The 67896-nt window shown below is 39.1% G+C and overlaps 2 protein-coding genes across 4 annotated transcripts; both read right to left on the reverse strand.

Annotated features, from left to right (window-relative positions):
• Positions 1-26395: 26395 nt before the first annotated feature.
• On the reverse strand, positions 26396-34785 carry fam3c (FAM3 metabolism regulating signaling molecule C). 2 transcript variants are annotated; one of them, XM_026147159.2, is made up of 11 exons: positions 34615-34785; positions 34157-34212; positions 33931-34035; positions 32519-32545; positions 32038-32161; positions 31779-31837; positions 31634-31684; positions 31449-31533; positions 31230-31356; positions 27136-27233; positions 26396-26979 (listed from the first exon to the last, which is right to left on the reverse strand). In XM_026147159.2, exons 2-10 carry the CDS (start codon positions 34170-34172, stop codon positions 27144-27146), a joined length of 684 nt encoding a protein of 227 aa, XP_026002944.1. In that variant the 5' UTR covers positions 34173-34212; positions 34615-34785; the 3' UTR covers positions 26396-26979; positions 27136-27143. The 2 variants fall into 2 exon arrangements, with proteins under 2 accessions (XP_026002944.1, XP_026002943.1); XM_026147158.2 differs by having other exon boundaries at positions 26396-27233.
• A 1088-nt stretch (positions 34786-35873) lies between these two features.
• On the reverse strand, positions 35874-58996 carry LOC113009079 (sortilin). 2 transcript variants are annotated; one of them, XM_080292186.1, is made up of 23 exons: positions 58714-58996; positions 54719-57803; positions 53812-54088; positions 53452-53514; positions 52829-52905; positions 52659-52755; positions 52076-52243; positions 51847-51920; positions 51555-51601; positions 50626-50762; positions 50454-50537; positions 48192-48252; positions 44364-44516; positions 43561-43658; positions 43380-43479; positions 43108-43282; positions 42820-43013; positions 42075-42267; positions 38726-38842; positions 38502-38643; positions 38302-38408; positions 36420-36500; positions 35874-36198 (listed from the first exon to the last, which is right to left on the reverse strand). In XM_080292186.1, the coding sequence occupies exons 2-23, from the start codon at positions 54742-54744 to the stop codon at positions 36129-36131; spliced, it is 2541 nt and encodes an 846-aa protein (XP_080148312.1). In that variant the 5' UTR covers positions 54745-57803; positions 58714-58996; the 3' UTR covers positions 35874-36128. The 2 variants fall into 2 exon arrangements, with proteins under 2 accessions (XP_080148312.1, XP_026002942.1); XM_026147157.2 differs by having other exon boundaries at positions 36420-36537.
• Positions 58997-67896: the final 8900 nt, after the last annotated feature.

Genomic DNA, 67896 nt, shown 5'->3' on the forward strand with positions numbered 1-67896 from the left:
AATACTCATTTGCCTAATAATTCTGCACTCCCTGTATTTGATATGAAACATACGTCAGAGACATTATCCTAAACTGGACTAACAAAGGACAATGAGTACAACATGAAACGTACATTACATAGCGTAATGCTAAAGTTCATTGATCATTTTAATCATAAACTTGTTGAAATATTGTTACTGAACATGCAAACATCTGCTGATGAAAATGTGTTGATTTATTGGTCTGTTATGAAGCTATTGCTATTTCTAATGTGTTTTATCACTTTCTGATGTTTTATTAATTAAACAATACATGTATTGTTGTGTTATCTGTAGCTATAGTATTTATATATATTTATTTATAGTATAGCAAATATATTTAATTATTACTGTTTAAAACACTAATATGTGACATGTATTAGTAGTGATGTTGTGCTGAGGGTTAAAATGCCTTTTTGTCTTTTGGTATACTACAAAATGACAAACCATTAATATATGTCTATGCTGTGCTCGTATTTATTTTACCCTACTCAAATTCAATTTATGATGCATTTTATTTTGAAAGATTTAAAATGGTTCTTTAAAGAACCACTCAAAAAAGGTTCTTTAAAATGGTTCTTTTAAAGAACCATTTGAAGGACCTTTTTAAAAATGGTTTTTCAAAGAACCTTTTTAAAAAAAGGTTCTTTGAAAAACCATTAAAGGTGCCCCAAAGAACCATTTCTTGATGGTTCTGTGGGGCACCTTTAAAGGTTCTTCAATGAACCACTGAAAGAAATGGTTCTTCAAAGAACCATTGTTTGAAAGGTTCTTTGTGGCACCAAAAAAGGTTCTTCTATGGCATCAGTCTAAAGAACCACTTTTGGTTCCAGTTGGCACCTTTATTTTTCTGAGTGCAGGTGACTGGAACACCAGGACTGTAAGCAAATCTACAGAGCCAAACTAATGAAAGCTGATGATGTTTGGATTTCACAGCATAGCTTTCTGTTTCTTATCTGTTAGATTGCACTTTGCGTACCATATCAAGTTCCTCTGATAATCCTTGCCGTCCTCAAGACCGAGTGTGCGATTATGCGTGTATGCTAAGGGTTTCTTCATGGGTGTATTCAAAATGAATTTTATATTTGTGTGTGTGTGGCTGATAAGCGTAAACACGCCTCTCAGCCTGTAGCATTTGCCTACCTTGATTACATCTCTGCCTTCTCAAACCCAATCAGTCTTCATTCTGCCTAGCTGCAGCACACACACACAAACACTCTATGCACACAGAAAAACACAGATTAAACACTCAAATTGCCCCTGCACAGGCATGTGATGTATAAACGCTTCAAACACAGCAGATCTGAAGCACTCCAAACTTCCCCTTGCACTTGCACTGTCAACAAACAGGCTATTTTGCCCATGTAAATTCAAAACCCTAGAGGAAACTAGATGGATATCTTGGACAATGATGAGTTCATACTTTCCTAATGAAAGGCTTTATGCGGATGGGTTGTTAGGGGATTTATAATTACAGGACTGTGGAGGAGGGCTCAGGAGCTGTAATGAGCCATGCAGCCTGGTAGGTCCTCTGAGTCAAGAGCGACAATCTTTATGCCTCCTGTGGAGTCTTATTCAGTTATATGTGCTTGTGTGAGAGAGGGTGTATAATGTCTGTCGCTGGGTAAAATATGTAGGGCTTGTGAGACTATTCATTTGAATGTTATCAAGTCTGTTTATACTCTCAAACTGCTATTTTGTCTCATTAAAATATAGGCTTTGTTAGTTATTGTTAGAGTTGACGGACTGAATGCGATTTTGACTAAAGATGGGGCCTCAGCTCCAAAAAAGTCCAGATTTGGTAGTGACGGGCTTCTGCCTTCTGTGGAATAATTTCAGATGTCGGATGCTATTTAAGAACATATAAAGGTCACAAAGACTGGCAAATGTTTCTGTAGAACCTGACATGTTGTCATACCTCTGATAGATTTCGTTCACACCATACCAAACATAGCTGCTTATGTTTTTTCCCCCATGTGATAACTTCATTGTTGCCACACAACTGTGACTAAGTTTTTTGTTGCGGCCAAGCATCAGGTGATGAGCTCCAAGTAGCCTGAATGCCACATTGTTAATGCTGCCAAAGAGCTCAGTCGCCTTTGTGGTGGTTCCTGCTAAACTAGGTGTCTCCAGAAACACATTTTGACAGTGATGAATAGAATAGACTAGAATAGCCTTTATTGTCATTGTACAAGGTACAACGAAATTGGAGTGCCACTCCCTTGGTGCAAAATGCAATAATAATAAATATAAATATAAAATATAAAAAGTACAATAAAACAACCGAAGTACCCAAACAATAATAAGTACGATATATACAGAATAGCAGCATTCATATAATGATAGTATGAATAGCAGCATTATATAGTGACAGTGGCAAGTATGGTATAGTTAAGCAGGTTCAATTGTTTTGTGCTTATTTACTACGGTGATAGCTCTGGGAAAGAAGCTATCCCTGAATCTGTTTGTCCTGATTTTATGTGACCTGTACCGTCGGCCTGACGGTAATAGTTCAAACAGTTGGTTGCTGGGGTGATAGTGGTCCTTAATGATATTGCCAGCTCTGCTGAGGTACCGAGAGTTTGCAATGGCCTCCAGGCTGGGCAGAGAACAGCCAGTGATCTTCTGGGCTGTGTTGATGACCCTCTGCAGTACTTTCCTGTCTGCAACTGAGCACCCTGCATACCATGTTGTTATGCTGTACGTTAGGATGCTCTCTATGATGGCTCTATAGAATGTCACCAGCAGCCTCTCCTCCAGGTTGTTCCTCCTGAGCACTCTCAAAAAATGGAGACGCTGCTGGGCCTTTTTTACCACCGCCGTGGTATTTGCAGTCCAGGAGAGATGACACACACACACACAAGGTAAAAATAATGTCAGATATGCTATCCTGGCTCATAATAACATTAAGTATGCTGTTTTAAGCAGGCCACTGGTTCATCTGTTTATTCTGCCAGTCCAGGACCGTAGCTGATCACAACAGATGTGGACGAACACAGGAGCTAATTCACCAGTGGCAAGCTTACAGCAGCTTGTGATTTGGCCTTTTAGCATCTGTTGCAGACTGAATGACCTTTGTGCTGCCACGAGAAATCTGCAGAATGTTATTTGCTACTGTTCGAGTGCCAGAGAAGAAAGTCCATAGCATGAGTTTACAGTATGCAAGGAGGCAGACTTTTGGGGCTTTTTCAACAATAAAAATAAAGGTTAACTTTGTTTTTGTTTGGACAAAATGACACAGTCACTGCCTCTAAAATTCCCTGTTTTGCTTTGACCATTTCCCTTTTTCTTTTTCCCTTTTAGTCTCTCAAACTCCCCTCTTCTTACAGTAAATGTTTGCACACCACAAACAAAATCCCCGCACTTCCCTAAAAGAGGAAACTATAGCAGCTTTCATGCCACAAGACAGAAAAAGCAACCTTTGTTCTTGGAAAAAATAGCCAAAATGTCATTTAAGGAGAAAAATGCTTAAAATTACATTTTTTTAAAATGAGAAACGTAAAGAAGTGCATACATTGATAAGTATGCAGCCATACTCCCAGATTTTAGATAGTGGCACTTCAAAAGCCTTTTACAGTGAAAGGACACAAGGGTTCGTGGTCACATGCACAGGGGCAGTCGTTTCGTAAATAGGTCCCTTAGATGGGACTATCCTACATCCCTCTATTATTAAAATCTGACCACTAATTAGACAATGCCTGGGAGAGGTGGGGTTAATATTCAGGCAGTGGCACAAAAGAGAGGAGGATTATAAGGGCAAAGTGACAAAGAGCTTTAAAGAATATGAAAAAGTTTGTGTCTTCAGGGAATCTTAAAAAAAGTTCAAAGTTATTCCTATCCTTTTTGTCTCATGACCTTTAGAAAGAAGAAACATCTACTCACAGCCGATCCTTACAGAGATGGTAAATGGTCTCCACTGTACAACACCTTTTAACCTTAGCAGTGGATGGATGAAGAACACCCAGATATGCACCACTGTGTAGTGAACGGTTATTACTGATGACCAGTGTTGGGAAGGTTACTTTTAAAATGTATTCCATTACAGATTACAGAATACATGCCCCAAAATGTATTCTGTAATGTATTCCGTTACATTACTTGATGAGAGTAACGTATTCTGAATACTTTGGATTACTTAATATATGCTGTTTACAACTACATGAATGTACTATTGCTGGGACTTATTACTGTTACTGACGGTCCGCGGCTCTGAACCGTAGTTAAGGGACCTCTGGCTAATACGGTGGGTTATTATTATATTTACATGCTTCCAGCTCCCGTTTTTGCTCGATGACAACTCGTACTTTTCCTTTTTCTCCCTCCCTCGCTCACAGACACATAACGGGTATGGCAGTCCATTCTCCCTGCAGCACGGACTACACTGCCTATGATGCTACATTCTTTAGAGCTATACCTGTAGCATTCTTTCTATTAGCTTAGCACATCAACAACAACAAAAAGGCGCTCTCTCACCCAGGAAACACGCAGAGAGAGAGAGAGCGTCACCCTGTAACCATGGCAACCGTAACGCTGCCGCCTGAAACAACAGAACACAGCTGTCAAACAAAACCCAAACAGTCCTGACCTGTGACAATACGAAACAGGAAAGTACCACCGTGTAATCCATTTATTTCAACAAAGTAACTGTATTCTAAATACCACCTTTTTAAACGGTAACTGTAACAGAATACAGTTACTCATATTTTGTATTTTAAATACGTAACGGCGGTACATGTATTCCGTTACTCCCCAACACTGCTGATGACAGACATGCTTCTTTGAATTTCTCCGAATGCGAAGGCTACTAATTATACAGCACATACATATTATGTAATAGTAAATGAATAGCCTTCTACCTTAATCCTGACTTCGTGTCCTGTTTGTTATGTAGCTACAGTGTGAGTTTTAGACAGTTTTCTTTTGTTTGGTTGAAGGAGTGTTTACACTAATGTTTTACGTTCATGGTTCCTCGGTACAAGGTGTGGCTTCTAAAGAATGGCTTAGATAAGCCCAGTCTTGTTATTGATAGCCACTCCTGTATTTCCAAATTAGTCCTGCAGGTCTGTGTATGGTCCACAAGCAAATGCAGTTTTAGGTCACTGAAGACAGATGCCCTTTCAGGATGAAGCCATTCAAAAGCTCAGTCGGATTGAGAAAGTAGGTGGCTGGGAAAGGTGCCAGTGATTCTGATTTGCCTACATGGTTTAGGCTTAAAGTTATAATGCTGCCCGTTGGCTTGGCATGCTCTTGACTGCATGTTCCTGAGTTGTGATTTTGAGTTTTAATATGTGACTGAGAAATTGTCTAAGAGGAAAAATACTTGTGCACCGTGGACTAGCTGAGACTCATATAGAAAGGTAGACCATGTACTGTTCTTATTTGTTAGTACTGCTTTCTTGACAAATGTATCTCCAATTCATCCCTTCTCTGTCAGATGTTTTCTTCATCCCCGTGTCTAACGTGCTCAGTTATATTGAAGCTTGTTTTTGCCATGGAAAAATGCCATTTGTTCAGCTGTCATTTCGAAATTTTGACAAAATAACTTAAAATTGTCAGTTTTTCAGTTATTTTCTCACATGTTGGAGAAAATAAGGTGAATTTTTGAGAAAATAAACCCCAAATGTTGACTTCTCACTTTCCACACCCTTATTTCTCTGTAAACAACCCCCCCAGATTGATGATCATTTACTCATCACTGCAGCAGTATTTCAGCTCAGCTCTTCACGCACTCTTTCACCCTGTCTTCTTTGTTTTACTCAGCCGTTTTGCTCCCTTGTGTGTCTCACTTAGTTCATAAGGTACAGCTATGTATTGGATTAGTGCAGCACAGATACAGAATACCTGCAAATTAGTGATAATTAGCAGGTATAGAATTAAATACACCAAAAACTGGAGCACAGCCAGTCAGCCGCGTGGGTCGGATTAGCAGTGACCTGATCCGTACCCATTTGCCAAAGCAGCCATTTGGATTCAGCTTTGGAGGTGGTCACTTGCATTAATCCACTACAACTTTGCCCGCTTACCTACCTGCAAACCTCTCCCCCTGCTTTCAGTCCACTCACCAACTCGTCAGCTTGCCTGAAGCTCATCATGCAAGCTTCCTTCCTGGCGCTCCAGCGATAAACTCTTTTATTACCCCTCAATCAATTGTCTCTGTTTTGCATTTTGGTTCATCTTGTCGATTACATCATGCGTAACTACTTCTTCAACCTGTATGCCATGAAGTGGTTTGGAAAAGGAAACAGAACACTTACGATGCCCCTTTTCCATGCCATAATCGTAATAATAATGCCATTATTTCTCATTTGAACCAGAAAATCCTTTTCCACAAAGCTAAAATCTCACATGCAAATGTGGAAATGGAAGCCAGCAGGGCACCATAACCTGATCTGAGACATTAAGATCACCGCTTACGCCACACGTGTCGAAAATGACATTTGAATCAATCTGTCGCCCAGATTAGCAATCAGCTCCGTGACCGAACCTCCTTCCGAGCTCAATAATAATCTGATTTCATATATTTCCTCACCTTGCTGCAAGGGCAGTCTCTGTAAGAACCAGAGAGGTTTTTACATACATTAGAATACAGAACGCCTCATGGCTTAACGTCTTTGGTTATGAGAGCAGTGGAAATGTGATCCCAGCAAAACAGCATGTCAGTCAAATGCATTGTCTGCAATCGGGTGTGCTGTCTTTCTTTGCCACATAATACAGTATGGATTATATTTGCATTTGTCCCCTAGAGATACAATTCCATGCCAGAGAAAAAGGAACAATCCAGTAGGCTTTTTCAGGGGATGGCAGGTATTATATAGAAAATGCATCACGTTTCTTTTAAATGAATAGACAGCTGATCTGAAAAAAGACTATGTATAGGTATTAACTGTGTACATATGTCTGTATACTCATATGCAAACACTTGCTGCCATTTAGTCAGATCAGGTTCAACAAAGATAAAAGTGAAAAAATTCCTTTAAAAAACAAGTTTCTTTTTTTCTGGTTTCATTGGGATTCAGTATTCCGAGCAACATTGACTGATCATTTATAGAAACAATTTTTTTGAATAACTTTTTTTCCAGACAAAGCAGTGGCTGTGTTTTACTGTATGTGCTGTAAGCACATTGGTCTCCATGTATTGTTTGGAGCTACCGCTTGCTGCAAAAAGAAGTTCATGAATAGTCTGCTTTCTCATCCGTGCCAAGGAAAACATCCAGGCCGCATTTACTATTGCTTCATAAAACCCAGTGCCACACTCGCATTTAAAATTTACAGCCATTAACTAGATGCAGAAAGCCTAACAATGCCTTCTTTCTTTGTTACAATGGAAAACAAGAAAATAAACTGCAAAAGCGAATGAAACCATGGAAAATACCATGCTGAACTTATAGCTGTGATATTTAAGCAAAGGTCTTGGCATTTTGAGTCATTGCACGGCTATGATAAATATTATATTCAGTACTATATGGCGTTTCTTTATATGTTGCTGGCAAAAATAGAAAATAGATGCAATAATTTATTAAAACATGGGCAAACATACATGGAAATCAAGTACATAACACCAAAGCAATTAGTCTTCAGGAATTATTCTCCAGGATTCTTAAAGGAGAATGACTTCTCGGCAGCCACCCTTCTACTGCAACCATTTTTAATGAGGCTTCAGCGAACAGTAGATGGATCGACTGAATGGCTCAGGCTCTGTGCCAGATGTGGATTGTGTTTTTTAAGATCATAACTTTCAGATACTATTATCTGCTGTAGAATGTGTTTTAAGCCTCCCACTTCATCTTTTGTGTTCAACGTGTCCAGTTTCCTCATTTTTTAAAAACACACTGCGCAGCATCCTGACATATGCCAGGCTTTTTAGCTAATAGCTCTTTGGGATCACCTTGGTGGTGCAAAACTCTTTATGCCTTTAAGATGGCATTATCTTTGGCATTTTTCATCTATTAAACTAAAGAAATGGGAACAAATGAGGGACTGCTACCAACAAAGTGCCTAAAAATCTGATTTAAAAGGGCTTTTCTGTTACGTGTAGGCACAACAGTGGTTCATCCTTGAGTTTAGTGTCTTTTTTATGCTTGAATGATTTACAGGTTACTGTTAAGTGGCTTCATAAATAAACAAAAGAGTGAAAAAGCAGCCAATGTCCAAAGAAAAAACTTTTGAAGACCTCGAGAAAGCCAGAAGAGCTCACGAACACTTAAAAAAATATAAGAAACTCTGTCACCTTAGAAGCAAAATATAAAGATATGAGGGATGGCTCAAGAACTTTGCACAGTACTAAGACCCCTTTAGCAGCAAATATGAAACAGTAGAACATCAACTGGAACAACTGAACAGCTGGAACAACTGGGGGAAAAAAGGACCGTGGCTCAGTGAATGGTAAGCTATTGATCTCCTGTTTATTGATCAGGCCTTTTCAGCCTGAGCCTTCTGAGATTCTTCAGTTTCTCATAGCACATTGAAGCATGGTATATTATTTCCAGTGAGTTTAAAGGACATTAATAAAAATTAAGTTTTACTAAACTTTAATAAAAAGTTTTGTACTTTTTAGGATTCTTTTATAATTAAATTAAAGGTTTCAAATCTGAGTTTTGCACCTTTCCTCTGCTGTGAACATCTGACAGCACAGAGAGCTGCGGGGGAGGGGGTTTGGGTGAGGTTGTAATTAACAACGCTGAGATTCACTCCATTGAAGACTGAGAATTAAGAAAAATGGATGATAGGGAAAAGGGAAGAAGAAGCAGATGTCACCCATACCTTATTAGCATTGCTTTCAATGAGTCCCAGAGTGATGTTAACAGAACTGACTTAGAAGTTTTAAAAATTAAAAAAAAGAATCAACAAAAAACAAACACTGCAATTATTATTTCAAGCTGAACACAGACTGGCTTTATGCAATTATTCTTCCTTTACTGATTCACTTGGTTCTTGGTATGGCTTAAACTTTATGTAATAAAGTTCACATAAAGCGTGACATTAATATGTTGAAAACATTGCAGTTTTTGTATTCTCTCTTGTGAGTGAGTATGTGCACTTACATTTACCTGCCTGTGTCTTCCAGGCTCAAATGAATGAATGAGAATTGGGCACCTGGAGTTTTTGAGGGTTTGTTTTTTTACCCAACATTTCACACTAGACAAACATCCACTTTCCACTAGGTCAGACAATTTCCCTAAGTAAATTAGAGACACTGTTTGTTCTACCAGCATAATCACTGGGAAACAGCCACACCTGTTATACAATATACGAAATGGAAGGGGCATGTGGGGGGGTAAATGTAATTTGCAGAGCCTGACGCTCGACAAAAATACCAAGCAACATGGAAGAAGTGGGATGATAAGTAATCAGTAGCAGGATTAGAAAGAAGCATTACAAGAAGTAATTGAGTCACACATTTCTCACAGTTGTGATAGCAGTGGGGGTTTCAAATAATGCAAGCACTGACTGAGAGAGGCTGCCTCTCAGTTCCCGATGATCCTAAAGATGCTGATAGTACAAACGTATCTCTTTGAAGATGCACCGGGCCTTTTGTGGTCATCCACAGTGCAGACCACGAGGTGGACAAAATTAGAAAGCACACTTAGCGAGGGCAAAGGTAGCGGTCACTGAAGTGAGTGCTACAGCTGTCCAACTAGTAGAAATTTTCCATGCATGGATCACCTGTTTAAAGTAGCTTTGCTCTTTGCATGGTGATCAGAAGTACAGCCATCCTTTACTTAAATAGAAGTAAAGATACTTGAGTTAAAAAGTATTCTGTTAAAAGCTGACTTACTTTACTCTTCTTTAATCAGGTAAAAATGAAAAAGTACAGGCTCTAAAATCTAAGAATACCTACAAAATGTAACCCAATATTTCTCAAGTTATTGTGGCTGATTTCCATCCCCTACACCAATAGCATACTCTTGATACTACCTTTAGTATTAGCATAAAGGTGGAATTCATTGACTAAATATAAGCACCATCAGCTGAAATTCAAATTCATAACTTGAAAAAAGTAACTTGTTATCATATACGGAGCCAATATCTGATTCAAAATAATGACATTACATGCAAGCTTTAAATATTCAGTTTATCAAATGTCACTGAGCAGTTCTTACCTTTAAATCTTTACTGAACACATCACACATACAGGTGCTGACTTTTACAAAAGTAAGGGCAAAGAAGGTGATATTAGTTTATAGGTAGAAAGAGTCTTAAGTGTAAAAAAATCAAGTGTTCATCCTAGTCTGTTTGCACAATGCTAATTTGCAAAAGCAAAGTCATTTTGCAGAAAACGTAATGCCCATTAAATCATGATGTCTATCAACATAATGAGGAATTTTTTTTAATTACCATCTTCGACTTTGCAGTGTTGTAAAAAGCTGATATTTCAAGTATCTGCAAATTGATCACTGAGCTACAGTACTGATTTACCCTTGCAGTCAGTGTTTTCTTTGTCGCTGCTTTTGAAGTATTTGTTATTTTTCTAATTAAAAAATTCTTTCAGTTTTATGCAATTTTCCGATGCTTCATTTTAGTCGCACTCCTGAAGGTTCAGGAGTGTTATGCAAGTAGCAGCTGTGATCAACTAGAGGAAATGAGGAATGAGCTAAAGAGAGGTTTTCTCCCTTGGGGTCTACATCAGTAAGCGACCCGGATAAAAGTGACATCACTTGCGACAGTCTATCACATTTTATGCGGGCCCCTCTGGATCCACAGAGCGCAGTACACCACTTCACATATTTAGCTGTGCAGTACTGCAATAATATGTAAATCTGGATGAAACTTTAAAATGACTGAAGTGATCAGGGTCCAAAGTCCTAATTGCTCTACAAGCCTTCCTCTGTGAACTTTTATGTAATAAAAATGTCCTGACAATAATTTTTTTTTTGTTTCATTATCGTTATTTATTGTTGTTGTTGTTCTGTTGGGTGCTGTGAATACTGCTGCTGGGCTCAGCCTCCTGCTGTGGAGGGTGAGCTTGGGCTCTTTATTTGGCCTGTAGCGATGCAGTTCTGGCTTGCTGACACCTGATAAACTTGAATCCCAAAGAGCTGAAGGTGTGGACATGATACAGAGCTACTCCCATGGAAATGCAAAACTGTGCACTACTTTTCCATGTGTGGTCCCACACCACTTGTACAGCTTGTAAAGGAAAGAAAAGACCTATGCGGGCAGACACCTGACATTGGAACCTATGCAAAACCGTAACCAAATTCCCAAATTTATTAGACCAAGAGCTGGTAAGTTTCCCTTCAGTTTCAACTATTTTTAAGACAGTGGAGCTTTCCCCTCTGTCTAGGGCCTGTTTTTAAAAAAGCACAGGTCAATTTTCCATATGAAAAAAGGACATAATTATATCTCCAGAGTTTTTAATTCTGAACACTAAAAAAACACAATATACAAATGTTAAACATCAGGATTAAATGTGTAGTTCAAAACTATCCTAAAATTATTTACTAAAGGAAAGAAGAGTGGAACACTATGTGCTTCTACATCTTCCCAGCCCATCCCGGGATACCAGCCAACTATACTCCCCTTTTTTAAACCTGTAGGCAACTTTCATTCCAGTATGCAGCAGAATGCTCTACGGATTGTGCAAATAAACAACAAAGATGTGCTTTGCTTTCCTTACAGGAAGGAAGCTACAAAGCTGAATATAGAACGAAAGGGGAAGTATTCCTATAGTAAATGAAAGAAGCAAAAACACTTACTGAGCTTTTATATTTGTGCACTTTTTACATGATCTACTTTTATTCTTGATAATAATTAGAGATCGTAATGTCTGAACAGTTTTGAGATGCTCTACCAGGATCTCTCACTGTCAACAAAGAATGCACTTTCTTTACTCTCTGCAGCCTGATTTTAGTTAAATTTTACAGTCTCTCATCTATTTAAAAAAAATGTGGATGTATTTTGAGAGGAAAAAGATTAGCAAGATTGCATGTGTTGTACATTAGCAAGATCTGCCATATGTGGAAACCCACATAGTGATTGCCTTAATTTATAAAGTAGCCTCAAAGAGGAGGGGCTGAAAGATATGAGGAAGAAAAAGGAGCTGCATGGCAGACCTTGTTAAATGAAAGACAAGTGATTTAAAGGCCTTCATTGTAACAGTCCATTGATGCTTTATGCAACATATGTGTATATGCCCTGTGTGTAACCATGTGACATTCTTGAATGCGTGAGTGTGTGTGTGTTTCATTCTTCCCTGTGTCATCCAGCTGTCCCCGGTGAACTATGCATGCCATTAAAGGGTAGCAAGCCCTCGACCATTAGTGTAACAGGATCAGGCCAGTGAAAGCCTTCTGCACACATGCATATACTGTATGTGCTGCAGACGCTCACTCAGTATCAAGAGGGTAGACGCACACTCTAAGACTTACTAGAAACCATAACCATTAATACAGCTCCCATTCAAAGCACTTCACCAGTTAGTTATTGAGAGTATGTGAATTCCTGACTGTTTGTGTGAGGAAGAAGAGGATCAAAGTGATGAAAGCAGCAGTCATGCACCCCTGCGGCCCCATTTTCTTGGCTGGAAGTGAAACAGAGACAAGGAGAGCAGAGCAGCAGCAATCCTGTTTACCCCTGAATGTCACCCACACGGCTCTGCATTTTGTTTCCCAGAGGAAAAGGGAAAATGGAAGTCTCCTTGTTTTGTTTTGCTTTTTTTTCCAGCCGTTTTCTTACCCAAGAGGCAGTGCTCACAGCCAGCCACATCTCTTCCAGTAAGCTATAATTATCACTAAACTGACGCAGATTACTGGAGGAGGGAGCGTGTGGGAGAAACAGCGGTGAAGGTTTCGAACAATGCCAGAGAAAATGATAGCTTTGATACGGAGGTCACATAGTAATGGCAAATAGAGCCTAAATGAGTTGATTCTATGGCTCACAAAACATTCCCTGTATTAAGCCAATAGAGACAGAGGGGGTTTTGTCCTTGGCCGCTATTAGCATTTTACACTAGATGTGCAGCAAGTAATTACATTTGCCATTGAAAAAACACTTCAATACTTTGAAGAGACAGAGCAGGGAAAATGAGAACCACCGTTATCTGTCTCTGTTGTGCTCAAGTAATGAAACTGCTGTTGATTGAATTAAGATGATGAATGATTTCTTGTGCTAGGCTTTAAGGCACGAGCTGGCGTGAGCAAATGGGCTGTGGGCCATATTTGGACAACTTCGGGCCAAATGGTGTTGTATTTCCACATGGCTCGTGTAACATGGGAGGCTATTTGCTGTTAGGGCCAGAGATCAGCTCTGTTGTGAAAAAAGATCTGAGCTGGGCTGTTTTGGATCTGACACGAAGCACATGTGGTTCTGCGGTGGTGGATTACATGCAAACAATGGAACCTAAACACAGACTTATAGATAAGCGTGAACAAAAACATCTCTGGCTAAAGAAAAACCTCAAAACATGTGGAACCAGACTTTACAACGCCCCCCTCGTGTTTTTCTAAATTACCTAATCAGTCCTGTTAAACATTCTTCTTCTTCTTCCACACCCTCTGCTACACAGATGTATATCAGAACAACAAGAAGTTGTCTTGCCAAAGCAAGCACTGGGGCCACTCCCCTGCTCTCCTATCGCCAGGTATCTCTGGATTTTCATTGGCCTGCTTGGCAGAGAGATTGCAACACCTCCTGAAGGTTCAGTGACCTCCACTCCTTGTGTCACTATGAAAAGCAAACAAATGACTCAGAGGACAGTCAACTACAGTGACTAACATTGCAGGTTTTCTAAAAGATCTTTCTTAATGAAACTTCTGCTGCAACAAATGTACATAAACATCCTTTTATCGTGCTCTATATTCGGCACTCGTTGCTTAACTTGCTGCAAGTGCAGTGCGTGTGAGTCCAGTTTGCATACAAGGAGACTCTAGCATCAACCTATTTAATGAAAACAACTTGAAAATAGTTGGGCCTTGGGGCTGAAAACAGCCTGTGGTTATTTTTAACAAGCCTCACCTGGGAAATGTAAAGTGACACAACCCTAACAGGATCTACATTATGTGTGTACATTTGCATACCATGAGGTGAAAGTGGAGGTTAAGCCTACACACCTGCATCCTTTTTATGGAGGCAAAAACACACAGCAGACAGTCCTGCATTTGTACAGCGCTGTAAACTGTGACAAGCTGTCACCTACAGCGTATACAGTTGGCTCGGCAGGACCTTGGCAGCACAAATGGTATAGCAACATAGCAGCCAATAGTGGACTCTGGCTCTGTTTGAGTTGAGGCCTTTCCATTCAAAACAGTTGTTGTATGGAACCGATTTGGCTTTCATGTTAAAAGATTGTTTCTCACCGCATAAAACCATCATGGAAGTAACAGCACACTGAATATATACTGTACACAGGAGATGCAACACACTTTTGTAAAGGATATCTTTGAACATTTGAGAATATTTAGAGAGCAAAAAGATTGTAAATGTTTCCCTCATGGTGTTGTATTGAATTCTGGGTATTGTCATTTGATCTCATGCCTTGTATTTGATCTTCTACCTCAGCCCAGAGGAGACAGCAATACAACTTCTGTCAATTCAAGAAAGACAGACAGTGATACAATAAGTGGAACTCTTGCTAAAGAATTCATATAAGCCAGACTCTGGCTTCTTTGATACAACATTTCTATTGGTGCTTATGCTTTGTGAATTATGCATTGTTTAAAAAGTCAAACTGACATCATTTTTGTGGTTATTAATCCTTCCATGAGCTACACTACAAAAGAGCTCCATCTCAACAGCACTGCAGTATAGCAGCATAGTGAGATCTCACAATTTTGCATGACCTTGTCTTACTGCGGCCAGAGGAATTTTCAACACATATGATAGAAAACCACTTTACTGTTCAGTAGAAAATGGGTTCAGATTCACTATAAAACTATTATTATTCATGTTTGAAAGACTACATTGTAAATATGATGACTTTTTCTGTGATAATTCCAGCTTGCCAATGTGAGCTGGTACATGATCCTAAACAACACCAAATAACTTACACCAAAAGATTTAATATTTAATCTGGAGAAAAGTACCAGTCTCCACACACAGACTACACTATATTGTTTTTCTGATAAGATGGCAGATAGGATGATTGCAGAGTCGTAAATTCTTGCCATGCTGGACCCGCAACTGATTCCACAGTAATCAAACATTGTTCGTGGCAGGTTCAATGTGGTGCTGGTACACACTGCCCACTAAAAGAATGTAAACAAGTTGTCTATAGGATTGTTTAAGAACTCTGTGGACCTGTGTGGTTGCTGATATAATCAACTGAATGCATTTTCTTCTTTTGCTTACATAGCCAAAAATAGAATCTACATTTAATTGCGAGGAGCATTACAATTAAATATAGCTTACATTTCTCTCCCTCCCTCCTTCCACCTTCCCTTTCATCCTTGGACTCTCCAGTTGGATTAGTAAAGCCCCCTTCCTTCCAAACTAAACATTGTGATGAAAAAAATCAAAATCAAAGAGTGGGTGTGCAGTCTGTATCCACCATGACACATGACTTACACTGAAACCACAAGGCTGTGCCCACCCCCGCCATAGCGACTCGCCCTTGTCTGGGGCCTCCCTTGCACAAATTTTTTTCATAGCTACCATGGTTTTGTTTCTGAATCAGCGAGCATGCCTGCTGATGCAGAAACAGTTCATAAGTTGAATAATTTCTAGCTCTGCGTGCTTGTAGGCTTTAGACTTTATGAGCTGGGGGCTCGATCGCTTCATGGCTTGTACCTATAGTTGTGCTGTAAACACAGTAGAAATTTTCTAAGACTGAGGAATCTGGACAATTTACACAAACATAATTTTTGTTCACTTCAGACAGTTGGGAGTACTCACGATGATATTCTACCCTCGTTATTTTATTGACAAGTTTTATTAATATCATTGTATTTTAATCTAGCAAACTAGGTTAAGCTATAAATATATATGTGCTTCTGGTTCATGCTATTTACCTGTCTGCATGAAACTATACCCCGTTCTTATTCCCTGGTTGTTAAACAATGCAGTTGTGTCAAAGCCTCTGAGAACAAGTATGCAGAAATTTGGCATCTGTTCAATAACACATTGAATCATGGCAAAAGTAGCAACAGATTTCCCCCCAGCTCATATGTTAGTTTGTTCAAGGCATTTAAGTGCACTGGATAGCCTAATGTGGTATTTTTCAATAACAGGTTGAACATTTTAATGCAAAACACATACAAGCCCTGTACCAAAAATGGGTTCACACACAACATTTCAATTCAAACTGTTGTGATGTGTGCCAAAACATAAAGGGAAGATGTACCAGGCTACAAATGGTATCTAGCCCAACTGAAGTGCATTACAGAGAAATGCATTGCTTGGCTCCATACACATAAGGGATATAGCAGAATGATACTAACTCATTTGAATAGCATTCATTCAATTGTTTTATAGTATTCTGTGCTTAAGCGTATGTTGCGCAGTGAAGGACATGCAAGATTTGAAGTGATACAAAGTGCAGTGTAATTTATGAGGCAGCAGTGTTTATGGGAAAAGGCAGCACTAGCTTGCTATAAAACTACAGCCTGATAGCTGGCAGAGCAGTCACTCTGTAACTGTAATCATTCTAATACATATTATGTTAGACATTAGAGTATAAACTGTTGCCAAAGTCAATGATTGTGGTAGCTGGAAGACAAAAAGAACATCCAGCCCTTCCAAGTAGTTTTCAGAAAAAAAAATGAATCCCATCTTTAAACTTTTAGGATAAACTATCCAAATTAAAATGCATATGATGAATTCGGCCCGTTATTTTGAGTGGTGCAAACATGATACTAAACTGAAAGTCAAACATGTTAAATCCCTTAAGCACTGCACATTAGTTTGGAAAGGAGTGATGGCTTTAGAAGTGATAGTGCTCAGTGAAGCAAAGTAGTGAGGAGTGTCGTCTAGACTGTTGCAAAATGAATGAGGCAGACTTTGTGGTTAAAGCCATATATTTCCCGACAGCTTGCGCAAAATCACTTAAAACTGATGGAGATGAAAACAACAAGGCAGAAATGGCCATTTTGAAATTTTAATCAAACTACATGAGGCTCAAAGGCACAACCTGCAAACCATAAGTGCAACCACTCAATATTGAAAGCACATAAGTGAAACTTTTCATTACTGGCAAATTTAGTCAAATGCTCTAGTGTTTATAAAAGGTTTGTTTGTGTGTGTTATGACTTTATTTTTTCTTCCGCAGTACCCCCTAATGAAATTGTCAAATTGAAAATTATAGAGAGAGCTATGATTCATACATTTATGTGACGATGTCTGTAGGCAGTGGCTCTCTGAAATCTTTTTTCGAGGAAAAACATTTTTGCTGACACAGTTTGGGGGTTTTTAGGTAAAGCACGATCATGCCAAGAGTGCCTTGGAATTTTTTAAAGTATATATATATGTATATAGGTACCCTTTCCAAAGAGCACCGCAAACAATAACAATACAATTCCAGGAAGGGTTCCTACAAAAATATTTTTCATGTCATGGTAAAAAGAAAGTCTAAGGTTTTACATGTTAGGACAAATCATGAGATATTAAACCACGCCATTATTTATTTCATGAAAAATTAAATAAAGTAAATAAATACTGACATATAGAAACAGTGTGTGAAAAACTATATACGCCCTTACTACTTTCATAGGAATTAAGAGGGTAAGTAGCAGCAGTAGTCAAATGCACCGAGATTAACTAATTATTAGCAAGTGTGACCACCTCTCATTCAAGACAGCTGCCAGTCTTCCCAGGAGTGGACGTCCCAGCTATTTCATCCCAAGGACAGATTATGCAATGCTCAGAGAAACTACAAAAAAAAAAATCAAGTGCTACATGACAAACTCTACAAGCCTCTGTTAGCATGTTCAATGCTATGTTCATGACAGTACAACTGAAAAAAGCTTGAGCAAGTATAGATTGTTTAGTAGAGTTGCCAAGACAAAGCATCTTCTTTCTAAAGAAAAAACAGCAGCATAACTTCGGTTTGCAAAGTTGCATCAGAACAAACCACAAGACTTCTGGAACAATGTCCCTTGGACAGATAAGATGTGTGGAGATGTTTCACAATAATCTACAGTGTCACATCTGGTGAAACACAAGCTTATCAGCACAAATACCTCATACCAGCGGTCAAGTATGGTGGTGGAGGGGTTTGTTTTGCAGATACAGGACGTGGGCGTTTTGCAGTCACTGGGTTGACTATGAACTCTCCTGATAAAGTCACACAATGAAAACAATGCACAAAGTTATCGTTGCTACAACCTACTGAGTCACGGGGTGTACTTTTTTCCAAATAAATAATGAAACAGTGGAATATGTCCTTCATTACTGTTTATCTCAAATTGCATTTACCTAATTTACCAAACCAGATTAGACATCAGCAGGTATGAAATTACTGCCTACTGACCTGTCAGTTCTCCAGAAAATAGCATCGCTATTCCTGGAAGATCCCACAGACCTCTACGCAGAGAGTAGGAGGGTGTGAAGTTTGTCAGTAGCATCTAATGACTTAATGTTTCCCTGATGAGTATCAGTAAGAAATATGGATTCTTAGACCCCGCTTTATTCCTTGATGTTTTTCCTGTTGGCTCAACACATTTTTACAACAATTTCGTTGTTCATTAACCATGAATATCTGATCCTAAAACGCTATCTCAACATTGTACATGTAAACCTTGTATCAATTTTGTACACAAACTAAGCCTGTGTTTGATTTCTTTGTTTATATTTAATCTTTACTCTCAAACCCTTGCACACACCGAGTCTGCAGCTGAGAGGATAAAAACCAGAACTATCAGGAGCAGGTTATATTGCAGAGTTTTGGTTAAACATCAGCTCTAAGCATTACATTTTTAGTTATTCTTATATGCACAGCATGTTTTACGTGAAATACACTTTACATGTGCAAATTGTTAAGTCGTACCTTACTAAAACCACAGAGTAAAGCACAAACGGCGTGTAGTATTGTCACAGGAGTGCTGCACGTATTAATTTAGTGATGCAGAAAATGCATAAATTGCTGTTACACTTGATGCTAATCTGCTGCAAAGGCTACTTTAGACTGTTGGAAGTGCAGCTACAAGAACACACACACCATAAATACCTGTCCAATCAATCAAATCACTTCAATTTTCCTCTGTAGAGAAACTCAAGTGATTTCCACCATCTCCTTTATCAAGTAACCTTCAATGTTTAAATGGAACCAGTATAACGTTGTGCAGCAGTCACCTTAGAAATAAACAGCAGCACTGACAGCACACTCAGCCGTGAAATAATTAACTGGAATTAAAATGTTTATTTTACTACTCTGTGCATTAAATCACCAGATTAACGATTTTCTGCAGCATTAATCGCATGCCCTTTTCGTTGGTCACCATTTTGTCGTCTTCTGATAATGTCTCTGGCTGAAGTAGGTGGCACTCGTAGGGATCATTTTCTTGGGAAGGAGAGTCATATGACTCATGAAGCATCCCTTTTAGAAGGGTTAGATGCTTCTAACACTAGGCCTTTCATGCAAACACGGAGGTGAAACCCTGGATTAACTTAGTGAGTTGACAAGCAGCTTCATGTGACCACTTATCCAGATTACAAGTGTTAGTGAATCCAGAAAAATGGAAAAAACTTGGGTATATTAAACTTGCTTCGTAGTGTAGGGCCCTGGAAAAGACCACATGATTTGTGTGTGTTTGTGAGTCCTGATATATAAAGCTTTAGACTTGACAGACGATGTACTTTCTTTTTACCATGACTGCTTTGTCATCATCTGGTTGTTTGACTTATGGTACCTGACAAGAATATCATGATTTCAACATATCATTGCCCTGGTATTCATGCTTGTTTGGTTGCTGTATATACTGTGTTTATTTCTATGCTTTTAATTTGAGGCATGTTTTGGAGAAGCGTTTGAAACGAAAAAAATCCCCCTGGGCTGGAAATGATCAGACATCGGTTGAAAACAAAGACAAAAACGGCTCTTTAACAACTCTGGGTCAAACTCTTCATGTTTCAATTTGTTTGTGAAAACCCACCCACAGCATTTCTGAAGCACAGCTAAAACATTTAATGAAAATCTAAGTATGTGAAGGTCTTCACGTTGTAGTCATAAGCTCGTGCAGCCAAATTACCTAAAAGCACATGCATCTAATCCAGCTGCTGAGAAAGATAGTATTCACCTATTTGGCAATGGCCTCTGCACAATACAGCAAAGCTGCTGCTGTTACAATACCAAGGAAGAGCTTAGAGTTTGGAGTACGTCAGGGGTAGCATGAATTTTTTACCAGCAGTGATCTGATCCACTTTGACTTCCTGACTCTGAGCCAGAAGTAGCTCAGGAAGCGAAATGACAACTATGAATGAGACCTTTGTTTTACAGGGAAGACCAAAGAGACCATGTGCGTAGCTGAGTATGAGCTGTGTTAGTCATTAGTGAGGGTGAAAAGGTCACTGCTATTTCAGTTCTTAGCGTGTTATTAGTGCAAAGACTTGATTTAGCTTTGGGGCTGCCCTTAAATTGTGCTGGGATTATATAAATCCATGAGAAAAACAACACACCCACTTACACAGCAATAGAGAAGTATAATTTAAAGTACACGGAAAAACAGTTTTAGTTTTCCATCTGGTTCTTCTGGATTGCGCTGGCAATCAGTCCCATGTGTTTGAGTGTCTGTGTGCATTTGACCAGGGTCCGCTTAGTAATCTCTAGATGCTGTGAAAAGATCCATATGATCAGCTATCGATCTGGTTGGGTGTCTGCATGAGGCTTGTCTGTCTGTGCTGAGGTCAGCAGGAAGTTCCCACAGGCCCACTGAGTGTAAACACAGCTGTCTGGTTGAGTGTGTGTATGTGTGTGTTGAAGAAGCAATTACAGGATTGGAGGAGGGGTAGAAAGAAGGGCAAAGGGGTCACTGAGAAGACTGAGGGGGGAAAGGGAATGAGTTTAAAGGGGGTGTCAAGATAAGTTAAAAAAAAGAGAGCGAAAGAAAGAAAAGTTGTGGAAAAAACTTGGTGCTTTAAAGAGCTGGTAGTAAACATAAGGGCTGAGCTATTCCAGTATCAGATAAGAGATTATAAGGGAGTGGTTACAGCCTCCAGACAACATAAAAGCACACAAATAACTGTGTTTATGTTAGGAGAGCAGTTGCCCCGATTCAGGTCCTTCTAGCTGGATGGTGTAGTCTGGGAAACTTTTAGAAGGATGCCAAATATTCTGATAACACTCTGGTAAACAAAATATCTTCTAAGGGGGGAATGAAAAGCAAAGTCAGGTGGGAATAAAGCAACAAAAACAACACGACTTAGAAAGGGGCTTCAAATAAGTGATTCAGTAAACTGAAGGACAAAGAACTGATTAAGACCAAACAAGGTCAATGTGGCAACTAAAATATTCCAACTTTTAGTTAGTGTCAGGACACTGCTCGGAACACGAGTCCTTCCATCCTAACATATCAAACTTTTAAGCTCAAGGCACTTTGCAACTTTCAGGCCAACCACAACCCTAACAACTAGTATTAGTAGCAGTTGAGTATGCAGTTTTATAGTAGTCTAATGACTTACTTAGTCACCCAGGAGAGCTTAGAACTTTGTAACAGAGGTAGTCCATTAATAACAGGGGTTAATGGTTCAATATTAGCTCCTGTTTACATGTTAAACATAGACTATATATAAATGATGTACCCTCAAGGTCTTATCAGAAGTGCTTTAAACCTGCATTCCTTTTAAAACCCAGCATGTCTACTTCTCTCTTTCTCTGCAACCTCAGTAAACACTTTCACCGTGAGTTTATTGTTTCAATTAGTTTCACGTGGTTTCAGGTCTTTTATAATTAAACAGAGTATTCATTTTAGAAATGATGTTCCCATTTAGGACAAAATAGACAATAAAACAGAGGATGCTTTAGGGCATGACTGCCATTCAAGCAGACTATCAAACTACCAAAATGTCAAACTCGAGACTTCAAAACAGAAAAGGGCCTAGAAAGGGTCTTTACAAGGGCCTCAGTTATATAAGCTGAGAGACTGGTTGGCAACTGCCTGCCCACCTCCAGTCGCTAGGCAAAAATGTGCAAAAAAAGAAGATCCCAAAAACTAAAACTAAAAACCTCCTTGTGATTGCTTTGGTTGCTATCAAATTGCTGTTGTCACGTCAGTCATACTTGGTGTGGAAGAAACTGACTTGTCTGCAAACACTTGCAAACTACTAGCAGAACAGCAGTGAAGCTGGAAAATGTGCAGCACATAGGGTTAAAGCAAGCTGTGCCTTTAAAAGCAGACGTTCTCCATTTCTATCTTGCTTCGCAGTCTTTCAAGTTTCACTACCACTTGGCAAATTGTTGGCAAGTATTTGCAGATAAATTAGCGTCTTCCACTCAAACTGAACAACTATAGCAGTGCGCTAGTAAACAAAGCAATCTCAAAGACGGTTTTCCCCTTGCAATCAGCAGTTGCCAAATGATCACCTTTAGGTCTTTATGGCTGAAGCCTAAGCAAGGCCCTTAACTCTAAATTGCTCATGGAACAATTAACTGATAGCAGCGCATAAAAGCTGAATAAGTGATCTAATGTCCATCTCAGACTATGACATATGAGGCCTAGGCTATTTCTTGGAATCCGTGCCATTGTAGACCAGTGGGTTGGTTCATATTTTTTCCTTCAAGTTTCCCTGAAGTCCTTTAAATTAATATGATAGAGCTTAACAATCTTACACCTTTTCGTAAACCATTTAATTTCACAACATCAATATCGTTCAATGTTTCCATAAAAAAATAGTTTCCAACCTGACTGGGACAACAGCGGAGGGAGGTCACAAATTTAGCGACAAATCAGGTCGTCCATAAATCTTAGCAGATCGTGTAGCATTCGAATACCAAAAAGATACTCAAAAAGTCACGTACAGGGCAAAAATGTTAAGTGGAATTTACAAAGTTCAGCTCATAGCCACAAAAGGCATTGAAAGGTGAAATTTAAGTGCTTTGGTAGTATGATGGGAGATGACAAGATGCAATATTAGCAAAATATGATAGGAAACATAGACCGTAATAGATGCTTTAATGCATATTTTACCCCAAGTGGTGATTTCTACTTGTCTGTTTTATTTGAATCTTGCAGAGACTAAATGGGTTTTCAAGAGGCCAAAGCTGCGATGTTCAGGTCACTGAGGGATGTTTGGTCAGCAGACTCACAGAACAGAGGTCAAGGGAAGGTACAGTACTGGACTGAAATGAGTGTATGAGCATGTGCATCTACAGAAAATACCAATGCAAGCATGTTAGAGTCTCATAACTAGGTCAGGAAGAGATGCGTGTTAATCACAAGGTTCATGTTAAATAGAAGACGGTTGTTTCGAAGCTTGTTTTGATGCAATGAGAAGCTCGGGGTGTTTCGGTCAAAAGGCTAAAGGGCGGAGGTCAGGGGTCACAATCTGAAAATTTAGTGCTTCTGAGGTTCTTTCAGAGGCAACCACCTTTGTGTGGTGGACAGATTTGTTTTAAAAACACACACACAAGAAGGGAATCTCAAACAGGGTTTTGTTCTACGCGCTAAAAAACAGTAATAGTCCTCTTGTGTTCATATAGTTTAGCACTCATGCTCGCACTAGACGTTTCTGTGTTCATATGTAACACGAACATGACGAAACATGACGCCCTGGAGAGGTTCGGCCCACGGGAGCACTGGCTAGCCTACCCTTCTGAAGGCATCATGCAGATACATCTTTAACTGCTTCAAGAAAAACGGTAACATACTACGTCCTAACATAGCAGGCAACAATGTCACGCACAAATTACTACATATGGAACAGTTGGTAAACAAATGTTGCCCTTTAAAAAACACACGTGCATATAAATTACAACGGGGATGTGGGATGCATGTGTGCTGCGCAGATGACATCAAAGAAAATACCCCACTGTGATTCTTCCACTACTGGGAGAGCTTTTATGTTGAGAGGAGATGAGGAGGTCACTTCAGTGGCAGAAGGTGTAAAACAAAAAAAGTGACTAATTAAAGAACTGTTGGCTTGCTGCCATGGTGCAGAGCATGCAGATAGTAAATATGCTTTGAGGAGGGAGACCGAAAGATTTTCCACTATAATGTGACGCTGACACGAAGAGAAAGCCCCAGGAGAGGTTAGGCAACTCAATTTTCACACCCTCAATAGACATGCAAGCAGGTACAGCATTTTCTATCACTTTTTCATGTATTAGGTTAATTATTCAAGAGGAAGAAATTGCATATTTAGTTGAAAGTAGGCCAAACTTCATCATTAATGGGATATTTACAGCAGTGCTGATGGAATCTGCTACACAGACGTGATTGTACGAGAAAGGCCTCGGATCTTTCATTGGAAGGAGCAAAGCCACTCACGGACACTTACCGTACCCTACCGTACAGCTGAAGCAAAACAACATGCAAAGATGGAAGTCACTACAAAACATATGGCCTGCCGCCTGAAAAAAAATAAGGCAATAGCGCTCCCTACAGGTCACTACAAAGAGTGTTTCTTTAACCAGTTGTTACATTTTTAAAGACTGAAAGGGCAATATGGTACAGGTGTGCTGATTTACTGTAAATATGACTCTAAACACAATGATCTAGTAATTACACCGCTATACTTTAACTCAACACAATGACAAGGAATGTCCCGTGAGCAAAATAAATCTCAATGCAGCTAAATCTTGCCAATCAAAACAGTTAAAAGTTTATAGATAATTTGTTTATATACTCACTGACCACTTTATTTAGTTCAGCTACTTATTAGCACAAATATCTCATCAGCCAATCATATGACAGCAACTCAATGTATTTAAGCATCTAGACATGGTTAAAATGGCCTGCTGAAGTCCAAACTGAGCATCAGAATGGGGAAGAAACGTGATTTAATTGACTTTGACTGTTGGTGCCAGACAGGCTGGTCTGAGTATCATTGAAACTGCTCATCTACAGGGATTTTCCCACATAGCCATCTCATCTCAGGTGCACAGGGAATAGTGTGCAAAAGGAAAAACATCCAGAGAGCAGCAGAAACACCTTGTTGATACCAGACATCAGAGCAGAATGACCAAACATCTTTGAGCTGATAAACCTTTGCAGCAGGTGGGCTACAGCAGCACGAAGACCACACAGCTAAGAACGGGTAACCGAGGCTAAAATTTGCAATGAAATTTGGACAATAGAAGACTGGAAGAACGTTGCCTGGTCTGATGAGTCTCGATTGCTGTTGGCACATTCTGATGGTAGGGTCAGAATATGGTGTAAGCAATGTGAAAACATGGATCCATCCTGCCTTGTATCAACGGTTAAGGCTTGTGGGGGATATTTTTCTTTTTGGCCCGCTTTCGATCGTAACTAAACATTGTAGAAACACAGCATTTAACTGATGAACCTAGCTTGTGTTAATGTGCCATAAAGCTCAAATCATGTCAAACTGCAGTACCTGTGTGATGCCATAATGTCAACATGGACTGTTAGGAGTGGCCAGTGAGTGTAAAGTCCCTTCACTGACTGCTTTCAAAACAAAAGGTTTAAAAAAAAAAAAAAAAAAAAAATACAATCTTATGACAGCATTAGAGACTTAAGAGTTAGAAGTTGTTTTGCACTTGGAGATAAGTTATGTCAAGTGAAAAGTGAAGTTGATCAGTTCTTTATTTTGTTACTTCAACAGAAAAAAGAAAGAAAAATGTGCAACTTTTAAACAGTGTTGCGCAAACTTTTTCGAAACGATCTTGTATGTGGGAGGAAAGGAAACCGCACAGTGTGATCTGAAGTTGTTTAAAAGGTGAACGCAAATAGAAATGTAGTGCGTGAATACGTTGTAAAAACTATGATCGCATGGGCTAAGGATTCGTTCTGAGAGCCGGTGTTTCCTTATGTTAAAAAAGGCTTATTTTGTTGTTGTGTTTTTTTTGTTTTTGTTTTTTTTACAGCCTTAAAGAGTTTGGAAAAAACGTTCAACAACTCAGTGACTGTATTCTTCTACAGCACCTCTAACATAGCTGTACAACAATAGTGCAAAATGACTCCTTTTTTTGGTAGCTACTCTAAAAAGTTCCCCTTTTTATTCAAAAACAAGTGGAAATATTCATGAACTAGTTCAGTGTTATACTAAAGCCACCAACGATTTTTAAACCTTACCCCAAATAGAAGCTAAGCTGAAGAGAAGACAGAATGTCACACCTAGCCAGTGTGAAACAGCAAACGCTCTATTATCTTGTTTGAAAGTGATAAAATGGTGAGCAAACAGAAATCCAATCCATCTACACCTAATGTTTAAATAACAAGGTCTGTTTCAAGGGAACAAGAAAAACCACATAGCAGTGCAACTGCTGTGGACACACTGAAAAAGCTACGTCTGCACTTCAAGAGGCTACAAAACACTTAATCAACCACAAACATTGTCAACAAGATCATTTATTTTAAGAAATTATATTAGTATTCAAATACTCATTAAATTAATCCCTTTCAAAACTGCTTCTGTCTCTAAACAAATATATACAAAACATCACAGTGAATTTGGTACATTTGGTTATAAAATCTTCAAATCTAATTTAAAAAAAAATAATAATAATAATAATAATTCACATTTTTAACAACACACATGGAACAAACAAACAAACAAGCAGATCTAAAAATGGTTATTTAAGGCAGGGTACAGGTTATCAAAAAATTAGCCGCCCCTCCCCCAAAAATCTGATCTACTACGTCCTTTTTGGTCACCATTGCCATTATGCAACACTATCACAACCAAGTCCCAAGAGAATCTAAAGATAGAAAGTGTGATTGAGAGCAAATCATTAAAGCCTTTTGATCAGTGCAGTCTACTCGTAAACCAGCTTTAGCATCTATTTAATAGCATCCAAACAGAAGGAGAAGTGCAATAGGGACCAAGTTTCCTTTCCCACATTGCTTCCTGCTCTGATTGAAGCATCATCACAGCAGCTCCTTCTTCCTGCTAATGTCTTCTTTAGTGAGATTGTTGCTGTGGTGGACAGATAAAAGGCTTCTGGGTAAGAGGTGTACAATGGCCTTTCTGAGCACAAAAAGTGCAACAACTGTAAAGTCTCATCAAGATAGGAACATCAGCACAGGTGAGAACACATGGGTAGACAAGAGTGAACGCAAAGGTGGGCAGCACCTTAAAGGTCAGTCCTGCCTCTGCGGTATGCAGCCTTCCATCTCCAACACTTCAGGCCAGCCTTCAAATTTGTTTGTTTCTGCGCTGTTCTTTATATGCTGAGAAAACAAAAATAAGACACATGTTAAAGGTTAAAGTCATAAAAGTCTCTCTTGTTAACAGCTAATGACATAAAAATAGTAAAATGTTATGATAAGAACCAGCAACCAACAAAACTGGTTTGTGGTTAAAGATGACAAACAGGCTGTAGAGTGAATATCTGACTACAAAATATGATCCCTGAATGACTGATTGTGTGCACTAGGCATTCTTAGTAATAAAAAGCCTACTGATGTTCTTTTAGCAGTGATTCCACAAGTAAAATTAACTTAGCTGCAAATTACGACCAAGCATAAAAACATATTAGTGTGACTCACACAGTTTGCACTGCTGTAACGTTACAGCAGGGTTTCATTTGGTTGTGTCAGCAAGGAACATTTCAGAAGGTTGTATACAACAGATTCCTCAAGTGGAAACTCAACTTCACGGAGCATACCATAAGTGATTTTAAATGAAGATTCTGAACAAAACATGCTGCAGAACTATGTTAACTGAACCAGGAAAAGAACCTCTGGGGATTTAAAGATTTACCATCTTACTTGTACTAAATGTTGATGTATACATAAAATAGGGCAACTACTCTTGTGCCACCATCCACACGAGTTTTAGACTTTGCAGAGCCCTCCAGTGGGCTTGAGTGAACCCTTAGGCAGATAAGTTCTAGTCTGCAGTTCACGTGTTTCACAAAGCTGTTCCCGAGTCTACAGGTCTACTTAACAATGTAAGTTGACCTGTAGATCCGGTGCGCACGCACAAATGTCCACCAAGATCAAAGAAAACAACCACAGGATGTAATCTCCCAAGAGATTTTGACATTTCAGCAGAATCATTTTCTCAAGATTATTTCTATTAGGCTACTAAGACAAAGTGTCAAGCTGTTTCATCCTCATATTTTGCTCTATGGCTCTGTGGTGTATGGATTTTTCATCTGATGTGCGAATGATCCCTGGTTCAAGGCTGAGAGGGGACACGATCTAAGCCCCATGTGTCACAAGCCCCGAGTTCCCGTTCCAAGACTGGATAAACAGAGTTTGTTTCCAAAAGTGTCTTTGTCATAGACAGATAAGGTTTGTTGTTACTAAGTAACGCGTTACTGTAATTAAATTACTTTTCCACTGAAAGAGTAACTAATTACTAATAACTAATTACATTTTTAGGTATTTTAATTACAGTTACTTACAATGTACTTGTGTTAAATAATTAAACTCGCTGAATATCATTATTTAATTTCAATAATTTATCTTCTAAACGTAGAAGTAAACTCTGCCGGTTTAACATCGCTGTAGTGCAGTTGCACGTCATTTCACGCCAGTTTGCTGCATAGTCGTATTCTAAAGCAGAAGATGTCGGACTCGGCTGAAGCCTGTGGCTGTTTTATGAAATGGACATATTCCCGTCTCTTCACTTTTCTGAAACAAGCAGACATGAATATTACAGTAATATGTAAGCTATGTCCTGGAGAGAAACAACTATCGGCTGCTGTTAATAGCACGAGTAATCTACTGAAGCGCCAGACACGAGACCATAGCCCAGGGGTCAGCAACCTTTAACACCTAAAGAGCCATTTGGACCTGGTTTCCACGCAAAAGAAAACACTGGGAGCCACAAATACTTTTTGACATCAAAATGAGAATAACACTATTGTTTTTTTACCTTTATGCTTTGTTTGAACAACTAAAGTGTGTTGCTTATGAAATCCATGAAGTGCTACAGAGAAAATTACATTTTATTTATGTAATTAACACATTTTGAACTCTTTAAGAAATAGAACAAAAGGAAAGCTGAACTAAAAAGATCCATGTAGCAAACAAAAACTGTTATATTGCCTTTGGAGCCTTGACCTGACTTTTAAAAAAAAAAAAAAAAAAAAAAAAAAGCACTATGCTGCTAAAAAAAGAAAAAATAGATATTTGCAAAATTCTGCCTAAATATGTATTTTACCTGGTTAATGCGTGCGGCGGGGCGTGGTCTGCAGCGCCGCTGCAGGGGGGGCCGGACGCACCTGAGCAGCACCCGCAATCACGCCTCGCGGCCTTAACGTCTGTGCTATCTATGCTGTTGTTGGTATGCATCGGGCTGTGAGCTGAAAAGCTACAGCTGGCTGTATGCCTGCAGCAACCGTGTGTAAAAAGTGGTCAATAAAGAGATACTAAAAAGCAGCGGGTCTGCCGTGGTATGTTTACAATGGGACTTCTGCTCCCGAACCTCTGTGCACAGCGTCTGCAAATCGGGGCTGTACGAAGTCACTTTCATCTTTACGCAGGACTGTAAGCTGTCATCTGTGAGGCGTGAGCGGTGTTTGTTTTTAACATAGTTCACGGTGGAGAACAGCTGCTGACATAATGTGGATCCATAATTGGCCTACCTGGGGTTGAAAGTCTCGATAAATGCATGGCGTTTCGGCGGGTACACCGGCTTCCGCGAGTGTGACGCTTATTTTGATTGATGAAAAAAAATAATAGAATATAATTTTATTTTTATATTTCAAGATCACAATAATCTTCCAATTTAGAACTACAAGGTAAAAAAGAACTAACATAAATAAAATACACTTCAGCTAAATACTTCTAATTTATTTTCCCAAACCACGCGGAGCAGCACTATACGGACTAAAGAGACGCATGTGGCTCCAGAGCCGCAGGTTGCCGACCCCTGGCATAGACGAGTCATTGTTCATCATCCATGGATAACACCGCGGCAACTCCTGCTCAGCAGGCAAAACTTGATTTTACTTCAGCAGCACAGAAAGCGTCTGAAGGTGAGCTTAAAAAAAATGATTGCAGGCTACATTGTGGAAGAGATGCGACCGCTGCGTACTGAGTCGCCGTCTTTAAAAAAAAAAAAAATTATTATTTAAAGAGTTTAATCTCTATTGTTTGCCCACTCAAGGTTTATAGGGATTGTAAGAAGTATTTAGTTAAATTACTTATTTAGTAATTAAGTTACTTTTCTGACACAGTAATTAGATGAGTATTTTAAATACAATATTGACTAAGTAATTAGTAATTAATTACTTTTTTAAAGTAACTTACGCAACACTGGTGGTGATACACTAGCAAACAAAGGAGCTGCTGAAAGTACCTTCTCATTTTGTTCTTTGTCTAATGTGCTGTAGCTTTGCTGGCAGTTTACATTTAAAGAGTATAAAGAGTAGGGCTACAATAATTGATCTTTTATTAATCAGGAATTCTACTGATTATTCCATTGATTAGTTGAGTAGTAGGATAAGAAGTACTTTTGTCTTAATAATGAGCAATTCTAAATATTCAAAAGAGAAAAACAGATGTTTTAAAATAAACTGCTCACACAAACACAAATCCATTTCCTAATGAGGGCTTGGGTCAGCATTCATTCAGTTTAAACATCACTCTTGTGGCTAGCTTAGCGTTAGTATGCTATCTGTACAGGTGTGCACAAAGAGTTGAAGTGCTCACAGCATAATCCAGTTGTTTTTTTTGTCCTGGATGTAGTTTGCACTTCACCATTGTGCTCTCACCCTTTTTAAATAAAAGTAATACTTATATCCACGCTGTAGACTGCGTCACTATGTTCCCTCTCTGACTCACAAACGGAAATTAGCGGACAATTTTAGATATCTGGATCTCGATTTCCATTCCTACATACAATCTAAACTAAGGCATAAAACAAAATTGTTACTTCTTGTTGTGCTTTCTGACACTAGTGTGAGGGGGAAAAGGGTTCTGATGTTGGAGCTCCTGAATGAATGTGTTTTTGTGTGTCTGTATGCTTAAGTGTGCTAGTGAAGGAGTGGGTGTAAGCCTTTAAAGCCTTTATGGAGAAAAGCAAGTGTATCAGAATCAGAATACTTTATTGATCACTGGGGGAAATTATTTCAGCATTCTTTGTGGTTTGCCTTGTGGTTTGATCTGAATGTTTGAAGAAAACACACATTAAGATGGTGTAGATGGTAATAAGGTCACTAATAATCTAGTTTCCAGCTTTTGTTAACTATGGGATTTTGTGCATCATCTTACCTGCTCAAATGGACTCTTGGTCTTGATGCCTTTCCCTCCCACAAAGATCCAGTTATCTCGAAAGCCCAGATTATTAATAGCTGAGCTGCCAAGATCAGCAATTAACTTCCTGGCTTCATCATTGAGTCTATATAACAAAGAAGACATTATTTCATGACCATCCCCGCAACTAGAAACAGCAAACATATTTATTGATCATGCGAGCTGAAATGCTCTTACTTTGTTGCGGAATCATCAAATGAAGCCATCATCACAACGGTCCCATCTTCAATTTCATTCAGGAATTTAATCAAGGGAGCCACGTCTATGCAAAGTGACACACGGTTAACAAACTGTATGAACTGGATTTGTAAATGTCTACTACAAAAAAAAAAAAAAAAAAAAAAAGGTTCAAGTATACTCACCTCCAGCCCACATATCAAAATATTCTGTTTTGACAACTTCCCCTGTCCTCCCTATGGAAAAACAAACAAACAAAAATACAGTTTTTCAGAATTAGGTTTGTAACTCTTGGAATTAAAAGTGGGGTACTCGAGTGGATAATGTCACCATTAACCAGGGCGATGTTGATTCCTCTTCCCACGTTGTTCTTCACGCCGCTCATTACTCTACAACCAATAATATGAAAGGGGGAGAACATATGGATACATTTAAATATAAAAGCATATAAACTTAAGGAAATGGGTGATTTATAGAAGGATGGCACTTCATAACATGTTTAACATACTATAATGTAGATTTCCAGACAGCCCAGAATAATCAGACAACACTTTCTTTCTTATAACACACTGTCTCACATCCTACTTACACTTTGTCTTCCAGGCAGATTCTGGGCCCGACCACACTGGCTGCACCACTTGCCATCTTGAAGGCAAAATGTCCAGCTGAACATGCCTTGGACAGCCCACATTTATACCTGACAGGCTTCGTTGCTGAGAACACAAAATTTGCCCAAACAGCACAGTATCAGGTCACAGGCAGTCCAATTACATTGTTTAAGGCTTTTCACAAACAGGCACAAATACGGGTGATCAAGGAATGGTACAGCTTGAACTCATCTAAAGGGGTCTATTTGCACACTAATGCAATAGCTAAGCTTAAAACACACAGTTAAACTCAATATCTAGATGTTTTCAAAAGGATTTAGCTACATTACAATCTGAGACAAGCTCCTTATTACCATTTTTGTTCTGTCTGTTACAGAGATAGATAAAAAAAGACAGAGGCATATCAAAACACATGAGTAATAGAGAATAAAAAGAAAAAAGTAAACAATTGAGAACACTTACAAAGGACACCTGCTGGCACAGATCTTGCTGAAAAGCAAAAAAGGAGATGTAGATGTAAGTAGACTTTATAATATCTAATATATTTATTATTAGGAATATAAATAAGATTTTTATTATATTTTTATAAAAGTTTATCCAAGTAGCAACAATTAATACAGATAAGTAATAAGTGTGCAACATTTCTTTATGTCAAGATAAACTAGAGGCATAAAAAAAAAATTACAACCATCAGTTATAGGAGTGCAGAGGATACTTTCAATGTGGAGGAATAGCAGCTCTACTCTGAGCTCCTCCTGGATGGCCAAACTCGTCACCCCATCTCTAAGGGAGAGGCCAGCCACCCGTCGGAGAAAGCTCATTTCTGCGGCTTGAAATCACAAGCTTGTTCATTTGGTTACTACCCAAAGCTCATGAACTTAAGTGAGGTAAGGACGTAGATCGGCTATTAAATCGAGAGCTTCGCATATACGCTCAGCTCTCTCTTCACCGCAACAGACTGGTACAGCACCAGTCTGTCTATTGATCTCCCGCTCTCCTCTCACTTGTAAACAAGGGCACTCCACCCTTTTCCAGCTCAGGACCATGGCCTCAGATTTTCCACCTAGAAATTCTGTCCATAAAAATCATGAACAGAATCTGTGACTTAGGGCAGCCCTGGCAGCCACCGGGAACAAGTCCAATTTTTTGCTGGCTTAGTGGACCAAGCTCTTGCAGCGGTTGTATACGGATCAAATGGCCCGTAGCAATGGGCCAGACAACCCATGCTCCCAAAGCATCTCTCACAGGATACTCCAAGAAACATGGTCGAATCCCTTCTCCAAGTCAACAAAACATATGTAGACTTGTTGGGCAAACTCCAACGCACACCCTTAAGTAACCTCGAGAGGGTAAAAAGCTGCATTCTTTAAAAATTTCTACACTTTCAAAACATGATAATGAACTCTAAGTTCACAAAAGAAATGAATGTTTCATCTTCTTCTAAAACTGTGCCAGACAGGCAGATAACCCTCCTGGAGGCAGGAAAGAAGAGAAGGCCCTATGAGATAAAATACTGGCTGGCGGCTCACAACTGACTTTAATCGATTAAAATGAATAATTTATTAATAATATATGTAGCAAACAAATATACATATACATATATATTGCATTACAACCCATTATATCATGAACTGAAACCTGTGACTGACATTTTTTGTCTTTTTCCTGTATATAAATAAAGATTATTTAAAAGCCATAAAGTGATGACGCAATAAATAAAGAAATAAATTAACCAAGATGCAGGACATGCCTGACTTAAAATGTCCCTGCAGACAGAAAGTAAACAAAGTAAATGAATGTCTTGTTTCCTTTACCGATGATTATCTCCCACCTACACTGCTGTTCAATCCAGTTTTACAGGAAAGGTTACTCACAAATCACATTAGCCAGTTTAAAATCCGTATTAATCTCGAATAGCTGAAAAGCCAGGAAGACAGCCAGTAGGAATGCAATAACCAACACTGTCAACTTGATAATTCCTGCGAAGAGAGGGAAAAACGGAGAGGTGCGGTTAATCAGCCATCCGAATCACTGATGCGAAATGGTTTTAGATAGCAAACATGTTTGTTTAAATATTTATAGTAAATATATCTGACTTACCAGTAGCCCTAATCATCTTTGCGACTCTCCAGAATATTTTACAAACAGCCGACAACCTGTAATATCAAATAAAAGTGTAGGTGTCTGTATGTGCACATCGGTGACTGTTTTCTACAGTCAATGGTGTATATCTGCGTGCCTTTATAGGGTGGTCTAAAGGGGGAAGTTAGCTTGTGCTGTGCGTTATTTATAGGAGTGTCTAACGCCGAAACACAGTGACCTTGCTCTTTTTCTAATAACTAGTTATTGCGACCGAATTAACGAACAATGTAACGTATGTAAGCACGTAATGCATTTTTAAAGCTATATTTTGAAAAGCTAACTAGCTTTTAACCCCGTGGATAACTTCTTCGTCTTTGACAGGTTTTACTCACTGACACTGGAATGACTGCATCTCAGCCTCTACAAAAGACAAATACGTAGTTGAGCTTTGAGATAAATGTTCACGACTTTCTCACCTGTTTACGTAGCAAAATACCAGTGGACTCTCCGGTGTGGTTCTTTTAGGACAGGCTGACTAACTTATGATGATGGCGCTGATACGCGTCATGACAGCTGGACTGTGGAGGAGCAAACCGTGAAAAAGAGGCGCCACTCCGCCGGAAAAAGGAAAGACGAACCGGAAATAAAGGGCCTGGACAGTACAAAAAGGAGCAGCTTCCGTAATTAATAAGGTAATTATATATAATAATTACGATATATATATATATTTTTTTTAATTTATTTTAAAAAAATTAAAAAAAAATTAAAAAAAATTTTTTTTAATTAATTAATTTATTTTTTTTACTTTTTACTTTTTAACTTTTTTTTAATGATTCAAATGGGAATATAACCTACTGGATTTGGAAAGAGTAGGGAAATAACTGAACATGGGCTATTTCAAACAACAATATAACAAGCAAAAATATACATGTACCTCAAAAATATCTACAGGAGATGCACAGCATGGGAAAGTCATGTCCTTAAAAAATAGGAAGAAATCCAGGAAAGACCTGACACATGGTCTAAGAGAGGAATCATCAGAAATGTGCAAAAGTACTGTTTGTCTATCATGGTATGCGTTTAGTGCACTGACAGTGTGTTAGCCAATCAGATCATTTCCAATTGCATCATTTCCTATAGCAACTGTTGACGAAATGTGCAAAACATGCTTCACTAAAGCCTCAGTGAAAAAGTCTCAGTGAAAGGGGGGTTCTGAAGAAGCCGATATTAAGGAAGGGAAACGTGGGAAAGTGCTGAGGTGTGCCAAATTACACAAGAACTGGACTGAAAATCAGTGGCAAAAGTTCTTATGGAGTCATGAATCTAGTTTTGAAATTTCTTACTCAAATTGTCCGCAATATGTACAGAGGTAGTCAACAGAATGAATCTTCAGACATCTGTAATACAGAGGCTCTGTTTGGGGTTGCATTTCAACCAGTAGTCCTGGAGAGCTTGTACCATCAGAGATTAGTCCGCCAGCAAAAACATGCTGTCAGTGATTGGCCAAGAGAGTTTATGTTCTGAAGAATAAAAGTGGTCACACTAACTACTGACTTTTAAGTTTGTTAGAAACGGTTTACCGTCCCATGTCTCTTTGTAGTTTTTTTTAGTAGTGAGTCATCTGTCAAAAACAAAATCTTCACCATGTCACACCAACTTCCTGTTGCATCTTCTTCTTCAGTCATTTTAAAAGTACATGGGAGCGATAAAAGCGTCAACACCGCCATCAAATGGACAGGTTTTAAGCAGAAATTTATTGGAGTATAATTTAACCTGTAACATTTTGATGAAGACTCCATAATATGCAGAATTTGTTTCATGTTAAATGCACATTCTGTTTTTGGTTTTATTTTTATGTTGTACAGAAGTACAATGTGTTAAACATGTAAATCAAGAAAACATACATATGTACAAAGACTGAAAAAAGCAAAGTCAGCTCAATAAATTAAGACATTCAAACATTTGGGGAGCTTCAATAAAAAAGAGAAAATCAAGGCAACATGCAGTCCATTTCAGTGCAGCTGGTGTCAATCATGTCTGCTGTGTCATTCAATGAGATCCTAGAAAAAAGAGAACACAAAATGTATGTGTGAGAAAAATTACACCATCTGGAAAACATTATAAAACAGTGCTAAATAACATCTCGATGCATGCTCAATCATGCTGGTAAGGAAATCCCAAAAAGTTGATTCTGTTCATCCGAATGCAGCGTTTTCAGTAGGAGTCTGAAGAAGAGACGAAGAGATCAATCAACCCTTTGGGAGTGCTAAATAACACTTACATCATCTGAGTCCTGTTGGCAGGCTGTGCTATTGCTGCTCGTGCCGCTTTCATGATCAGCTGCAGTGGAGTTTTCGTCGTCCTGGAGTCGAAGGTTGGAGAAACGATATATCGGTGTCCTGTATTTGGTTTATTTGAAGAGTTTCAGTCAGGTTTCAGAGCTCATCACAGCACAGAAACAGCTTTAGTGAAGGTTACTAATGATCTTCTTATGGCCTCTGACAGTGGACTCATCTCTGTGCTTGTCCTGCTACACCTTAGTGCAGCATTCGATACTGTTGACCATAATATCCTATTAGAACGATTAGAACATGCTGTAGGTATTACAGGTACTGCACTGCAGTGGTTTGTATCATATCTATCTAATAGACTCCAATTTGTGCATGTAAATGGAGAGTCCTCTTCACACACTGAGGTTAATTATGGAGTTCCACAGGGTTCAGTGCTAGGACCAATTCTGTTTACATTATACATGCTTCCCTTAGGCAGCATCATTAGAAGACATAGCATACATTTTCACTGCTATGCTGATGACACCCAGCTCTATCTGTCCATGAAGCCAGATAACACACACCAATTAGTTAAACTGCAGGAATGTCTTAAAGACATAAAGACCTGGATGGCCGCTAACTTTCTGCTTCTTAATTCAGATAAAACTGAGGTTATTGTACTCGGCCCTGAAAATCTTAGAAATATGGTATCTAACCAGATTCTTACTCTGGATGGCATTACCTTGGCCTCCAGTAACGCTGTGAGGAACTTTGGAGTCATTTTTGACCAGGATATGTCCTTCAACGCACATATTAAACAAATATGTAAGACTGCTTTCTTCCATTTGCGCAACATCTCTAAAATTAGAAATATCCTGTCTCAGAGTGACGCTGAAAAACTAGTTCATGCATTTATTACGTCCAGGCTGGACTACTGTAATTCATTATTATCAGGATGTCCAAAAAACTCACTGAAAAGCCTTCAGCTAATCCAAAATGCTGCAGCAAGAGTCCTGACAGGGACTAGAAAGAGAGAACATATTTCTCCTGTTTTGGCTTCCCTTCATTGGCTTCCTGTTAAGTCCAGAATTGAATTCAAAATCCTGCTCCTCACATACAAGGTCTTAAATAATCAGGCCCCATCTTTTCTTAATGACCTTGTAGTACCATATCACCCTATTAGAGCACTTCGCTCTCGCTCTGCAGGCCTACTTGTTGTTCCTAGAGTATTTAAAAGTAGAACGGGAGGGAGAGCCTTCAGTTTTCAGGCCCCTCGTCTGTGGAACCAGCTTCCAGTTTGGCTTCGGGAGACAGACACTATCTCTACTTTCAAGATTAGGCTTAAAACTTTCCTTTTTGCTAAAGCATATAGTTAGGGCTGGACCAGGTGACCCTGAATCCTCCCTTAGTTATGCTGCAATAGACGTAGGCTGCTGGGGGATTCCCATGATGCATTGAGTTTTTCCTTTCCAGTCACCTTTCTCACTCACTATGTATTAATAGACCTCTCTGCATTGAATCATATCTGTTATTAACCTCTGTCTCTCTTCCACAGCATGTCTTTATCCTGTCTTCCTTCTCTCACCCCAACTGGTCGCAGCAGATGGCCGCCCCTCCCTGAGCCTGGTTCTGCCGGAGGTTCCTTCCTGTTAAAAGGGAGTTTTTCCTTCCCACTGTCGCCAAAGTGCTTGCTCATAGGGGGTCATATGATTGTTGGGTTTTTCTCTGTATCTATGAAGCGTCTTGAGGCGACTTTTGTTGTGATTTGGCGCTATATAAATAAAATTGAATTGAATTGAATTGAACTGTAGCAGACAGCAGGAGACCACCACGGTCAGAGCTTTCAGTGTGCTTAAATTTGAACATGCAGCAGATACCGTATGCGTGACTCACCTGTTTCTATAAATCACTCTCTTGACAACAATCACAGCAGAAACAATAGCTATGAGGACGATGATGACTGCTCCTGCACACACCAGGATCAACACCAGCTTTTCTCGCTGGAAAATACACGAAAAGGTTGATATTTATCCAAACAAAGACAATTTTATAAAATGAAGCAAAGACTGAAAGAGCACAATCAACCTACTGACCGGTGTGTCAAAGTGTGTGACTGAAGATGTGGACATTGCAGGAGGAGCAGGACTAGGTTTAATACCACAGGCTTTGACTGTCTGCTTTATGAGCTGAGGACTGAACCCACCCTCACACCTATCACTCGGGACCTTGCGGTACCTACAAAGACAAAAGGGAATAGAGTGAGATTTGCATGTGTGCATAAAGGTGGTGTTTCTCTTTGCTTTATGAAGGCAATTACCCTTCTGTCAGAAGCTCATCCTCCTCTCCATTCAAACAGAGCTCATAGGTTTTATTTGCAGCGTTTGGCTGTCTCACACACTCTGAGGTGTTAATGTGTCGATAGTAACCAAAGTCGCTGTAGTAAAGGAGAAAAAAAGAGTTTTAGTGCAACCACAAAATGCTTTTCTCTTCTTAAACTCTATATTTTGCAAGAAAATGGGTGCAGCAAATTTTTAAAAAATGTGCAAAGTCACATGAAAATGCAGTACATAAGGAAAAAAAAACACAGTAATGCTGGGTTTTGGGCTGAAGCTATGTCTTTGGCTAAGAATGCAATTAAAATGTTTTAATTTTGTTTTAATTTTGTTGTCTGTTATGTGCAGACACAGCATCCCTTGAGTTAGCTGCCTTTTTTGTGCTTGAGTGATTCACACGTTTCCCAGACAGAGCAGCATTATGCTTTACACACCGTAAGAACACTGGTCTCTCTTGGTCGCTTGCTGCAAAAAGAAGTTCATGATCGTCTGCTTTCTCATCCTTGGCAAGGAAAGCACTCAGGTCACACTTGCCATTGCTACACTCTCATTTAAAAGCCACAGCCATTAACTAGAGGCCAAAAGCAGAACAATGCCGCCTTTCTTCATTAAAAAGGAAAACAAGCAAACAAACAGAAAAAGTAAATGCAAAACAAAAAGCTGATCTTGAACTTCTGAGATGTAAGCAAAGGCCTCAGAATTTCGAATCATTGTACAGCTAAGATAAAGTAATATATTATTATTTATTGTGCAAAAGTCTTGACTAAGCTCTTGTTTATTTTTATTTTTTTTAGAAAAATGGGAAATAGAGTTTGTACACTCTGGCGAGGTTGAAAGTCAGTATTTAGTAAGACCAGTGATGGGACTAATGGCGTTACTTTTTTCAGTAACGAGTAATCTAGCTAATTACTATTTCTATCGTTACAACGCTGTTACTGTTACTAACAAGAAAATGTGATGCGGTCGCGTTACTATTTTTCAACAAACAGACGGCTGAAGCTGTGTTCAGCTTACTCCACCTTATATCAGTTGCATTGAAGAAGCTGACTATGCGCTACAGCTTTCAGCAGCTGCACTCGGCAATCACTTTCTGGCAGACAATCACTTTTTGGCACAACACCTGGAGCTAAGGGGGCAAAACAATCGCATGAGTGCTGCTGTTTGACTGAGGAGGAATAAAGTAGTCGTGGTGAGCCAATCACATGACCAATTTAAGATGACAAAGCAACAAGGTGATATATACCAGTTTTCAAATTGTGTTTATAGACCACGTAAAACCAGAGTCATGATAAACAACATATACTCGGTGTTTTTTCCTGAATACTTTTGTCACGTTTACTGTCTAAGGACAGCGCTAGCAAGCACTCTCTGCTTATGACCACAAAATAAAAAAACAAAACAAAAAACAACAGCAAAAACCAGCCCGTTCATGTTGGTGGAAAAATGCACCATGTCGACCAATCAAAAAATGATATGGACAACATGACATGTGGTTGTTTAGGAAGACGGGATAGTTTTAGGAGTGAGAGAGAGAGAAAGAGAGAGAGAGAAAGACAGTAGAAAAAGAGAGAGCGCGAGTTTTGAGATGTGAGACGTTTAGCATGTTTGGAGTGTGTAGTTAATGTGTTGTCTTGTGTAGTTAGTGTGTAGTGTTGTGGGTAGTTTTGTGTTGTGTGTCAGAACAATGAGATGACTGCTGTCTCCAGGTAAAAAACAGGAGCAGTGATACACCTGCTGCTGTCAGACCTGCAGGTATCAGGCTGTGATGTTCTCCTTTATAGTGGACAGGAATAATTGTTTTGGAGTGGCACAAATAATTTGCGTGGCATCTTATTGAATGCAGAAAAGCTGATTGTTATGTAAATAGTTTAAAATGTTTTTTTTTTAAAGGTAAAAGGTAAAATTGACAATTTATATTTGCATTTAAAGTTATGAAATATGATTCAATAAACATGTCTGTGGTTGTTACAGTAAAAAAATATAACTTTTTCTACTCGGATTTTATGTTTTTTTGTCTGATTTTAGATCAGTTGTGTTAATACAGTATGTCAAAATGAAAACATAACTGTAAATTCAGACACGTAAGGTTGTGCTGAAAAGGATGATACCAAACAAGGCAAAGTAAATAGTTTTTAAAGGTGAAATGTAGAAGGAAAATCAAAAGTAGTTAACAATGGCCAATTATACCCTGGACCCCAGAGGGTTAAACTTTTTTTTTTTAAGTAACGCAATAGTTACTTTTCAAGTAATTAATTACTTTTAATATCTTGCAACTCAGTTACTAACTCTGTTACTTTTTTGAAGAAGTAACAAGTAACTATAATTAATTACTTTTTCAAAGTAACTTGCCCAACACTGAGTAAAACCATCTATAGTCTTCAACAGAGCCTGTACTCTCTTCAGCAAGCCTTCTTCTAATTCCTTTAAGTTGTTTTCAGGAATAAATCTCCAGGCTCCTTGAAAGACATTCAAAGCTCTTTGGATGTTTCTGCCTTTTGTTCCATTCTCCTTTAAGATTATCCTACACTGCTCCAATAATACTGAGGTCTGGGCTCTGGGAAGACCAATCCATGACTGATAGTGTTCCATTGTGTGTTCTTCCATCCTGGTATGCTTTTACTGCATTCACTGTGTGCTTTGGATCACTGACATGGTGAATATTTAAGCCACTGGCAATCAAATACTTTCCTCACCCTAAACCATGACAGAGCATCCACTGTGCTTTACAGATGGCTTTAGACAATCACTGTTGTACCTTTCCTGATCTCATTCATACATACTGATGACATCTTGAACCAATAATTTCAAATTAAGACTCATCACTCCATAAGACCTGGTACCACTGATTTTCAGTTCAGTTCTTGTGTAACTTAGCGTACTTCAGCCACACTTCCACTGAGCCCATTTCTGGCCACGCCAAACAGTGAGTCTGTTTTTAAATACTCAGTCCCAGAGTCCAATATAATGTACCTGAGAGATACTTCTTAAGAACATGATGTTCATATACTGTCCATCTATACTGTAGATAGTATTTTTTTTTAAGTTTTTCCATGACTTCTTTTGAAACCTGCCCACTTTCATCACATCATTAAGTGGCTTAAAAAATGGTCAAATAGTGATGGGAAATGAGTGGAAAAGTGGCCAGTGTGCAAAGACAAACTTTAGAAGACCTTCAGAAAGCCTTGAGAACTATTGCTCAAGGTCATTAAAAACAAAGAGGGAAAAAAGAAAAGAGTCTGGCTCACTGGAAGCAAAATGTAATGAAATGAAAGGTTTTTACAATAATATGCAGTACGTTACAGGACCATTTAAAAACAAAACAATCCAACATACCACAAGAAATCTTCTCTGGTGCACAGACAAGGGCTTTGCTTTTTCATCACCACAAAGCTTCGCCCATTTCGGCATAGAGATTGCTTCTTTAACCTCCTGTAGGTCTCCTTAACACCCAGGACACATCCATTTCTTTCCGAGTCTCCTCCTTCTGTTGAATGAGCCAACCACTCTTCATAGTCGTTGTCATTACCTGATGAAGGCAGTGATGACCTATTTAACTGTCACTAACAATCCTTTTAAAAAATGCAGGTTTAACAAAACCAAACCTAGAATGTAAATAAAGCAGTTTTAGGCAATGTTAGTCAAACTAGTGACGCATAAGTCTGTCCCAACACTTACGTCACTTACATAAGATTACTAATGCAAGTGCAAAACAGCATCTGCAATACAACTAGGCAAAATGCCACAGGGGAAATATCGAAAGTCCCGGGAAAGTATCTATCTTTTCACCACCAGATAAAAGGGTGTGGTTTAATTACAGCATCTCACACAAATTGTAGAGGAGAAAACAAAAAAAAAAATGCAAACAGGTCTGTTTTCTTCTTCAAATCTGCGTCATAAACAGAGGTAAAACAAGCGGGATGTGTTTTTACAGGTTTTTAGAGGTTGTGGAAAATCCCTGCTTCTGCAGTCGGAAAACAGCTAATACAACTCACATGAACCTACCACCAGGTGGCAACATGCCATAGAAACCAGTGAAGAGCAAAGAGTGCACAGTAATCGTAGATGTTATTAGACTTACATTCTCTGGTAATGAGACTCTGGAAATCAATGGTGACTGCTACCCACATGGGCTGGCCGTCTTCCTCGGGCCGGAAGCCCCACACACTGACGGTCATGGCGTTGGTCCCCGGCTCAGATGCCAAGCCTGCAAAGAAGAAGGGCTGATCCGTAAAGTTATACAGCTTCCAGCACTGACCCTCATCCGTGGAGAATCTGGTGGTGAAAAACAGTAGAAAAAGAGAAAACTTTAAATATAAGAAAACACTTCCTGTCACTTCCCTGTGGTCTTTAAATGAGAATAAAGTACTTGATAGTCTTGACTTGTCCTTCACGATGGGCCTCCACAGCCACAATTAGACCCCCAGAGTCCAATATAGTGTAGTGATGAGGACCCCTCAGCGTCCCCCTCCAGTTATAACCTCCATCTGAGGAAACAAACACGTCGGGGTTCTGCGATGATGACAGAGAATCACCCACGCTGCCTGTTAAAAACAGGAAATCATCTATAAGTGTGCATTTTACACAGTATTTGGACAATGGTTTGGACTGAAGCACTGAAAGTAATTACAAATTAATTACCATGCGCAATAACCAGACCAACAGCAGCCGGCTCAGACAGGGTCACCATGGGAACTATATGGTTATTACGACTGTGTTCCCCATGTATATGGAGATTGCACTGGCAAAAGAAAAAAAAAAGATCAAAATGAAAACACATACATACAGACAGATAAATTAATTTTTTTTCTATGTAACATACACTCTTGATCTTGTCTCCACAATTTATGTTCTCAGGTTTTTTAAGCGGTCTCCACGTCCCTCCTCTGTTGAATGAAATGACAGATTTTATACGGCCATCTGAAAGAAAAACGAAGTATTCCGGTCAATATTCAGTAAGTTCAATCAGGATTTTAGATATAACTCTCATTATGCAACTCATGGCTGTTTATTGAAAAATCAAATGATTTGCTTTTAGGCTACTCTAAAAAAAAACAAAAGAAAAGACTGAGCTTCTGTTCCTATGGGATGATTTTAGAAGTCTCACAGCCTGGCTTTTGTGCTCTGCTCAACAATGCTGAGGCCATGCATGTGCCATGACAACCTCTCTGTAAAGTTTAATAAGTTTTCCTACTAATTTCTTTCTTTCTTTCTTTTGTAGCTTTTATGAGCAGGGTGGAGTCCACCTGCTCCGGGTGTTACAAACCGGGATCTTTGTCTTTGTTTTTTCTTCACGTCAGCAATCAGCTCCTTAGTTTCATTAATGTTGGGTAATATTTTGTTCTCTTAACACCGCACTGCAGTATTGCTGATGACAGTCGTGTTCTCTTCTGTCAGACAATGATGTTATTGGTTGAGCACTAAATTGAAAGCGGCATGACAGCCTGTCCAATCTCCTCAATTCAAACACTTATAACTCATAAAGTGTCACAAAACAGACAACTGGGGGCTACATTTTGGGGGTTGGAATCAAAAGCTTTTGGCTTAAAGCCATTTTTTACAGGAGTCATGTACGAAAAGCTACGAGACAGAAGATGCATACAATACCTGTATGGAGAATCTTACCAACGTCTAGCTTATTAGTGAGGTACACTCCTCTCAGTGAAGTAATGTTGGTGAAGTCACTCTTTCGATGTCCATCAAACAGGTGGCGCTCTAGAGATTTGGAGAACAAGATCCCACGGTCGTCTGAGGTGTACATGGTCCCAAAGAAGGTGTCTGAAATAAAACGGAAAGCACGAATGTATCTCGCAAAATTACAACACATTTTAACCTCTCCTATGTAAAGAGTTGAATTTTTGCAGAAGTCTCAAGCCACTACTCATGTCTTTATATTTTGCTAGAAAAATAGTAAATCAGTGCAGTTACTTATTGAAACATATGCAAAAAAAACCCCCAAAAAACAAGTTCTAGCACATTTGAAAGCCAATACTGCAATAATGTTGTTGTCTGGTGTTACGGCCCTAGCTGGGCCTCCTGATACTGCCCTTGTGTGGGCGTGGTGTTTTTCTCCGCCTCCTCCTCTTTTGCTCCACCCCCCGTCTCTCTCTTGCTCTTCTCTCTCCCCAGGACACAGCTGCTGCTCATTGGACTCATTTACCACCTGGGCCCAGTCAGCAATCACCTCTCGGAGGTCATATAAGCTGGGGATGAGCTGTGAGCAGGGGGTGGGGTGGGGTGTTCTCTGGTGTCGCTGCGTTGTGTGTGGTTAACCTGCTCAAAGTGTGGAGTTGTGGAAACAGCATAGCTGCTTTGCGTGAGTAGTGTGGGCTTGTGGGCCTTGGCAGCAGTAAAGCCAGCTGCTGATAGTGACAGGGTGAGCTTGTGGGCCCCTGGAAGTACCTCCTCGTGGTGTGGAGTTTTTGTTTGGTTGTTGTGTTCTTTGTTGTTGCAACCCTTCTTTTTTTCCAAGTGTTATTGGTAAAACGGCATTGCCGGGTCTTTATGTTAAGATGATCTATAATAAAGACTATTTTATTTACTGAAAACACTGGTCTGTTTTCCTTTCATTCTGTTCTGGACTCATTTGTTACTGGTCCCCTCACTCACATGCCTAGACCCTTTCGGGGGGAACGTAACAAAGTGGGGGCTCGTCCGGGATATGACTGGAAGGAACAGCAATTGAGTTTTAGTGAGTTGTTTGCTGGTGGCTTGTTTAGTTGTATTGTATCTGCTGCGCTCTCTCTCCAGTTAGCAAAGGGGAGTGTCTAGCTGAGCGTAAGCTCCTCCTTCAGGCACTCATTTTTTATTTTTCCTTTATTATTTTCGGAGTAATCCCGGGTGGGGATTAGTTCCCTGTCGGGGGTAGGCTTGTCGGTGCTTTGTGCACTTGACGCTTAGCCTTTAAAGTTGCCTCGAGCCTGGTACACTCCAGAAGCTAACTAGGCTAAGATTTTAGTAGGCAGGTCTGGGGAGAGGGTTGGTGGTATTTTTATTTATTGGTTAACCTGTGGCCACGCTTTTCCCGCCTGTTTCTCATTTGTGTATTGGAGGTGGTGCTTCTTTGTTGTTATTGTTAGCCTCAGGTAGTTTTTGTTTTAGAGTCAATGGCTACCTTTGATATTGCAGTGTTTAAGGGTGAGCGTGGTGCAGCGTCTCAGCCCGTTCTGCAGGCGCCAGCTCAAGCTGTAGGTCCATTGGTGTCGACACCTGTTGATCAGGGGCTGCCTGAGAACAAACCCATGACAGTGCCTCGCTTCGAACCCCTCTCCATTGAATCAAGTGAAGGCTCGAAGCTGGATGCTAAGCTCTGTGTCCGTCTGGCTCGTCTCCAGCTGGAGAAGGAGCAGCGTGAGAGAGAGTTCCAGCTGAAAAGGGAGCTAGAGCTTAGGCGTTTGGACGCGGAACTGGCTAGGGCTAGGGAGGTCGAATTGAGGAAGGTGGAGGTGGAGGCAGAGACAGCTGTGAGGTTGCGACAGCTGGAACTCCGGCAGGTTTCCCTTCCTCTGACCGCCTCCATTCGTCAGGCGGACATCCCGTTTGACGTAGGGAAAAACAGTCGTCTGGTTCCGATGTTCCGTGACACTGAGGTCGACAGCTACTTCGAGTCGTTTGAACGAATAGCCACGGCCTTGCACTGGCCACGGGATTCATGGGCCATTTTGCTCCAATGTAAGCTGGCGGGTAAGGCTCAAGAAGTTTGTTCCTCGTTGTCAGCGAGGACAGCTTGGACTATGACAAGCTGAAAAGGGCTATCCTGCTGGCCTATGAGCTGGTCCCAGAAGCCTATAGGCAGCGTTTCCGGGGGTTGAGAAGAGGTCAGGGTCAGTCCTATCTTGATTTCGCCAGGGAAAAAGGTGTTCTTTTCGATCGGTGGTGTGCGGCCTGCAAAGCCACTGACCTGGCTTCGATCCGGGAACTAATGCTCAGAGGAATTTAAGAACTGCATTGCTGAGCGCATCGCGGTATATATTAATGAACAGAAGGTTTCCTCGCTACAGCAGGCTGCAACGCTGGCTGATGAGTTCGCGCTCGTCCATAAAACCAGTGTCAGTAGGTATGACCGGCGCGATGCCCCAGTGAAGGTTAGTGATGTGCCAGCTACACAGTACCGAAAGGGTGAGGTACTTGTGTCCCATTCCAGTGTGAAACGAAAGTGTTTTTTTTGTTTAAAGTCTGGCCATTTAATAGCGAATTGTGGAGCCTACAAACAGAAACAGTCAGTCTTGAGAGTTAGGAGTGTGCCAGCTAACAAAGCCGATACAGGCGTGGTTTCAAGAGCCAAAACAAAGCTCTGTTTCTTCTGCCACAAACCTGGCCACCTGGTTGCTCACTGTTTGAAAGCAAACTCAAAGCAAAATCGATCTGCTTTCAAAAGAGTGAACTGTGGTTCACAAACCGACAAAGTTGCCAGTCCTAGGCAACAGTTGCAAAGCCAGCTGCTGTTAGTGACAGGGTGAGCTTGTGGGCCCCTGGAAGTACCTCCTCGTGGTGTGGAGTTTTTGTTTGGTTATTGTGTTCTTTGTTGTTGCAACCCTTTTTCTCTTTTTCCAAGTGTTATTGGTAAAACGGCGTTGCCGGCTCTTTATGTTAAGAAGATCTATAATAAAGACTATTTTATTTACTGAAAACACTGGTCTGTTTTCCTTTCATTCTGTTCTGGACTCATTTGTTACTGGTCCCCTCACTCACACGCCTAGACCCTTTCGGGGGGAACGTAACATCTGGACTCTAAGGAGGTTAAACCAAGGCTGATAGTGTTAAAAGCATTGATTAATACCTTGAGTTAGGTGCTATTCTTGTGCCTGAATGATTCATAGGCCAGTGTTAAGTGACTTAACAAAATAAATTATAATAATAATAAAACATTTCTCCATCACCTGAGGGAGGTGATGGGGACATGTTAAGCTTTTGAATGTGTGTTCTCGTGTGTGCATGTGTATTTGTGTTACACCCCGATGCCAAGATATGCTTATCAGCTTTTGCAGTGAAACCTAAGTCTTCCTCGTTTCAGCCAGCAAAAGACAAAGTCACCCCACACCACCCATGCACCACTGTCTCAAGCAGGTGTGAGCCAAAAATTGTATTATACTAAAAAGAGAATAAAATTCCTTCCAATTGAATGAGGAAGGAAAAGAAAGGGCACGAGTTGGAGAGGGAGATAAAAACAGAGATGGAAAGGAACAAAGCCATGAGATCTAGACTTGCATGGACAAACACACACTCAGTATTATGGACTGATTTGTCAGCAAGTCCAAGAACTTGTTAAACCAGTCTTGTCTTTTCAGTTGAAGTTTTCCATTTCAACAGAAAAAAAAACTGATATGCTGTGAGGACACGTTCGCAAATATGTGTCAGTCATAGGGTTAATTTTTATAGATGTGGCTTTTTGAATGGAAAACATTTTCAAAGATATTAAAAGGTCCCATTTGCGGGTTTATGTATGTCTGATACCTCCCGGGTTGTCCACGTGCAGGAAGAGCATATCCTCATCTCCATCCAGGATGGAATAAAACTGCAAACAGAGACACATATGAAAATCGAGAGCAGACGTGAAAAAACACGCACACACAAAAGAGATGACTCGTTCAATTTTTTGCTATAAATCTTGTCTAATCTTCTTGAGACAGAATGTGTGTTTGTGCTGTCAACAAGATGTGTGGGTGTTTCATCAGAGCAGGTGTGTGTTCAGCTGGTGTTGAAAGGGAAAATGTTGCCACCGATGTTTTTTCTGCATATCAACCAACTTCCTTAGTATGAATGAAGTATCTGCATTTATCTTTAATGTTCCCCACCCATAAACCTGACACAAAGACAAACGGAGCGGTGCGATAAACATCTCAATTATCATTTAAAGAAAATTTGTTATAAGTGCCGATTCAATTCAATTTAAAGCTACTGTGTTGTGCTGGGAGGGAAAGGGTAGAACCACATCTTGCTTATTAATAACTTACTAAGAACTAAGAGCAGTAAAAATACTATATCTTTGAAGGGTCAGTGATATGTGCTGATAAAAAAAGCAGACAAATGGCTGTGCACTGTAGTGGAAGGTTAAATTTCGGTGTTGACTAGACAATCTGTTTTTATATACTTAGTGCAGGAGGGGATTAATAATGAGGGCAAAAACTGATGATGTGTGGAGTTCACACATAATCAGCTTTTGCCCTCAGGCAATCCTGATGAATTTACCTACAGTAGATCTAATTGTACAGTACCTACAGTACAATTAGATCTGAAAAAATTCCTGAATCTACCTACAGCAAATTCACCAGACTTGCCTGAGGGAACACATCATCAGCTTTTGCCCTCAGACAAATGTGATGAATCTACTGGAGATTCATCAGAAAGCGAAAACGTTGCTGTACATTCATCAGATTTGCCTGAGGGCAAAAGCTGATGGTGTGTGAAGTCGAGTGACTCCAAAAATCATCAGCCATACTTTTGATTTCATTTTCGGCCTGTTACTGCACTACCGTGTTGGGCGACCCTTGAGAAACTGCCCTAATTTTGGTAATATTTTTTGGTACCAACACCAAAACATTATTAACATATTAGACTGTTTTCATTAAGAGAGTGCTATAATATGCTTTGCATTACCTCAAAATCTCCCAGTTTGATTAGTTTAAAGTAACTCTTTAGTACTTGAAGACACTAATAAGCTCTACTACCACTTCCACAGTGTTCACTGTGATTCTAATGAGGTCTCATACTGTTTGTAGCCTCCCAAGAGGTTTTTTGGCTACATTGTACATAATGCTGCTGTTATCAAAACAATTTATGAGTTCTGTCCCACAGTTGCTTTTTTTAAGTACTCTCAGCCGCCCACGTGATTCCCACATACAGCAAATGGATCCACATGTGTGGTTTGGCACAGATTCCACTTTTATCCAGAGTCTGGATCAGATCTAGGAATACACTACTTGTGAGGCTGAGCTTGTTTCTTCTCCCAGAACTGAACAAGTTAATTTTACCGTGTAAGGTGAATGTGTTAACCTCTACACTACAGAGGTGCATCTGTATTGTATTTAATATAGACATGAAATTATATACAGAGGGTGGAGTATAGAAATGTTAACAACACTAAAGCCAAGGAAATCTGCACAGGCTCTTGGATTTTACTTCATGTTATGCTGGCCTAAAGAGAGAGACCACTGGGAATCTGCACAAAGATAAATATTAAATACTTTTGACTTTGAATCAAACAAAGCTGCTCTAGTAGAGCCCAAGATTAAAAATGGAGCTGAATTCTTGCAGAACAGATCCTCTTTTAGTTTGAATGATAAGTAAGCACAATCTATCTGTGTACATCCCTGGTCGTCTCGGTCATGGTAATCTTAAGCACTTAAAATAAAGTAAACTTGACTTCTTTTTGTTTGTGAAAACGTTTTGCCGCTCATCCAAGAGACTTCTTTAATTCTAAAAACTGATGAGTTAGATCATCGCCTTGGAGGTTGTCCCAAGAGTTACTGACTGGCTGCATGAGGGTATGAGGGTCACGTGAGGTAAGGAGTGAAGCTAGGCTGTCAGAAGAAGTCAAGTTTACTTTATTTTAAGCGCTTAAGAAGTAATCAAGATCATACATTTGACTGCCTCGTGCTACAGTTACATTTTGAATACTACCAAACATAATTGGTTCAATTCCCAGACCTACCTGTAGAATATTAGATGTTGTTGCTAACACACTCAACAGAAATGATGGTTGATATTTTCTCTCACCTGCTCAGTGGATGCAGAAGGCAGGAGTGCTTGACTGAAAGTATCTCCTTGGTCTGATGAGAAATACATCACACGAGGAGATCTCTAGGAGAAAAATAATGCATGACTATATAGATGGAATATATACTACTCGATAGACCGAAGTGTATAAAAAATGATCCAGCCATCTTACCGGGTCTTCCATAACAGAGAAGAAGAGAAACGCTCCTATGTAACCAAAACTGTAGATGTCCTCATGGATTATGGTGAAGGTCTTCCCCAGGTCCTTTGTTCTTTTCAGGATTAAATCTCCCCTCTCCTCTGCCTCAACTGTATCGGCAAATGACAATAATAACACGAATAAGTTCAATAAGAAATGTGCACTTGCCTTAAACACATTTAAGCTCATTGCTCATCCGCATAAAGCATGCACCCTCACAAGCAATAAATGTTTTGAGTGAAAAAAAGTACTTATATTTATTTTGAGCTTGTGAAATTAGGCTCTGATGTACACAAGAGTAGTGATCTGACGGATAAGTGAAAGTTGTCTGGTTTGATCCTGGAAGGAGATGTAGATCCTTTTGGGGTTGTGTCAAGAAGGACTTTCAGTGTAAAAATCCACCAAATCAAAAGCTGTGGAGGGTAAGGCAATAGTGTTTTCTCATGTAGCTGTCTAAGAATAAGCGCTGCTCTACTAATGGATTTAGTCATCTTAGCAATTATAAATCAAACTTAATCTCAATACACTATACTCTACCCCTCAGTTCCTCACACAACTTGGTAATTTATTTAGTTGTTTTGCAATGTGCTTATAGCATGTCAGTTTTGAGCTTCTTCTGCTGCTTTATTGTTTTATTGTACTTTAATAGCTTTTATGCCGCCCCGTAATCAAAGGATTTTTCCTGTGAGATAATAAAGATTTTAACTTGGCTGCAAAAGCCATAAAGATGCAGATTAGATTAAACATTAAAAGCAGAATTCTTATGACTATGCAAACCCTGTTACACACAAAATAAAAACATATATACACACTAGAATACAGACAAGCCTGTATTACAAAGTGTCTGATCTTTAAATTGCACCAGTTTTACAAAACCCTTTAACAGCTTTACAGGTTCTTACCTGCATCTACTTGACTGCAGCTGAAGAACAAATTTATGCCAGCTCCCCTGATGGAAAGTGGAAGGAAAAAAATTACAAACACCTCAAAATGTCACAATTTTAATAGGTCATGTTTCTTTTTAAACAAGCATTTATTGCTTCATAAAAACCTTGCTCGTATCATCTCAGTTTATTCAAAGTCCCACATGTTACGCATGTCATTATGCATTTTCCAGTGCTGTTACTATATTTGTGCCACAGAGCTATCACTGTTTGATATATTGAATAACTCTTTTTCCTTCTTTATTCTCACCATGAGAAAGAATGCACTCCATCGTGAACTTTTGTCCACCAGGCCCCAAAGTCCAGAGAAAGCCAAAGACCACCCTGAAAGTCAGGAAACAAAGCAATGTTTACACATTAAGGAGTGTTCCTGATGTGTGTTTGTGTGGATGATAAACATGTGTGTCTGTGTGATAGCCAGGAATATTAAACAAAGCAACGGAAACCACTAAGGGACTTTAAAAGTTCAACAGACTCACATCAATGCTGAGGGCCACAAGATAGTCAGGGTTGAGGAAGTGGTACACGATTGGCTGCGCCAGGTGAAAGGGCAGTTGGATGAACTTGAAGGTTGCACCAGCATCCGTGGAGGTGAAGATAATCCCACCTGGATTGTTAAGCACCGGTGTGTCGGCTGTTAAAATCACCTGTCAGTAAAAATCAATGGAAAACTGCTCAGAGATGGAAATTTGAGAAAGAATTTTAGCTTCGTCAATAACTTTTTGTAGTTTCGTGCAGAATTGTCTGCTTAAAATTCAGTGCATGCAAGCTCTGTACTAGTGATTTCAAGAAAGAAAGAAGAAAACCATCCACTTTCTCAGCTAAAGATTCTGCTTGCATAGCTCCATGCAATATAATCAGTCTGTGAACAAAACTGTAAGAACACTAGTGGGTAAGACTCAAGCTGATTAGATGTCAGCATACATGATATTTTCACACCTTCATGTCAAAACATCACAAGGTCCACAGCCAAACATGCAATGCAGTTTACCATCACTAACTGCTCTTTCATTGCACACCCACAGAAAAGTGTTAGTAAGAGTGTAAAATAGTGCTACTTACAGAGATCCCAGGTCCAACACTGACTCCAAATTCCTCCTTAATAAAGGTGTGGTTGATGCTCTGAGAAATGTCATGAAAAGATTTGCCATAATCCGTGCTGATGAGAGAGGAAAGATGGTTACGTTTTGATTGAGGTGCCCACGGTAGCTGCTGATCAGATTCTAACTCACCTTCTGTAAAGTCGTGAGGAGCCTCCTTCATTTAAAGGATGAACTGGACCACTGATTGTTGACAGCACCAAGACCACCTATCAAATGAAGAAATATAGTTACAACTTTAAACACTGGGTTAAAAAGTCACAGATAGATTAAGATGATCCACTCTAGCACACCTTAATTTGGTTTTTATTTTAAACCAGCATGTTGTCTAACATGTCTCTTAAAGCGCAAAAACCTGGTCAAATCTGTGCTTTCATTCTACAAACAAATCCTTAAAGTACAAGATGGAAAGCTCAGAGATTGTGACCACTGTCAGAGCTAATGAAATGTAGGTTTTTCTTATTTTTTCCTTAACACTTCATTACTATATTCCAGTTGTCACTGACAGAACTAGTAAGATAAGGATAAAACCAGGGGTATTGTGAAATGACATACCCACGGATATTAAAGAATGAGGAGAATTTGCTGTGTTTAAAATCAGCCTCAATTATATTTAATTCATTATCGTATATTGATGCATATTTGTGTGTTGTGGCACTTTTTTTCCTTTACAAACTCTACATTGAATTCTATTGTGCCCCTGTGACATGTAAGAGGCTATATGCAATAAACCTTCTGTATAAGAAGCTACTCACCCCTGTATCATCACCAACCCATGTGAGAATTACGTAGGAACCATCATCACCATTAAAACCTGTCTAAAGAGAGAGGAGAAAAACTCACACATCACAAAAACAGGCCTAACAAGCTAAATTAGATCTCTTCTCACAATTTCCTGTAATTTTCCCAATAATACTCTTTGCCAAATGAGTATACGGGCTTACATTACTATACGTGTTTATATTACTTTCACTTGGTTGAGAAACCCTGTTAAGCATTGCAAAACACAAATAAAAACGGGTACCAACTTCAAAGTCCTGGAATCTCCTCCTTTACATTAAATAAAAGGCACGACGGACATTGCACCTGCCTATATTGACCAAGCTGCAGCTCACCTCGTGTGTGTTATCATCCAGAACCTCGTGTTCGGCGGGGGTGAGAAGGAGCCGACAAGAGGTGAAGGGAGGACCATGTGAAGGCTTGGAAAGGCCTGGGGAGCTGCTGGCATCCCTCCTGGGGCGACGGCGCATTTGGTCCTGGCTCTCACTATGCTGAGTCCGGCGGAAAGTCAGCGTCTTTCCCTCCTTGATTCTGCATTCAACTCTCATAAGAAGAACGACGGACACCCCCAAAAGCATCAAATGTCTCCAGATCATGTCGACAGTGATGTGACTGCAATGGAAAAAAAAAGAGTCCCACTGACCGATATCCCTGGCAATAATGACTCGCTTTTGTTGTACTCTAAAGGTAAGTGGGTGTGGGAAGTGCTTGGACGGGTCATTAACATAAAAAGTGCTGCGCTAAGTGGCACTTCCACCACCAGCAGGTGCTTCTGCCCGCATCCTGGTGACCTAACTGCAGGGAGAAAAAAGTTTGTCTTAAAACAACAGATTAATTCGTGATTCGTTCACTTATCGTCAATATATTAACAAATGAATTAGCAACAACAAAAAACAACTGGAATTCACATTTACAGAAGTTAAGGACATTTTAAGGACAGCTTCAAAAGAAAAGTTCTGGCAAGCTTTGAAAGAAATAAGAGACGTTAATGTGACATAAAATCGCAGTAGTATGGGCAGGTTAACGCAAGAGGTCGACATGTATTCACTTGTGTTGCTTTCAGATGTGTAGAATAGAATAGAATAATCCTTTAATTGTCCCACAAGGGGAAATTTGGTTGAAACAGCAGCCAGAAAGACACATATACAAACAAACAGTACACAGGACACATAACAGAAACATACACAATTCTTTCTTACATATTTACATGTATGAACATGATAGGCTATGCTGGCAAAATACCTCAGGGAATTATGGCTATGATTCATCTAGTTAAGTTGTTACGACCTCATAGTCATGTCCTGAACAAGTCAGATCTAAGGAATCAGAGGGCTGGGTTTTTTTGGCCGGGGGGCGGTGCCACAGAATTACACAGGTGCTTTCACCGCGGGGTGAAAGCAGCTGTAACAGGCTTTCCCTTTGGAATACCTTTTTATTTCCAAGACACCATGTGAACTATTACAGGAACTTTCATCTTAACAGATATAGAAAGTGAATTAATACATAGTTTCAATTAGGATTAAAGGTAAAGAAAATTAATTATAATGGTGCTGTATGCATTTAAGGGTAGGAAACCGAAACCACTGAAGTGGTAAAACAAGATATCTAATAATTTGTGAGAACTGAAGTGTGGCACATTAGTTAAAAACACAAAACATAATCTTATGATGAGTCACCTCTAATGACTTGGTTTTAGGTACAACTACAACCCTTATAATGAAAAAGCACTCGAGATATTGGAAAACTGACAGCAATAAGTATGGGCGCCACCAATGGGTGGTCAGTGGGGGGCTCTGGCCACCCACCCAAAATTTGCTTTGTGGGAGAGTGAATCTTAATCTGCTTCAGCCTAGCTCTGCCGAAAATCTAAAGCGATGGCTGGACTTCCAGTCAATCAATCAATTAAAACTGATTATTATGGATTTCAAAATCTTCTTCGCTTTTCATATGTGCCTATTTTCAGTGATATCAACTTTAATAGCGGGGAATTAACTAAGCTTATGATTTTTTTTCTTTCTCTCATTTTTGCCATTTTCAAGTAACGTATATTTGATATCAGCATAATAAAACTGGAAATTCAGTTTTTGGTGTGCCACCCCAATAACATTAGAGAACCATCCCACTGCTGATATGATGAATGAGCTTCTTAAGACACTTGGCAAGGAACTTATCTCTGCAGGGGGACTATTGTAATTCGTTGTTATCAGCTCGCTCTAAAAGCTCCCAGTTCAGATTCAGGCGATAGAAACTCTCTACTTTACAATAAGGCTTAATATTTTTTTTAATGTTAAAGCCTATAGTTAAGGCTTGATCAGATGTTCCTGAATGCTGCCTTAATTATTGCTATAGTAGGTTTGGATTGCTGAGGGCTTCCCAATGATGCACTAAGTGTTTGCACTTCAGTCTTATCTCTTCTTTCTTTGCATGTTTATACAACACAATATTTAATCATTAGCAATTATTTCACACTGCCTCTCTTTCCTGTAGTGTGTCTTTTGTCCTCCCTCTCTTGTCTTTACGGAAGGTGGATTCCTCTCCCTGAGCCTGCTTTTCCTGAAGATTTCTTCCTGATAATAGGGATAAAACATTTTCATTCCTACTGTCGCCAAATGCTTGCTGAAATGGAGTTTTGTGATTGCTGGAGTTTCTTTCTAATATTGTAGCTTAATGTACCTTACAATATAATGTGCCTTTAGGAAAAAGTTGTTATGAATTAGCGCTATGTAAATAAAATTGAATTGAACTGAGTGGCATGTTCCACCTGAAGGAGGTCCCGGGGCAGACGCATGGCATGCTGGAGAGATTATATCTCTCTGCTGGCCTGGGAAGGCCTCAGTTTTCCTCTGAGAGAGGTGTGGGCTTTGCTGCTTAGGCTGCTGCTCTCGTGGCCTGTCCCATGAAAAGTGGAAGAAAATGGTTGGATGAATGAACTGAATTCTATAATAGGTAGAATAATACATGGTTCCAATTAGGTTTAAAGGTAAAGTGTCTTAAATGTATTATCCCATATCCTATTAGGGTACAGAAGCAGAAACCACAGAAGTGAACTTAAGGGTGTGTAGAAACACAAAAAACTTCTTTGTAATGACTTGTCTCTGACTTGGTTTTATTTGTGCTTGGGTTTGCTTCCCAAAAACACTTTAAAAGCCCTTGGGATAATCAAAGACTGAGAGCCAAGTCTTTTGTGCAGTGAAACCATTCAAGCTTCAATGGTTATTTTGTCCACTTGAAAGAACTAGAGATCATAAAGTGGTAAACCACAAAACTCTTATATAATTCACGTTAAAATTCCCCCAAAATGCTGTTTCTTTGATTAATATGATTTCCTTTTTAGATTTTTTTTTTCTGTGACCAGAGGTTTTCTGATTTAGCTCCCAACAGTGATTCACTGTTCACTTTCTATTTTCTGATTTTGTCTCCTGAAAAGCCTGAGATGGTATCTGCGCTTGATAAGAAGAACAAATGTTATTTACAACATTTTACCTTTATTCACGTTGAAATCCTGCACAGAGTCGTGCTTTTCAGCTTTTACAGATCATTTCCCAGCTTTGTCGCGCAACACATATTTGATTCACAAAACCTTACTCACAACAAAAAGGCAGACAGATCTTTACACAGTGGAGAGCTTGTTGCGCAATTTTTGCTGGAAGTCTGAAAGTTTTTTTTCTTTTTTTCATTTTCTAGAGAAGGCATGTTTTGTTAAGACCTGTTAGTTTTATGGCAGCCTGCTTTTCTCTTTTTGACTCCAAGTTCAGTTGCTGGATCACTACCAAACTGAAACGCACACCTTGTACTCTGACTTCTACATGCTGCAATAAACTTACACACATCAAAGACATTCATCAAAAATCCCCCAATGTTTTCATTCACTTTGCTTAGAAAATTATATACAAAATGTGTACTTTTAACACAAGGAATGTGTTCTGTGTTCAGTAGTGGTTTTACACAATAGCTGCTACAAGACATGACAGCAGACAATGGGCTACAAAAAAGTGCCCAAACAGAAAGAACCATTTGGACCATAAATCCACATGAGTGAACATCCCATGTCCTTCCAGACAGTTGCAGAACATGTCCAAAAACTACAACATGACGATCTTCTCATGAGCCAATGTTTTTAGTCACGGGCCGCCCTCTCCAGTTGTTTGAAGAAATGTCCCTCTCTGTCTGTTGGTTCAGCTCCTGTAAGTAGTGATGGTCCTGCACGTGCATGAGACCACCAACGGAGTCCGCAATTTCATAAAGGACTGCAAGGACGGAAAGTGCTGTTCCAAAGAAATACATTTTCAGGATGGCTGCCACCATGGTTTCTGTGAGGAAGAGCTGCCTGCAAAAGGAGAAGTAAATATTCAGATTTTGATGACAGACAAACATTAATTCTACAGCAGGGGGGCCATATTTAGATTTCCAAAAAAAAAAAAAGAGGACACTTGGACCAGTCATGAAGAACTTTAATACTGTTTGCTTAAAGAAAACTTTAACATATTTAAACGAAGCCTTCTCTGTGCGGTTAATGAATGGTGAAATTAAAAAAAAAATGTCATATAGGCTTTTATAAGTCTATAAGTGCAAAAAAGGACAGTTGGTAATCCTATTCTACAGCAGATTTTAAAAAAAAGGGGGAAAAAAATCAGGTAAAAGATTTGTAAGAAAAGCTGAGGCAAAAAAAACCTAAACAAAAACATGCATTGATCTATGCATGTTTGACAGATAGCTTGTCACCAGCCTACAGATTTTTGAAGCCAAGCAGGTAGCTGAATTTTGAAACAGTTCATGTGCATTTTGATCACTGTTTATATCTCGATGACCGCAGTACAAAATTCACCACAAGACACAGTAAACGAGCCTTCTGTTTTAGAAAGAAATGATCTAGGAAGGAAGCTTGAATCACCGGCATACATCAACAGGAAGATAATTCGTGCTGCGTTTGCAAACTTCTGGAAGAATCAACTTTACCCTGAGGAATAATCTAAAGTCCTTACGTCTCTACACATTTTCGACGATGCAGCTGTTACTTTCAATGCGGATGTAATAGTTTCACTTATTCACTGTGCTCAAATTTACTTAAAAGAAGTGAAAAATAAAAGAGTAAGGGACGACTCAAGGCAACAGTCAGAAAGCGAAAGACGCATGGCTTTCAATGCGATAAAACACAGACATTAAATGCTGCTTGTCGGTACTTTAACCGAAAGGCTCTTAAAGACTGGGACATGGTTTCTAATGGCACGATAACATACCGGAATATCCACCGATCTGTAAACCGTTGTTCTCTCTCGTTTCTCGAAGCTGTGCAGGCTCTGTTTCTCCAGCGGGCACGACACGGCACGGCACAGATCATCAAAGAAACCAGTTAAGTTGTTTGGTTATTTTGTCCGTCTGTTAGTTCACACAGTGTTTCTTCGTGCGAGGTGAGGAACTCTTCGTCCAACCCGCTGCTGTGCCCGCACGGTCTGACTCCCCCTCTCACTCTCTGCTGTGGTATGATAGACGACGTCACGAAGAGGAGAGTTCTGGGTTTTCCAGGCTGTTGATTAATTTCCTGTTTTAACAGCACTCAAATCACTTTCGGCCTAATTGTTGTGTCGATAGTCAGTTCACGACTGACACATTATCTGATAAGGATATGGGAAATTTGTAAACGATTTCTAGTGAAAAAAAAAAGACAGTTAAGTGTGTGGACTGTGGTTAATTTCCTTAAAGCTAAATTCTTTTTTTTTAATGACCAGCAATTGTTAATTATTCTTGACTACATTCAGGTAGTCAAGAATAAGAGACCCTTAGAGACCAGGCAAACCGGTTGTGAGGGAAAATGAAGATTCCCCAACTAATTTCCAGTAGTTGCTGGGAGAGTGATTGATAAAGAGTCACGCAGCCCTACTGTCAGTGACACCCTGTCGCTAGAGAAACTGGCATCCAAATGTAATTGCGTTGGTCTTTAGCATATTGTTGACCAAATTAAACTTGTCTACAACATCTGTCTAGCTGTTCTCCAAGGTGTAGTTTCTGCTCTGCATCACACTTAGTTTGATAAAGATAGTAAGTTTCAAACATGAAAAACTACAGGCAGCCATGCAATCAATAAAATGTTTTTGGTTGTATCATATCTAATATTTGAACATCAGTTGAGCAATGTGTGCATAATGTCAAGTGAGAAACCTTAAAAAGGTTTTAGCTTGCTGGGGAAGCCACCAGCTGCTGGGGAAAAACATGCATTCCCAGATTTGTTGGCAGTGGTTCTTGGAGGTTGCTGGCTGTTGCTGGTCGGTTGCAAAGAGTGTGCAGCACCAAAAACCTCATGATTGCTTTGGTTGCTGCTCTCTTTGTAGCAACTCTCTTTTTTTACTTTCTCTTTTAGTGGACTACCTGACAAGCAGTAGTAAAGGTTGGTAAAGTGCGTGCCAACTTGCCAATGTTAGGAAATATACATTTTCCCCCAAAAACCAATCGTTGTGGACCAGTGTCTAGGCCTGTGTGACAGGGACCAAATTCACTTGACCCTACAGTTCCACTATGATCATTCAAAATTGCTTACAAGTTCACATCATGTGTTTAGAAGCCACACAACTGGAAAACCTCTCATTATTACTACACTTCTGTATGGCTCTAAGTACTGGCTCCTTCTAAATGAGGGCATGGACAAGCTCGAATCTCACAGATAAGGTGCCTCTGCCAAATCCTCGGTGTCAGTCTGGTCAGCCGCCTTAAGAACACCTGCATCCATCAGTGCTGTTCCACCAAACCAGCCACTCCAACCACAATTCATCAAAATGAACTAAGGTTATGTGGCAGGTCTACAAAATTGAGGCTGGTTGCTATGCCAAGAATTTGCTGCTTGAAACCCAACATGCCAGATCCTGCCTGTCTTCATGGCTAAGAAGTGGCAATATCAGATTTTAGCTTTCAGTTTTGCTGCTCTAAAATCTTACAAATGCTTCGTATGCCCTGCACCAGCACCAACAGCTGAAACATGTTCACACATCAGTTGACGAAGTGTGTGAAATGGCAAAAGGTTGAATGCAATGGAAGCAAATTTGCTGTGAACTCCTTCTTGCTGTGGCACGGCAGGACGCTATGTCAAGTTATTGCAGTAATGAAATAATGAATGGAGGAATCAGCCACTAGCTCAGTTTCTGTGTCAAATTAGTAAAGGCCTTCATGTGACTCTATTGGCTCAGTTAGTTTTAGGTCATAGTGGATAACACATGTCCGTAAAGCGAGGTAATTTTGTAATTCAGCATCATTATTAAAGGCAGAAAGGAGGACTGACCAAGGTGGGTAATGACTTGTCAACCAAGTCATTCGCCAGTAAATGTGTGGTGTGCTTGGCTTTTGAGTTAGATCCAACCCTGGCTTATCACATGCCAAAACAAGCATTATTTTACAATAAAAACAAAAAGAGGTTAATTTGATCTTTGTTTGACCGAACCTTTAAATACTTACTTTTAGAGTAACAATAGAGCACTGTACATTTTTTAAAAAAAATGTCATTATTACACATGTTCAGTTACAATATTTTGATACTTTATAAATTGCTCAGATTTTACCATGTGTACATTTTTTTATGACATGAAACCATTCCTCCCGATTCAGTATCTCTAGGATGCCTTGATCAACGAGCACACAGTGCCACAGCACTATTGTTGATTTACCCTGTGTGCTTTAAGTTATTGTCTTGCTGGGCGGATCGATCCAAACATCGATTGTATCTGTACCAAGTCGGTAACGGTATCAGATCGATACTAGCCCGGTGAGATCGATTCTTTACTTTAAGTTCCGCTCTTGTTTCCAATGCTTTGGTTTCGCCAAAGACGAAACAGCCAGGTCGCCGGAGTAGCCGCTCCTGTGTCAGCGCAGAGCGGGCACACTTTGCTCCCCCTCTCGTGTTTAGATGTTGCGCCGTCACGTGATGTGACTTAGACGCTTTGGGGGTTGTTAAGTTGTTTACATATTATTTATATTTTCACCAATACTGGACCGTATTTACCAGTTCACAGCTTTTATTTTGGTATCGGATCGATACCAAAATATGCTGAATCGCACACCGCTACTTGCTAGATCACCTCCTCATTTTTGTCTGTCTATCCAGGGTAACTTGGTTGCTGGGGCCTATCTCAGTCATAGGGAGAGAGCCAGGGTGCTGCCCCAACAGACTGGATTCTAACCAAGGATCTTCTTACTAGGAGGCATCAGTACTACCACCTTTTTCAGTAGAAAGGACTAGATGTTACAGTCCCTGATTCTGCATTGCTTTAGATGGAGAGACTCTTGAGGGACGGCTGTTATGAGGAAAGGCAGCCCAGAAACTTTGCCAGCAGCACACATCGTTGTGTGTCGCAACTTTCGGTCTTTTACCCAGGCTAATCTGCCATTTTCCTTCCTTTGTTAGGTTTAGGGATTAGAGATCTGATCTATATTATCATTTTAAATTTGGGACACATCGTCAGTAGTGGACCTTGGATTCATCGGGTGTTCCGGCCATTATCACTAGACACCCTCATCCAAGGAGGCCCGAGTGGATCAGGCCCTGGAGCGTGTCACTGGTTTATGTTAAATTGTTATTTCTCTTCTTCTTTCTTCTGTTTAGTTTCCTACAGTTTATTTTCTATCTATTCACTGCAACTGAGAAATAATACTTACCTCTTTAGGTAACACATTAACGTGTGTTATCCAACCTGTCCTACTCTTCAGGACTTGGTGTTCTTTGTGCACCAAACTCTAAATACCTTTTGTTCCTTCAAATGGAGAAAACGTTCTTATCGAGAAATTAAACATCCTAGCAAACATCACTGAGAGAGCAGTCTTTTTCTCATTGTGCAGAAGCTAATGAATTTTAACTCTGATTCAGTAACCACAAGATTTTCTTTACATGTCATGGGGGAAAAACACCTCTATTCGATGAAAGTACTTTGAATTCACGGTCTGGTTTTTCTTTTTTCTTTCTTTTCTTTTCTTTTTTTTAGCTTGCTGGATAAAAATGGGTTCCTTATACAAGCAAGTACGAAGATAAATGTCAAAACTATTTAGTGAGCTTTACTCTTCAACTCCTTAAACAGCTGTCTCCATTATAGAACAAAACCTTTTTTTTAATTTGCCGGTTTGTGTTTCTCAGAGAGCTTTCACCTTGTCAGGACATGCTTGGCTTTTGTTGCTGTAATGCTCAGGTCTCAGTTTGACTGCCAAAATGTTTTCAATATTTATTGAATTATTAGTACATCTGGAACTTTCTTAGCCTGGATAACAGCATTGTTAACAGCAGTAAAACCATAACTAACAACTTCTTTCAAAGGGGAAAAAATTAAAGCATTTTTAAATAAGCTTGTATCTTAAAAAAATAAAAGAAAAAAAAGATTTGATTGGTGACTTTATACATGCAAATTTTATATCAAGAAGGAGCACTGAATAAATGGGTATTTATATAACGCAAAATAAGTGCCCAAAAAGTGTCCAGCGGCATTGTTTTGACAAGGACTTCCTTTATGACTACAGTGTACCCAACTTCTAATATGTCAATTTTCTTAACATGACTATGAGTACACTGTAATCATATGGAAGTACAGCCAACAACTGTGACACTATCATATTAATATGGACAAAATCTTTCCAGCTGAATATACTGTTGAATATGAAGAATTAAGGCAAAAGGCGGTTCAACCCAGTATTAGCAAGATGGACCTAATAAAGTGGCCAGTGAGCGTATATTTGCTTAATAAACATAGCCATTTATACTTGTGACATTTTCTAGTCTCTTTCCAAGTATAACAAGATACTACAATTAGGGTTACAATAAAAATGAGTTTGTTAACCTCCCAAAGCCAAGTCATCATGTCGGTGTAAGGACAGAACTTGTGTGGCTGTTAACAGTAGTGCTAACTACTGTAACTTAAATGCTAAAGTTATCTGGCTAATGCTGATGTTTGGAAAGCCTAATGTGTACTTTCCAACATCTTGTAGGATGGTTAAAGAATGGTGTGTTAGCATGCTGACATTTGGCAATTAGCTGACCCTTAAAGTGATTGTGTATGGACTGCACACAAGTTCCTTGTACTCTTGTCCAGCACATTCAGACATCCATTTTGACTGGCTCTGTTTTACAAAAGTGAAAGCTGTGTCTCAAAAAATTCAGGAATGTGACAAAACCTAAAATGTCCATTTTGTGCTCTTTTATAAAGAAAATAAATCTAGGCCTTTCATACTGACATTTTCTTAGTGTATTAATTATAACATTTTCTTGATGTAGCCTACGGTATACTCAACACTCAACTTTCTTATTGTTATGTGTTTAATTAGTTATGTATTTATTTATTTATTTATTCATTTATTAGGATACTAAACTTCTTCGTAAACAGCAAACATATGTTTTCATTTCTTCATTTAGGGCTCCTATAGACGGTGAGGCTTTATGTCTTAGATCAATGTGGAAATGTAAGGGAAATCATTGCTCAATCTATTTACTACATGCTCACTGAGTCACAAGCTGAGAAATTATAAAGGACTTGAGTAATAACCACTTTAAAAATGGTTATTACACAACCACTTTGATGGACGAGTTTAGACCAGTTTATCAGGAGGTTTTTCACTTTGCTCATGTTAAAACTGAGATGAGATACCAGAAAAATATGTAGAGCAACATATATCGAGGTCACTTCATACTTTTCACTATCTTAGCTCAGAACTTTGTATGGTCTAAGCTTTCAGTTGTACTCTTTTTCTATTCATTCGAGTATGTTAACCAGCAACATATCACAGTAACTAAAACAAATATGTACTTTCACAAATAACATTGAAAATAGTTTTCCCTGTGAGCTGATCTCATTATGATATCTGTTCATTGAATCCAGTCGTATGATTTCCTAAAGTTGAAAAAAAGGTTTGGAGTTGTCTAAGCAGCTTGTAGATGCTTGGGCATGCAAAGAACTGAGGTAAAAAGGGATCTTCTATGTTGTAACAGTTGGTAAAGAGAGCACTGACTTGGAACTATATTAATAGAAACCGATTGTTAGTTTAAAAAGAATGACAATAGATAATGACCGGTTTAGACTCTCAGATTTTTAGTGTGTGGCACTACATGTACTCCATATATTTTTCACATGTTTAGTATTCTCTCTTACTTCTTGGCAAAAGTAGAAAGGTTCAGGCTGCTCATACATGCAGTTAATAAATAATTCTGGCTTCCTTTTTAAAGCCTAGACTTTTGTCTCTCAGTTTAATACAGTTTTATTTCTTTAGAGGTCAGTACGGTTTTCTTGCTAATGCTTCTCAAACTTTTTCTGTCATGCTTCATTTGAGAAGCCATAAAAAGTTTATACCTCACTTCACATAACCTTAATCAATCATTAAAAAGTTAAAACAAAGGGCAACAAAGTCCATAACTGATTGGTTGTTTCCTTCATAGCTTAACTACATAAGTAGTTTTTTTTCTCTCTTTTCTTTTTTTGCACAATGCTAAATAAATTGTGGCTCTGTGACTCACTGGTGAGTTTACTCTAAATGCTGAAAGGCTATCTGGTAAAAGCAATGAAACAATGGGAGGAAAAGAACCAGACGAGACTGTGAATCAGAAGCTATTCGTTGTTTTACGCAGAATTCATCCAATTTTATTTGGGTCATCATAAAAATTGAGGAAGTAAGATGTTGGTTAACAACATCTTACAGCTGACTCACTTTATAACCATCATCTTTAGGATTTATGGACTGGAAGAAGATTTTGATTTCCCCACTGCAAGAATATCATTGAATCAACAGAAACAGACCTGTAAGAAAACACATGAAACACAGGAAGACAAACCTTGCTAAGGAAATGATGGCATCTGAAATAATTGCACATTGGATTCACTAGATGGCAGCACTTTACAGTTAACAAAGCAATATTGAACGGCCTGAAGACTTAGGCACTGAATATCAGTGAGAAATGTAATACAACACTGTATCAACAGTGTTGTATTACATAATAATAAGGATCTTTACAGTAAACTTCCCATAGAGGGAAAAACAGGGTTGTTACTAATAACATTAACAATATATCCATTCTATCCAGATGTAAAACAGTATGTTATTGCAGTTAGTGCGTATTTATAGTACCAAGGCATCTTACTGAAGCAGCTAAATATAATTCAGCTATTATTCATTTTATTGTTTAAATTTGTGCTTTTACTGTTATGATACTGTAATAGGGCTACCACACTTTAGTATGTCTATTTTTTAATATCATTTATTATATTGTAACATAATAGAGATATCAGCATGTCAGTACAGGAAAAGGTGAAGGTATGCAGTTATTAACATTGGCACCACATTTCATTTAGTCAAGTCGAGGTTCTGCATTTGTTTGAGTTTGCTGAAGTTTGCATATTAACCCTCCCTTAGGTTTGCTTTTACTTACATGTACTCATATTTTTGATTATTGATTTTGCATTTCAGCTTTTTTCTTCTTTTTAAAGATGACTTGATACATTTTTTTCAGAGTTTTTGTATTTAAATGTATTTGCCAACCCCTGGTGTCTGGTGAAAGCACAGTATCTTCCCCCATTTACCTTTCCATTTGTCTTTATTATCACTTCTGTTTTGTACATTTTAGTATTTTTATTTTCATCTTTTAGTCAGTTATTGTAACTGCTTTGTTCTTTTTCCTACTGGACAAAATAAAAGTCCGCTTTTATGTCTTATTGCTTGATTCCTAACACCTGGATAAAATAAGATAAGTTAAAATAACATTTTGATGGACATTATATTTATCTTTTCAGAACATTAATTTTAGTTTCTTCTAACTGAAATGAATTCAGATCATCTGAAGGAATATGTCATCCGCAGAGACTCAAACATACAAACTTAGCCTTACAAGGAGCGCTCTTTTGTTACTCACGTGTTAAATCTTATGACTCTGATTTATCACAGCTAGTCAATGACTACCCATACTGTTCACATGATGTCCATTACAATAAATGTAATCAAATTATGAGGGACAAATTAAGGGAATGCACATGTGAAATTAAGAGTGTGATCCTTCTAGTTCTCCTGCATGTGACACTAACCGTTTAATACCAGATTAGATAACTTTCAGGCACTACAGAAGCAATGAGCTCTCAGAGAGGGAAGCGGGATCAATGCACAAATTCATTCAGATTAGAAACCAGTTTATATTTAACTTATATTATAAAAGGCCATTTGTTGAACTGGTACATGTCATTTTGGGGGTAGCATGCAGCAGAACAATGATCTAAGCACCGTAGACAGCCTACAACAGAATAACTAAAAAATAGAAGAATCATCATGTTGCAATCAATGTCCAGATCTCAACCTGACTGAAATGCTGTGGCAGGACCTCAAGAAAGCTGTGTGTATATGAATGCCAACAAACCCCAATCAACTGAAGCAACATGGGCTAAATAGAATCCTGTGAAAATGCTTTTTATCGCCATCTGTGACACATTTATCCAACTATTTTAGGGGGTTTGAGTTTAGCATTAGAAGACCACCTAAGATAAAAACCACACAGTTTAAAGTGGTCATGTCAGGATAAGGTTATGCCTAGGAAAGAAGTGGCTATTTTAATGTTATTGGTATTTTTTCCTTGAAGTCAATAATAAAAAAGCTTTATAAAAGTCTCACTGAATGCACAACAACATTTAGATTGGACTGACTGTTATGATGCTAAATGTATTTGAGATTTGCCCTTTGCTTTGCAATAAACAACCAATTTGACATGACAAGACAAACATAATGGACTTGCACCCATGTAGGATTATGACTTGAAAGTGAAATTCAGAGCAATTATGTAACACTTAAACTTTTGCAATCAATGCTCTGCAGTGTTAAAGTAGAAATACAAGTTGTTTCAAATTGCTGGTCTGACCTCGGCCTTTGAGTAGTAAGGAGAATGATTACACCCGAGTTGTTTTTATACAGACTGATATCTCTGGAATGCAAACTACTACCTTCTGTGAGGTTGTCACAAAGCTGGAGAAGCTGTAAAATCATACCCTTCCAGCACGAAGAAATGCAAGTTTAAGCTGCCTTTGCCAAATATTTCCATAAATGTTGCTTTGTGTTTGTGGTTTTTGCAGAAATGTGGATTGCACAACACTTGACATTATATTTCTTCATTTCCATTTAATACTTGTACAGCTGCTGTTATTGTATATATATTTATTTATATTTCTTCATACATTCTTATATATTTCTATACTGTGTATTTGTGTATTGTGTATTTTGTTGTACAGTTATTTTATTTTCAGCTTTAATTTATATATTTGATCTTATTCTTTCCCAGTTAAATTTACCCTTTTTAATTTTCATATTTATTTCCTATCTTATTCATAGCCTTTTTTTTCTTTAGGCCACGAGCAGTTGTGTAAGCATTTCACTGCATATTGTACTGTGTATGACTGTGTATGTGGCAAATAAAATTTGAATTTGATTTGAAT

Source organism: Astatotilapia calliptera, chromosome 17, assembly GCF_964374335.1.
Source record: "Astatotilapia calliptera chromosome 17, fAstCal68.1, whole genome shotgun sequence".
Taxonomy (NCBI): Eukaryota; Metazoa; Chordata; class Actinopteri; order Cichliformes; family Cichlidae; genus Astatotilapia; species Astatotilapia calliptera.

Coding starts and splice junctions, on each gene's coding strand:
- fam3c (XM_026147159.2), bottom strand. Junction 32,162..32,518: donor TGTGCCAGCAGGTGTCCTTT/GTAAGTGTTCTC, acceptor TTGTGTTCTCAG/CAACGAAGCCTGTCAGGTAT. Junction 31,685..31,778: donor CAACATCGCCCTGGTTAATG/GTGACATTATCC, acceptor GTTTTTCCATAG/GGAGGACAGGGGAAGTTGTC.
- LOC113009079 (XM_080292186.1), bottom strand. CDS start 54,744: ATGAATCATAGCCATAATTCCCTGAG. Junction 50,538..50,625: donor TCTCTGTTATGGAAGACCCG/GTAAGATGGCTG, acceptor TTTTTCTCCTAG/AGATCTCCTCGTGTGATGTA. Junction 43,659..44,363: donor CACTAATAAGCTAGACGTTG/GTAAGATTCTCC, acceptor TTTTTCTTTCAG/ATGGCCGTATAAAATCTGTC.